The 72,089-nt window shown below is 40.4% G+C and overlaps 1 long non-coding RNA gene across 2 annotated transcripts; it reads left to right on the top strand.

Annotated features, from left to right (window-relative positions):
• Window positions 1–27,029: 27,029 nt before the first annotated feature.
• LOC122561179 (uncharacterized) lies at window positions 27,030–42,786 on the top strand. 2 transcript variants are annotated; one of them, XR_015760927.1, is made up of 4 exons: window positions 27,030–29,547; window positions 34,078–34,176; window positions 38,974–39,097; window positions 39,260–42,786. It is a non-coding gene; the product is annotated as an uncharacterized LOC122561179 (long non-coding RNA). The 2 variants fall into 2 exon arrangements; XR_006314941.2 differs by having other exon boundaries at window positions 27,030–29,329.
• The last annotated feature ends 29,303 nt before the right edge of the window (window positions 42,787–72,089 follow it).

Raw genomic sequence — 72,089 nt, forward strand, 5'->3', positions numbered from 1 at the left:
TGGACACCCCTTATTTTTAAACTGTCCCTGTCACAAGGGGAAGCATCCTTTCAGCGTACACTCAACTTTTCTCAGAATCTTGTATACTTCAGTAAGATTGACTCCCATTCTGCTAAACTCCAATGGATTCAAGCCCAACCTGTTCAATCATGAGAAATCACTTTCATCTGAAGAATCATTGAAGAACCTTCTCTGTGCTACTTCCAATGCATTTATAGTTCTATTCAAAATCTGCTGTTGCTAACTTAGGCACATTTTATGCATTCCTAACCAGTATATAATTTGCAATCAAACTTTTATCACTTCATGACTGTAGTTACCAGTAAGAGAGCATCAGTAGCGATTTGTACTAGATATCATACTTAATTCAGGCTCACTAGCAGAATGGGTTATATCATAAGAACAGATATTTCCATGACTATAAATGAAAGAACAACAATGCTTAGCAATGGACTGTTACCGGTTTGTATACATCAAGGTGGGCTGCATCAATCTGTACCCAAATTAGCAGTCAAATTTTGAATTATCAAATAATTCATGAATATAAGTCAGGTTTGTTCTACAAGCAGGTGATGATTCTGGATAATAACCAGAGCCTTCTTCAGTGACAAAACTGCATAAATAACTAGATATTCCAATCAACAAATTCTGACTAACCTCAACATTTATCAAGACTGAACCTTTATCAAAGGTTCACTCTACTCTAAATATCAATCTGAGCACTGTCCAATTAGAGGCTCTGTTTACTAAATGCTGTGTATGACAGCTTGACTGGATTTGACGAGTGTGTAGGTAAAAGTATTCAGCTCACTTGTTTAGTGTGCTAGTTCGCTTCTCATGTTCAACCCACCCTTGCTGGCTAGCAGCAATGGAAAAGAAAGAGAGTCAAATGTGCATCATAAACAGCTACTCCATCAATCCATCTCAGTTGTGCTTCCTCATGGTAACATATGAAATCTGGATCTCTTGAGGCCGCACACTAAAACTTCAGAGGAGGATTGGTCGCCAGATTTACAGTGTGTAGGCATCTCAGCAGGTGGACAGAAGAAGCCTACAAGTGAAAAGTCTGGCAAATAGAGTGTTATGTGGGAAAGCATGAAATTGTCCATTTCGACAGACACAATAAAAAATATTGTCAACACGGCGAGAGATTGCAGAGTTCTGAGATGGTAAGAGATCTGGCTGTCCTAGTGCAGGAATCGAAGAAAGTGAGTATGCAGACACAGAAGGTAATCAGGAAAGCTAATAGAATGTTATGCTTTATTGCAAAGGGAATTGAATGCAAGAGTTATACAGGACATTGGTGAAACCTCATGTAGCGTACTGTGTACAGCATTGGTCATTGTACTTTCAAAAGGATGCTAATACAGTCAGAGAGTCATAGAGACGTACAGCATGGAAACAGACCCTTCATTCCAACTCATCCAAGCCGACCAGATATCCCAACCCAATCTAGTCTCACCCGTCAGCAGCCGGCCCATATCCCTCTAAAGCCTTTTTATTCATATACCCATCCAGATGCCTTTTAAATGTTGCAATCGTAGTAGCCTCCACCACTTCCTCTGGCAGCTCATTCCATACATGTACCACTGTCTATGTTGAAGAATTGCCTCTTAGGGTCCCTTTTATATCTTTCCTCTCTCACCCTAAACCCATGCCTTCTAGTTCTGGACTCCCCCACCCCAGGGAAAATACCTTGTCTATTTACCCTATCCATGCCCCTCATGATTTTATAAACCTCGATGAGGTCACCCCTCAGCCTCTGACGCTCCAGGGAAAACAGCCCCAGCATATTCAATCTCTCCCTATAGCTCAAATCTTCCAACCCTGGCAACATTCTTGTAAATCTTTTCTGAACCCTTTCAAGTTTCAAAATATCCTTCCGATAAGAAGGAGACCAGATTTGCATGCAATATTCCAAAAGTGGGCTCACCAATATCTTGTACAGCCACAACCCCTGCACTCAATACTCTGACCTATAAAGAAAAGCATACCAAACGCCTTCTTCACTATCCTATCTACCTGCGACTCCACTTTCGAAGAGCTATAAACCTGCACTCCAAGGTCTCTGTTCAGGGCCTTACCATTAAGTGTATAAGTCCTGCTAAGATTTGTTTTTCCAAAATGCAGCACCTCTAAATTAAACTTCATCTGCCACTTCTCAGCCCATTGGCCCATATGATCAAGATCCCATTGCAATCAGAGTTGTAACATGGATGCTCTGGAGATTAACTGTTTATATTGAGAGGTTGATGGAAAGAACACATTCTGAAATGTTTATATGGGGTTCTAGCACATGACATAATTTCCTTACAGTGAAGCCTGCACTGTATTCACAATTCCATTGAACCTTTCTCCTATCAGATAAATATGGTGAGCCTGATATCTTTGTAGGGATATTATATCGACATTCAACCTATCCAGTTCCATGCCATCACAACGGTTATGCTTAGCTTCAAGTTTTATGTCACACCTGTTTACATGGTCCTGACTTTTCAGCTTGCCAATCGAAGAGCTAATATCTTAACTTATTTTGCCTGGTGATGTAGATTCCTTTAACTTACTGACTACCCATCGAAGCAGATGGATTGTGGAGAGTCGTCACCTTACTAGTCAAGATCTGCCCTACTTGAGATTGGCTGTGGCTGATCAGTATGGTGTCTTCCATCCAGAGAGAGAGAGAGACAGCCTGTAGCACTTATTCTCTACATCAGTGGAGTTAGTCTTATCACTCATTACTGCAGTATCATGTTAATGCCATGCAGTGTAGCGAAAGTGTCTTTTCCAGGATGAAAGCCTGGACAAACTTTATAGGGGCTCTAGGCTGCACAAATGTCATGGTCCCCATCTCAGCCTTACAGACTGAGTCTGAAAGGAATGTCACTCACTACCTTTGACAGTGGTTTGGTTGTATAAATTGTTGAAGCAATGTCCTGTTTTGAAATTGGTCAATATTTGGTCTCGGCTTCAGACTTTACTTCCAGCCTCCAACTGTCTCTAGGTACCATTAGGCAGTGGAGCTATTTTCTCATAGCTAGGAGTTTGGAACATGAGTGACTAGATGGGTCCATGTGAACACAAGAACAACATAGCTGGAAATGTGTTGCTGGAAAAGCGCAGCAGGTCAGGCAGCATCCAGGGAACAGGAGAATCGACGTTTCGGGCATAAGCCCTTCTTGAAGAAGGGCTTATGCCCGAAACGTCGATTCTCCTGTTCCCTGGATGCTACCTGACCTGCTGCGCTTTTCCAGCAACACATTTCCAGCTCTGATCTCCAGCATCTGCAGACCTCACTTTCTCCACAAGAACAACATAGAAGAGTAAGCCACTCATCCATTAGAGACTGCTCCTTCATTCAGTAGGACCATGGCTCATCTGATTTTAACCTTCGGTGGCACGGTCGTTCAGTGGTTAGCACTGCTGCCTCACAGCACTAAGGTCCCAGGTTCGATTACAGCCTCGGGTGACTGTCTGTGTGGAGTTTGCACATTCTCCCCGTGTCTGCATGGGTTTCTTCCGGGTGCTCTGGTTTCCTCCCACAGTCCAAAGATATGCGGGTCAGGTGAATTGGCCATGCTAAATTGCCCATAGTGTTAGGTGTATTAGTTGGAGGGAAACGGGTCTGGGTGGGTTACTCTTCGGAGGGTTGGTGTGGACTGTTTGGGCCAAAGGGCCTGTTTCCACACTGTAGGGAATCTAATCTACATTTCTGCTTATCCAATAATCTTTCATCTCCTTAGTTATCAAGATCTAACTAACTACCTCACCTCATCGTCTTAAGTGGACGACCCCTTAATTTTAAACTATGACCTCTACTTCTCGATTTGTCTTTTCCACATTCACTAGTTAAGTCTCCTCAGGATCTTTTCTGTTTCAGTTAAGTCAACTGACTCTTGGAAACTCCTCATAAGGTGAGCCACTCATTCCAGGTATCAGTCTAGTAAACATTTTTCTGAACTGTTTCAATGCATTAACTCTATTTGCCAAAGATAATCCAAGCGGTTTTTACAAATACATTAAGGATAAAAGGGTAACTAGGGAGAGAATAGGGGCCCTCAAAAATCAGCAAGGCGGCCTTTGTGTGGAACTGCAGGACATGGGGGAGATACTAAAAGAGTATTTTGCATCAGTGTTTACTGTGGAAAAGGACATGGAAGATATAGAATGTAGGGAAATAGATGGTGATACCTTCAAAAATGTCCATATTACAGAGGAGCAAGTGCTGATGTCTTGAAACGCATAAAAATGGATAGATCCCTAGGTTCTGATCAGGTGTACCCTAGAACGCTGTGGGAAGCTAGGGAAGTGATTGCTGGGCCTCTTGCTGAGATATTTGTATCACCTTATTCACAGGTGAGGTGCTGGAAGACTGGAGGTTAGCTAATGTAGTGCCACTGTTTAAGAAGGGTGGTAAGGATAAGCCAAGGAACTAAAGACCAGTGAGCCTGACATCGGTGGTGGGCAAGTTGTTGAAGGGAATCCTGAGGGATATGATGCACATGTATTTGAAAAGACAATGACTGATTAAGGATAGTCAACATGGCTTTGTGCATGGGAAATCATGTCTCACAAACTTGATTGAGCTTTTTGAAGAAGTAACAAAGAGGATTGATGAGGGCAGAGCAGTGGGCGAGATCTATTTGAACCTCAGTAAGGCGTTCAACAAGGTTCCCCATGGGAGACTGGTTATCAAGGTTTGATCACACTGAATAAAAGGACTACTCACCATTTGGATACAGAACTGGCTCAAAGGTAGAAGACAGAGGGTGGTGGTGGAGGGTTGTTTTTCAGACTGGAGGCTTGTGACCAGTGGATTGGCCACAAGGATTGGTGCTGGGTCTACTACTTTTTGTCATTTACATAAATGATTTGGATGTGAGCATAAGAGATACAGTTAATAAGTTTGCAGATGACAACGAAGAAGGTTACCTCAGATTACAACAGGATCTTGACCAGATGGACCAATAGGTTGAGAAGTGGCAGATAGAGTTTAATTCAGATAAATGCGAGGTGCTGCATTTTGGGAAAGCAAATCTTAGCAGGACTTATACATTTAATAGTAAGGTCCTAGGGAGTGTTGCTGAACAAAGAGACCTTGGAGTGCAGGTTCATAGCTCCTTGAAAGTGAAGTCACAGATAGATAGGATAGTGAAGGCAGCATTTGGTAGGCTTTCTTTTATTGGTCAGAGTATTGAGTACAGGAGTTGGGAGGTCAAGTTGCGGCTGTACAGGACATTGGTTCAGCCATTGTTGGAATATTGCGTGCAATTCTGGTCTCCTTTCTATCGGTAAGATGTTGTGAAACTTGGAAGGTTTCAGAAAAGATTTACAAGGATGTTGCCAGGGTTGGAGGATTTGAGCTATAGGGACAGGCTGAACAGGTTTTCCCTGGAGTGTCGGAGGTTGAGGGGTAAACCTTATAGAGATTTACAAAATCATGAGGGGCATGAAAAGGATAAATAGACAAAGTCTTTTCCCTGGGGTCGGGGAGTCCAGCACTGGAGGGCATAGGTTTAGGGTGAGAGGGGAAAGATATAAAAGAGACATAAGGGGAAACCTTTTCACACAGAGGGTGGTACGTGTATGGAATGAGCTTCCAGAGGAAGTGGTGGAGGCTGGTACAATTGCAACATTTAAGAGGCATTTGGATGGGTATATGAATAGGAAGGGTTTGGAGGGATATGGGCCGGGTGTTGGCAGGTGGGACTAGATTGGGTTGGGATATCTGGTCAGCATGGACGAGTTGGACCAAAGGGTCTGTTTCCATGCTGTACATCTCTATGACTCTATGATAGGTAAGGTCAGCTAAACCTGAGCTGGTCAGAACCCTTGGAGATCCATTATGCGGCCAAACAGGGCTGTGACTGGCAATGACATGTTTCAGCATACTTTGCTCTTTGCTGCTGTTAAATGACTTTGGGTTATCTACAGAGAGCATCTACTTGCATTTAGAACTGACAATGCCACAAGTAACATTGAGAGGGGTGACATTATAGAGGTTTATAAAATCGTGAGGGGCAAGGATTGGACAAGGTATTTTCCGAGGGGTGGGGGAGTCTAGAACTAGACGGCATAAGTTTAGGATGAGAGAGGAAAGATATGAAAGGGACCTAAGGGGTAACGTTTTCATGCAGAGGGTGGTGCATGTATGGAATAAACTACCAGAGCAAGTGGTGGAGGTTGGTACAATTGCAGCATTTAAAAGGCATCTGGATAGGTTTATGAATAGGAAGGGTTTACAGGAATATGGGCTAAGTGCTGATTAATGGGACTAGATTAGGTTAGGATATCTGGTCAGCATGGACGAATTTGACCGTAGTGTCTGTTTCCATGCTGTACATCTCAATGACTCTTAATACCAAGCAATAATCATTTCCAACAAGAGAGAATCTCACTGCAACATCATTAAATGGTGGATGACAATCACTGAATGCCCCACTATCGACATCCTGGGATTAACCATTGACCAGAAAGTCAACGGACTTGCTCTCTAAATACTGTGCCTTCAACTGCAGATCAGAGGCTAGGAATTTTGCTGTGTATAACTGACCTTCCAACTCCCAAAGCCTGCCTATTATCTACAATGTACTAGTCAGGTGTATGATGGAACACTCCCCATGTGCTTGCATGACTGCTGTTCCAATAATGCTCAAGAAATTTAACTCCTCCCAGAATAAAGCAGCCCACTTGATTGGCAGTTCAACCACAACCATCCACTTCCTTTTCCAGACACTCAATAGCAGTAGTGTGAACTATCTACAAGATGCAATGCAGAAATTCACCAAATATCCTTAGACAGTACCTTCTATGTTCAAACTTCCATCCAGAAGGACAAGGGCAGCAGTTACCTGGAAACACCATCACCTGCATGTTCCCTTTCAAGCTACACACAATCCTGATTTGGAAACACACCACCGTTCCTTCATCGTTGTTGGGTCAAAATCCTGGAATTCCCTCCCTCATGGCATTGTGGGTCTATCTACAACATATTATTGCTGTGGTTCAAGAAGGCAAATCACTATTTATCACTTTCTTAAGGACAACCAGGGATGGACAATAAATCATGGTCAGGCAGCAATGCCCACATCCCATGAGTGAATAAAACAAAACAGTACATACTGAGGAATAATGACAAGTGATAAGAATCTAACACTGTAGTTGTGTTCTCGTGCGACACCTTGTTATAGAAAATTGTACAATAGAAATAAATTGGGCCTATGAAAAAAATAGGGTTGGGGTGAGCCACCAAAAATACCAGTCAAAATCGAAACAAAAATAGTAGTTAGCTTAGTACAAACGATAGCACAGTCTAAGTAAATTTTGACCTGTTGTAACTGACTTGTTGTGTGGTGCTGTATAGTATAATTCATCAGAATCTTTAACTGATTACTCTCGACTGGCATTTATATCTGCTGGCTGCACTACATTCTAGCTAGTCTTCTGATCCTATCCAATGGTAACACTGCACAAACCAGAATGAAACCTGCCCTGATAGATCAAGGGCTGAATCTTAACTTATTGTCCTAAATGTCAGTTTTGTCAAGTTTTTTGGAGGATTTCACATTGTGATGCTTGGAGACGTCCATCACCTTATTTTACAAAGTCTGCCTCATTTATTACCTACCCCACTGTTTGGTGCCCCTCTCACACATTATGGCACTGTCATACTCTGTGCCATTTCCAAAAGAACTCACCCTTCCTGGATATCCCAGAACTGACCAACATCTGTGGTGTAGCACCATCTTTAAAAAGATATTGTGCACCGAGGCAAGGGCTGTCAGTCTACAGCTGCCCTGCATTGCTCCTGACATTGACACTGGATGTGGCAGACAATGGAAAATTGGTGCCTTTCTTTATGGGTAAGGACGTGGTGATACTGCTGATGGGGATGAGATGATGCAGAGGCAGGATGTCCTTTTCTCCCAGGCTGACAGAGGACACCACTCTACTGGAAGCACACTAACCTGGACCACAGTTACCATCCAGGCAATGCAGTCTCGATTATCTGAAGGAATGCACAGAATATAGGAAGATCATCAATGACCTTCTCCACTCTGCCAGTGAAAGTGCCACCATCTTCTTGTCAATACCTCACACTATCTCTGCTACTGTGTCTACCATTTCTTGCAACATCATCCCTACTCATCCTAGCTAACATCTGACCCTGACTAATCCTGAATCTCTTCTGCGTAGCCAACTCACCCCCGAGGACATCTCCACACGTGCACCGAAGTTAACAGTGTGCCTCCCACCTTTCTCTCTCTCACCCACAATGTGCAGAGTTTCCTGACTTTGACCACCCTGAGCAGCTGACATGACCATGTTCAAGCCTCTGTACTGGTATTTTTTGCAGTTGGTTACCATCGTAATTAGTCACTGAAACAGATTCACATGAGTCTGCAGATAGTCTTTAACATTTGAACATATTTTTCAAACACAGAGAAAAAAAGCTCTTAATTCAAACAGCAAAGCCAAGATTCAAGCTGCTCCTTAACACTGTCCTTTTACTGTTAGTCAATGCCAGTGAAATTTCACTCTTATCTCAAGTCTAAGTTTTTTCATTAATAGATTTCTCCCAGCTTCTTGTCCTCAGGCTATTGAGTCATTTTCACGATATTTTTTGAAGTCCACAAGCGCAAACATTTCACAATACCTTTCTCAAAGCACTTCACAAGAAAGTGTACAAGCTAACTGATCACAAGATGCTGATGCAAATTCCAGTCTTCTGCACACCATGACACCTAGTGCGGGGGTGAAAATCGCGTAACAGTGAACGGGATTGACAATTCACAAATTGCATACAGACAAATCACATTTCATGAACATGCGTTATAGGAGAACTACCTGCATCTGCAAAGAATTTTGTTTGACCATCAGCATCAGGAAATTGCAGGTCATACTGTAGGATGTTAGCTTATGGCCATTTATCAACACTGACAATGGGCATGATTTTCCGCTCCTGTCTTGGTGAGAATAAGATTTAATTGGGCCAATATTCTGAGTGTGAGGGTTTTAAAAATAAATGTTATCATGGGATGAAGGTTTTGCTGACCGGGCCAGTATTTATTGAATTAATTGCCAATTGGACAGTTAAGAGTCAACCTCATTGCTTTAGGCCTGGAGCCCCCTATAGATAAGACCAGGTAGAGATGCCAAATGATGTCTCCTAAAAGGCATTAATGAACCAGATGAGCTTTTATAACAAATTAACAGTACTTTTGTAGTCACTATTAGACAAGCATTTTAATGACGTTTTTTTCAATAGAATTCAAACATCATCTTTTACAATGAAATTCGAATCATGTCCTCAGAACATTAGCCTGGGGTTCCGGATTACCAGTGACATTATCACTTCGCCACTGCTTCCCTCTCAAGTTAAACTGTCACAATTAACTTCTCCCTCCTCAGATGGTGAGATCAAATTCCAACTGTCACCTATTTCATCAGATTTGCATCTCACTAATTAAAAAAAATCAGTATTAACTTCTCCTTCTCAAATAACTTCTGCCCATTTGAGAATTCTGATGCTTCAAAAGTTCACCTATGAAATTCAAAAGGGTAGCTTTTGAGTTGGGTATTCAGTGTTGAGTCTTAACATGGAAACATAGTAAATAGGAACAGGAGTAAGCCATTTTGGGCATGAAGCCCACTCTGGCATTCAACACAAGTCCTGGTAGTTCACAACCATGCAAGCCATCTTCCTTTCTGCTGGAATGTGCCTTTGCAAAGGAAGTCTGGAGAGAGATGCAGTGGTTTTTGCCAAGGTTTGTCCCAAGCAGCTCCTTGATGCATGACGCTATGCTCTACAGTCTGTTCTCTGGGACGCACACCAAGAAAACACAACTGCACCTGGAAGACCATTAACTCGGTGAAAAATGCTCTTTTCTGCCCGAAGCTTGTTGGTCTTACGGAGCAAGGAGTTGACCTAACCGACTGTTGCATACTGGCACATTCCAAGTTCCAGGGACAGTGAGTGACACACTAGAGCGTGGGGCAGCTGCCACCAAGGTGCAGTTGGAAAAGACCACTGTCTAAAGTCTTTTGGCCAAACTACAATGAGGGTCCATTCAGCTATCGCACTCTCCCGATTCTTCAAATATACGTAAATAATATGTTGCATAACTAAGAAATGCCTTTGGGTTGTTGGGACAGTCGAGAGAATCAAACTCCAAAGTTTGTTTGTTCTCGATATGCTCTAGTGAACTGCTGTAGTGCCTGTGTATGCATATAAAGATACTTATATGAATAAACTATATTGTTGAAATTTTAAAAAAGCCATCTTCCTTCTCTTCTCTTTAGATGGAAGTGGTGTATCTGCAGCAGGTGTCGCCATATCAATGGGAACTATATCTGTGGACACTTTGTTCACAAAACTGGGAAACTGCAATGCATCAGCCTCAGAAGGTTGGTTGTTTGTTACCAGGTATGCGTAGGTAGCATTTATGCTCTCGTAGGTAGCTTTTGCAAGCAGAGGCAGCCTGTGGCTGAGAGGAGGAACTATGGGCATGCTCAAGACTGTCAATCGGTCTCAGTGTTTAACTCCAAGGGAATGGGCATAGTCATGAGGGCAATTGGAGATAGCAGAGGGAGACTTGATTTGGTAGCTTCAGTCAGAGAGGACTGCGCATCTTTGAAGCATGGAAATGAGGCAAGTTATGGTCACTTGTGAGGCCCAACAAAGGCTCCACAACATCAAAAGATATGGAATCCAGGCATAAGGCAGGTACATTTATGGTAATGTGAAAAGGGCTCAATCAAAACAGAGGGAGGTTAAGGAGTGAGGGCTATTGAGGGCACAGGGATCATACCACAATAAAAGACATGAAGAATAGGGACTAATTCATGCATCACATTTCGCATGTGCAGCATGCAAGTCACTCACACAAATCATAAAGTTGGAACCTCACCATATTGATTCGGAAATCAACTGCATAATAAAGGTATCAGTTTGAAACAAACTGTATTCAAAGCAGATGAAGTATCTTCTGAGCAGGTATAACATGCAGCTTCATTTTGAGGGATGTCAGGGTTCAAGTGTCCCTTTAAAAAGGCAGTCATCTCTCTTACTGCTCAGCAGACCAGTGCACAGTGCTGGCATGCAAAGCCCTCCATGGGGCTACTGCAGTCATCATGACTCCAACAATTAAACAATGATATTCATCTGCCTTCAATTCACAGTCAATCTGAATGTCAATATTTGTCAGAGCATCCATTTCTGAAAGGCACTCATGAAGAAATGATGGGGAGCACACTGTCCAACTGATTACCATCTTGTGATTTCTGACCTCAGAAAGACATAGGAACAAGGCACTTTTGAGCATAACCTCATCTTTCCAATTAGCCAACATGTGAACAAGGACTTGCATTCAAGGACTGGAGGCAATTCTATTGCAGTAGCCCAAAAAGTCACAGATGCCCTTTGTTCAGAAAGTGCAGATGGCAGGAAGACTTAGTAGCTTGAGATCATGAGTGGACAGCATACACGTGATGCTGATGCTTGCAGACTGAGGCTTTGTGAGGCGTCACTGCATTGGTAGAGTTTAGACTGAGTGGGCTCCGAGAGTGTGAGATAGCAGAGAGAAGACTGTGCTTCCCCTTTCCTCAGTCACTGTTTATCATCTCTTTTGTGGAGTTCAAAAGCACTGAATTGTGCTGCTATCTGCCACCACACTGAGTAGGTATGATGCAATGTCCTTTTGATTCTATTCACCAGGAAAAGAATATTCTGTCTTTCTATGACTCTGTCCACAACTGCAGAGTACTGTGAGAGAAGCAGGGAGCTAACTGACGTTCTTTTTGCTAGCATCTGTTGTGGTGTAGCTGGGAAGACAGGCTGAGGAGATATTCTTGGCTTGCAGCCTCTGATATGATGGGCAGTGGGTCTTTAAATATAGCATAAGACCCTTCGAACCCAGGTGGTCTTATAAGTGGTGAGAACTAGTGGCTCGCATGCCCATGCAATTTGTTGAGTAATTCACACTACAAGGATGACATATGTTGGGCAGCAGAAAAGGTTGAACAATTTCCAGTTTCACTCATGATCTCTAGTTGATCAGAATGTTTTGCTTACAATTTTTCCCATGAAATTGAGATCATCCTCATTGGTCCTCCCTGCACTGCCTCTATGTCATGCTCCCTTACATCATGGTATTGGAATTACATACTGCGTAAATCTGGCCAAACCACATTATATAATGTTTAACATGGCATCTGGAGATTTGAATGCATCTGATTTCCCAATAAAAGGCTAGCTTTCCTTGTTGTCAATTAGCTTGATGGAATATTATCAGTGCCAAAATTACTAATATCCCATGGTCTTTCCCACCATCCATTTTAGTTGGTTCAATCCCACCCATTGAGTATTTGGTTGGTTCAATCCCACCCACTGAGTATATATGCTCCTTATGTTTAAAAGTTACATTTGTCCATGCTAATCATTATTGATCACCCTAGTACAAACTTGATTAAGTTTTCTTTGCAAGTTCTTGGCTGCCTCAATAGAGTCTGAATTGCAATTGAAAAAAAATTGCAACCACTGTTATTGCTTAGAAAATTTCCACCCTTTACCAGGTGCTTTTATGGCACCAAAACCAAGCAGGCAGCTGGCTGTCAAGGTCTCTAGATTAGCCTTTCAGTTCCCTATTTTTACTGGCAGAGGTACAACCACCAGGTTACAGCAAACACTTTAACAGCCTCAACACTGTACAACCTTAAAATATCCAAACAAGCAGCACTCAAAATATACAAACTTGTCAGACTGTTATTGAATATGATTATTGCTCAAGCAGTCATATTCAATTTAATTTTCGTAAGTATAAATTAAATACATACATATTCAGTATTACTGCTGTAAGCATTTCTTCAAACTGTACATTTTTCATTTTAAAACTTGGGAGACTCATTTACAAGAACAAGCCAGGATAAAAGGAAAGATACTTTAAACCACCCCATTAAGATCACAGAAAAACCTTCCTCACTCATTTCAGTTCAATTACCCTGGATCACCAGGTCAATTGGCTTTTTGCAGAACCTCTCACTCTCTTGGGCATATAAAGTTAAAAATCACATAACACCAGGTTATTGTCCAACAGGTTTATTTGGAAGCACTAGCTTTCGGAGCGCTGCTCCTTCATCAGGTGGTTGCAGCACCTGATGAAGTGCTCCAAAAGCTAGTGCTTCCAAATAAACCTGTCGGACAATAACCTGGTGTTATGTGATTTTTTAAACTTTGTACACTCCAGTTCAACACCAGCATCTCCAAATCATCTCTTGGGCATGGTACAAAATGAACAGATCTGATAGCAAATATGACTCTCACCTATACCGTGCGTATTCGGCAATAATACACATGTGGGCCTGATGTAGTGGATGGCCCCCTCATTATAGAACCTACATTATTTTTAACCCATTAATTTTCATGGGTTAAAAATCAGGTATGCCACACAATTAAAGGACCAGTTTGTTAGGTATATAATTGAAAATGACTGCTTAATGGACTTACTCTTAACATTTATGACTTAATGTTCTTTGGTTTACTGGATTCAGGCCACAACCAATGTTTTATAGGTATTTTGAACCAAATTCATTTCCATTCTGAGTATATATGGATTCCACTCACGCAATTCCAGTGAAATTGTACAATGTGCTGGCTGACACAGCAATCAATTGACAGGGTGCAGTTTCTCCATCCTCATGGAGAAGATCTAGAGGAGAGGAGCAGGGATGTCCTGTACCTGAACTTGTGGTTGGAGTGGTGATGGGGCGTATTTGTGTAGAGGAAGGAATCATTTGCCTGCAGCAAAGCCATGGTCTCATGATGTTTTCTCATTCCTACTGTAGACCACGTGTGACCTCTAGCAGAATTAATTAATTATCTTTCTTCTAGTGACTGCTAATAAGGTAGAGTAGCACGGCACTTGCACTTTTTAAAGTTGAGTCCTCAAAAAATTTCCAGAATAAATGTTGGTGGAATATTAGTGATGCTTCAGTCAAGTGTACTAGAAAATGTGGATTTCAAAGTCTTCAAATCTCCAACAGCGAGTTAACAGGAAAACATGATGTACCTGTTAAGTAGTACATTCTCTGCAATAACTTATTTACTTCCCATCAAGTGGTCAATGTTTGAAGAAGCACTATCTACCAAAGTATCATGCAGCCTCAATAATGAGCACTAGGAAAATATGTAACTGACTTCAGCCTAATATATAAGCATTCCTACAGCAAGTTTCAAATTCTTTACCATGATAGTGTCTTGTACTAAATGGAGCCTAAACCAGTGTTTCAGTTTACAGCCCTAACTTGGTTACTTTATATTCACTAATGTGAAACCTTCAGCTCATACATTTGTTTTCAAAAATTAAATGAATTTAGTTTATACAGACATTAAGTCCCTTAATTTGCCCCTCTTCACTCTACCAAATGTTACCACTTACGCTTCTATATTAAATTTTTATCTATATGTCTGCTTCTTTGACCAAGTGCAAGCATCATTTTGAAGTCTGAATTTCACTGCCAGTGCAATGCCAGGTGTGTTGTTCATACCTCTCAACAGCTGACAGACTATATAAAACAGCAAGTCCCTTTGACAATTTTAATAGAGTACTAAAAGTATTCAACCAGTCCATGCTTACAGAACAATGTCTCTGATTCCATGATTAGACATCAATTGCTGAACCATCCGAAGTGTGCTAAAAATTACATTAACAACTAGTTTAAGATTATTATTTGTCTTTGCAATGTAGTTTACTTCCACTTGCTGAAAGCTTATATATATATATTCATAGATAGGGACTTGACCTTGGCAGGAGAAGGAAACTGGTCCGGGCATTGCGTGTTTTTTGAATTAACTAAAAGCATGGAAAGGCATTAGTTCCATGGTATACTCTTGATGGCTATTTCTCAACTGATCTGTGTTCCCTCCCTGCCTAAGGTATGATGCCTAGAAGTGCTGTCAGTACTGCAGTTAATGTCTAAGCAGGCCATTTTATGATTGAAGCATTACCATTCAAATTAATTTCTGTAGCAGTTCATGGTATTTTCATGGTCAATATACCTGGACCATCAAATTTCTTTGGACATCCACTTTTTCTAGCTTTTTGCCATTTGAAAACTACTGTTCTGTATTTAAGTTCATAGTGGATGACTTCACAAATGCCTGCATTGTTGATTCACACTGCTTACGATACTATCATCAGAAAAACTGGATGTGTAGTTTTATATTTCAATATCTAAATTATTCACAAATTTGAATTTTTGAGACCCCATCTTTGTGGTGCACCAGCAGTAACATCCTTTTAATTGGAGTACCTGCCTATTATTCTTGGTCTGTTACTTACTGCTCAGCCAATATCATCACTAGATCAATAATTTGCCTTTAGTATCATGAACTTTATTTGTAGCTAACAGTGTCTCATGAGGGACTTTCAGGATCAAATGCCTTTTAGAAGTTCATATAAGTAACTTGAATCGACGTTGTTAAGCCACCTTTTCAAAAATTTCAAATTGATCCTTCAGGCGTGACCCACCCATTATAGATCCATTCCAGAGCACACTCATAGCTGAACATTTTCAAGGTGCTCAGTAATCCTATCCTTAATTATTGACTCTAGCAATTTCCCAACAACAGATGTTAGGCTAGCTGGTCTATAATTCCCTTGTTCGTTCCTCCCCACTCACCTTTCTAAGTAGTGGAGCAACATGCAAAATTTTCCAATTGAAAGAAATGGTTCCCAAATATAGCAAACATTGGGACATGGGGTTCTCACTTACTTCTTGTAAAACTACAATAGAAATTATTTGGTCCAGGGGAACTACCATACTTTCACATGAATATTTCATCCATTGCTGTTATTTTGAATATATTTTGGTGCGTTTTTACCTCTGAATGAATACTGGTTGCAGGGCATATACACTTGATGGTGGGATCCTAGGGAGTGTTGCTGAACAGAGAGACCTTGGGGGTGCAGATTCGTGGCTCCTTGGGGGTGGAGTCGCGGGTGAATGGAATGGTGGGGAGGGCGTTTGGAATGCTTTCTTTTATTGGTCAGAGTGTTGGGTGCGGGAGTTGGGATGTCGTGTTGCGGCTGTGCAGGACGTTGGTTGGGCCACTGTTGGAATGTTGCATGCATTTATGGTCTCCTTCCTGTTGGGGGGATGTTGTGGGACTTGAGGGGGTTCAGAGGGGATTAGCAGGACTGTTGCCAGGGTTGGAGGATCTGGGCTTTTGGGGGAGGCTGAGCGGGCTGGGGCTGTTTTCCCTGGAGCGTCGGAGGCTGAGGGGTGACCTTGTGGAGGTTTGTAGAATTGTGGGGGGCATGGATAGGGTGGGTGGGCGGGGTCTTTTCCCTGGGGTCGAGGGGTCCAGGGCTGGAGGGCCTGGGTTTGGGGGGGAGGGGAAAGATGTGGGGGAGACCTGGGGGCAGCTTTTTCGCACTGTGTGGAGTGGGCTGCCGGGGGGATGTTAGAGGCTGGTGCAGTTGCAGCATTTGGGAGGTGCTTGGATGGTATATGAGTGGGAAGGATGTGGGCCGGGTGCTGGTAGGTGGGACTGGATTGGGTTGGGGTGTCTGGTTGGCATGGATGGGTTGGGCTGGGGGGTATGTTTCCATGCTGTACATCTCTATGACTCTAAGAGCAGTCTACATAAAATTATTTTCCCAAAAACTAGTCAAACCACTAACAATGGGATATACAATTTTGCACTGAGTTTCCTGTTATTTTTAACCATTTTAGCTGCAACAAACAAAGTGAGATAATTTTGATATTCCTACAGTGCTAATCCTTTAATTATACTCAAGCAGTTAACTAACACCAAATTATATTTCCTTCCCAACTTTAATCATCTAGTTTGTGGACTACACAAGAGCAGTAAAAGAAAGAGCCGAGTGTCAGTAAAGAAAATTCTGATATATCCACAAGAAACCTCATATACTCAGGTTTACATAGTTGCACTACTTTTCCCAACTGTGCTTTGAAGTTCAGATATTCATTTTGACATGAGGAGCAATTTCTACAGCTTGAAAATATTATTTTGATACACTGCATCCTTAAAATAAATATTTCAGTTGAATAATTCACTTGCAAACAAAATTTTACAAAAAAGGTACAAACAAGTGTTTGTTTTGTTTCATCTCTTGGGAATGTTAATTTTAACTTATTAGTGATGCTTCAGTCAAGTGTACTAGAAAGTCTGGATTTCAAAGTCTTCAAATCTCCAACAGAGAGTTAACAGGAACTTTAAACATTCACTTTTCAAAATACTTCAATAATTTTGAAAACCTTGTAGCCTGTCCTCAACTCACCTTCTATGCAAGAAACAAAGAAAGGCTTTTCTCCGAACCTTTTACTTAAGGTTATTTAATTTATCTTTGAACTCACACTGATTACCACAGAAGTGCTGAACATAGAATTTCTCCTTCAACTTTTTTAACTCAATAATTCCCAGGATGGTATCCCAAAGCCCTTCCTATTCTTTATTCATTTCAATTATGGACTCTACTCATTAATAGTGTTTATACACTATTTTGTTAGTAACTCCTTATTGGCCAATGCCCACAATCAGAGGGAAGAAGAGCAAATCTAACCTGAAAAGCCCCAAAATTATTCTGGAAAATTCAAGCATGGGATCAACCAATCAGATAAATGTTTGTTCCTTAAAGGCTGTGAGTCTATCAGTAGAAAACATAGCAGATAATCAATCTTTGAACAGAAATATAGTGAGAAAGTGGTGATTTACAGATTTGCCAAAGCTGGGATAAGTAAGAATGGAGCAAGGGGCTGAGCAAAACTATATCTTCAAGGACCAAGACTATGAGCTTTGGCACTGAGAAGCAAGGCTGGCAAGTCCAGGGGCTGCAGTTATGGAAAAGTGGCTGTATGTGGTTATAGAGAGGCATTGGGGGTGCAGAATGGCTGCAAAGGGACAAAGCTATTTTTAACCTTTTAAAAGCAAGAGTTTATAACATGAATATTATTCAAATCACAATATTCACTACAACAGTAATCTAATAATGAACAATTATGTTTCATAAACATTTACATTTTGGTATTATCACATCTCAAACAGCCTCACATACTATGAGTTACTTGAAATGCACTGAATGTGTTAGTGACAAATATGCAATTATTTAATTCTGATGGCTCTAGTCTATGGACAGCTTGTTTATGGTCTGTATGTGTGGGTCTTATTTTTTAAAAATTATTTGTTGCTAACCAATGCCTGTTATCGCATACCAATTTAAATACTGTGGTGTCTTGAATAATGCTTTTCTGGTGCACTGTGGCTTTATAACAAATGGAACAGTGGTGATTTTTGACAACATTGTTGAACTCTTCTAATTGTGCTCCTTTGTAAGTCCAAACATTTCCTATATAAACTCAATTACATAAGTTACTAAGAGACTGTATTACCTAACAGAAAGTTTCTAAGAATGAAAACGTAGCTCCCAAAACTCAAAATGTAGCCCAAAATAAAACCTGTCTAAGTGGCTTTGTGAATTAGCATCATGGCCCACCTTCACATCTTCCATGGTGGAATCTTGTTTAATTCAAATATTCAAGTATATAATAATCTTGAAATTCATACCTTTTAGGGATATTTAATATACATAAACTGGATACTCAAGCAAGGCTAGCCAATTTAGAGTGACAATAGGCCTTTGCTCATTTGTTAGCATCATAATCTTGGCTTCAGGTGGGTTGCTTCCATTATTCATTCCTTTGCATGTATCATCACTAATAGAGGAGTGAATATCAAAGTCATACCATCTATCAAATTCACCTTATTCTGTCTCACTTGATATAGGTACACTTGCATGATATAGGTACACTTGTTTATAATATCCGATTCTTGTGTTAAAGGAAACAGTCATTTTTCCAAAAAAATTGATTGCTAAGATGAGAAAGTTAAAAGCTGGCCAGTTTTGAACTTCAAGAATCTTTAACTGCTCAATTTACATTACAAAGTGTTACAATGAAATCCTTGTGAAAACCATGTTCAAATATCTGTTCAAGCTGTGTCAAAAGTGGACAGGTATCCATCTGCTAGAGGATAATAATCACAGCCCAGGATTTTTGGAAAGTGGTTAAAGCCCACCACAGGGTAGATAAAAATTCCTTTTTATATAATACAAACAGTTCCTAGTTCTCATGTCTGATGAATCTATCCCATGTTGTACTTCATCTGTTAATATCATTAATCTTGCTTAAGACCTTTCATCTCACATTTCCAGATCTGTTCCATTGCTAAAGCTGTCTCCAGCAAGCTATTGCATCTTTTATGCCAACCGATTTTCTTCCGTCAATAACTCTCCATAAAGGCTTAAGTTCCAAATACATGGTGAACGGGGAAAAGAATGAGCCTAGACATAATACAAATCAAAAGCAGATCTGATAGCTGATTAGTTCTCAATTCTAACCTGCAACCACTTTATCTATTTGAAACTTCCTGCTGCTTCCAAACTGTAGTCATGTGATTACTTCAGCTCTCTCAAACTGTTGGTCTACCCTGAAATTTTCTCATTGATGTTAACCTGCAAATATTTCAATTCACATGGTTCTTCCTTATTATAGTGCATCCCGTTGTTTGAAATGAACACTCGTTATGATTCCAGCTGATGTTATTACTGGACAAGCAAGATCCTCGACTGAAATCTGGCTTGATACATTTTTTTAAACAGTTTTAACCTTCACTGAAACACAAGCATAGAATGCTACAGATTTGATTTCAACAATAAAATGGAAGTCTATTAGCCAAAAGAAAAGATAAAATTGAACAAACCAAACTATTTACAGAAAACATGGTTAAAGATTCAGAAACACACGGTAATGTATAATTAATCTCAAAAATATTCCTCTGCGGTACTCACACCAGGAAGAAATCCTTTCTCTATCCCACAAAGTGCAAGTTAGCTGTTACTTCAATTCCTGGTCATGAGAATCTGATAACCTCTTCTTTGATTTGTCATACAAATTGTGCTTACACTTTCTCAGATTCATATGCCCCTTCAGGGGATTAACCAAACATGTCTGATCAGGGAGTTTCAAATTACACTGTTCATATTGGGGTAACATCTTTCTTAACAGTTGGAACCTTCCTCCCTTTCTCAGGAGCAACCATTTTACACATCCAGCATCAGAAAAGACTTGGGCAAACTGCCCAAATGAAACCAAAATGTTTTCTTTCACAACCTAATGGTGGCTGTCCAAATCAAAAGAAATAAAAACCTCTGACTTCAAGGGAGAGTCCAGGACCAGAAGAATAAAGGGGTGGCAATTTAAGACTCAAAATGAGGAGGACTTTCTTTTCTCAGGGGATTGAGAGTCTTTGGAACTCTATGGCACAAGACGCTGTGGGGCAGAGTTATTGTGTATATTTAAGGCTGAGATAAATTCTTAATCAGTAGAAGAATCAAGGATTATAGGTATAAAGCAGGAAAGAGAACGTGAGGAATGTCTAATCAACCGTGACCCTACTAAATGGCACAGCGGGGTCAAAGGGCTGAATGGCCCTTTTTTCTTATAGTGAGACCTTTCTAAACTGAAAATCTAATGCACAACAATTTAATTTGTCTGCTTACAAAAACTTTCCAGTAAGAAAATTTCCATTAGCATGCCCTAACGCACTTTAATGGATTTTTTAAACATCTCCATGGCCACGGAAATACCTGCAAGTTATTGATTAAATCCCCTCAGACACACAGAAAACTCATATGCCACAAGCTCAAAACTCAAAAATCCAAAATAAATGTTATTGGGGCGGCACGATAACTCAGTGGTTAGCACGGCTGCCTCACAGCATCAGGGACCTGGGTTCGATTCCAGCCTCAGGTGACTGTCTGCGTGGACTTTACACATTCTACCAGTGTCTGCGTGGGTTTCCACTAGCTGCTCTGGTTTCCTCCCACAATCCAAAGATGTGCAGGTTAGGTGCATTGGCCATGCGAAATTGCCCATAGTGTTCAAGGATGTATAGGTTAGGTACATTAGTCAGGGGTAAATGTAAAGTAAAAAGGGTAGGGGAATGGTTTTGGGTGGCATACTCTTCGGAGGATCACTGTGGACTTGTCAGGCTGAAGGGCCTGTTTCCACACTGTAGGGATTCTATGATATACTTCACATACCTAAAATCACACAATTCATCATTCTAATTTAATACCATCCAGGACAGCCTGTTTGATTGGAACCCCAACATTCAACATTCAGCCCACCCACACTGAGGCACAGTGGTAGCAATATGTACTATCTAAAAGATTTACAGCAATAACTCATCAAGCATCTGTGGTAGCACCTTCTAAACTCACCACCTCAACCATAAGGAAGGAAGAGGGCAATTGACACACAAGAGCACCAACACCTGCAAGTTATGCATCAAGCCACACCTCATCCTGACTTGGGACTATACTGCCATTTAATCACTGTCATTGGATCAAAATCCTGGAACTCCCTTCCTAACAGCATTGTGGTGTACCTACTCCACATGGACTGCAGCAGTTCAACGCAACAACTGAACAACTCCTTCCCAAAGGAAGTGGAGTTAGGATGGACAACAAATGCTGGACTAGCCAGCGATACCCACACTCCATGAATGGAAAACATAGTTTCTCCCCCAGGATCCCAAATGTATTGAAAGGCCTTGGGTTCTTCCCTCCATTGACAAACTGAACATCACCTAATCATGATTGCTTGTTTTGCTTCACGATTTTCTTTTGTTTCAACTGGAGGCCCTGTGGAGTTTCTCTTTGCTTGAAGAAAACTCACTAAGTACCTGAATAACAAACAATTACCCTTTACAAGATCTGGGTAACCAGCAGGTACTACTTTCAAAAAGGAAAAACAGAGCAGAGATAGAGAGACACCACAGTAATTTATTATTCCAACCACATTTTCCCCCACGTCCCCCAAAACCAACTGTCCTTAAGAGTTTTTTTTGCTGGAAAGCTACAATTTCAATTTCTCAAAAAGAGAAGCTGCATTCTCCTCACTTTTTTCTTTTGCTGGGAGATCAACTGAGAGTGTTTGTCAGAAAAACCAGTTAAAAATCTACAATAAATGATGAAGATACGTCATCAGTTGAAATGTTTGGATCAAATGAGTCACTACGAACCAACTGAATGAAGAATGGTTATCGGGTTTTTTCATAAACTTGCATTTAAAAAAACGGAGACCATACTTCCACTGAGTTATAGTCAATGTATTGGACAATGTTTAAACTGAATCTTTCTGCAGTACCTTCTCTTAACATTACTAATAGAAAGAAATAAGCTGTACAGATATGCTTTTCCTGTTGAGTCAATGGGCAAGTAACAATACAATTAACACGTAATTTGGCTCTTTACAATATAAAGCAGGAAGGTCTTGGATTGATTGCTTTGTGCACTCAGTGTAATGCCAACTGGTCTGAAACTGGATGACAATGCAGCATTACAATTGTCCCTGGATGACAGAGTAGAAAAATTGGCCAGGATTCCTGGTCTTGACTGCTTTCTGACTCTCCCAGTTGAACGCATGCATGTCAATGACGGATGACAGTAGGGTTGGACTTGGCTCAGACTGTCAAACAAGATGCTGACAATCACGGGCTAAGTTCAAGCATAGACGTTCAGTTGAACTACTAGAGTTCTAATGTGACCTGCAGTCCATCACAGCCTGGAATCCGCATGAAGAAGGGGATGAATCTATTAACTGTGTTTCTTGTGTTCTGAGTACTAATAATCTAATTTGCAATTTCAATTTTATTTTATCCATTCTGCTGGAACAAGCAGTCTCATTTGTCCCTATTCCTTTACTATAAGATTGTGATTCAGTTAACTTGTCTGAAAAGAATTGCTCCGCTAATTCATGTTATTCAGAGCATAATTATAACACTTCACTACACAAAGGGCTGTGAACAACATCTTAAATCTGAAAAAAAAATTATGATTTCAACTGCAGATTGCATTTCAGAATTTGCCACACCCAAACAATACTATGTGGTGTGGCCTTTCATTTAAGCATATGCTTAAATTTCTATCTAAAAGTAGTGAAGCAGAAATCAAAACATATATTTTGCAGTTACACTTTTAGAGTTAAGGCTAAGAATTTCATATAATCAAAATTCCTTCTGAAAATGAATTTTAAACTCACATTTAGGTTCCTTCTTCTCAATTAAAGTACTTCACGGCAAATCATTTTAAATCTAAAATGGTCAAAAAAGCACTTGACATGAAGAAACAATTCAAAACATTACAGTCAAAATAAGATTTGAAGTGATCAATATTCTCATCTGATGGTAACTATTGTGATATTCTGCACCGATAGCAATGATTAAAAACAGTTTAGACAGAGTTAGTTACTTCCTTTTGTTAAAACACATGTAAACAATTATGAAATATGCAATTCAAAACAGTAGGTATAGTTATTTACAAACTTTTAAAATCTACTCGGGAAACTTGCAAGCTGTTGACTCTACTTCACATAACATGTGATGGCATGCAAACTCTGCACACGCATCAGTTTGTCATAAATGGGGCTTGAAGCTTTCATGCACCAAATCCTTCCAAATATTAGAAGAGTACATACCTTTGGTACGTGCTGGAAGCCTATGCAGTGCACCCAGTGACTGAATATTGATTGAATAATCTTGCCTGGAAAGGAATGTAGTGACTTGTTAAATATTTTAATAAATCACAGAAAGGGACTTTTGCAGCTCTGCAGTCCACCTCCCAAAATAATTTACAAGGCGATTTCCTGTCAAGTAATCCAAACACAGTCTTGGTGCTATATTTTATAAAAATAAACAGTGAATGTGTCAGAAAATACCCTTGACTCAATCACTCCCTAAATGTTTATGCACACATTAACCATGTCAAAATCCACATTTTAGTCCTCTTCCAAAATCTGCAATGAGTTTAGCGACTAACAGCCCGCCCAAAACAAAACAGCTTTCAAGTGATGGAATTAAAGAGCTCTTGAGGCGCAAAACTTTTTAAAACAAACAACCAAATGCATGGAAATGCAACTTTCAAGGACCATTGGTCAGGCTGCATGTGGAGTCAGTTATCATAGGCACAAGAGACCCAATCCCCAGTCCACTGAAGACACTACCACTTTGGGAAGGCATCCTGAAGCAAGCATTGGGCTTTTACACTTCAGCCTTAACTGGTGTGGTGAATGGCATACACCCAGTGCATAATGTGCACAGAGTTGTAAAGCAGGAAAAGAATCAACTAAATTTTCAACTATAACCCAATTCTTGACTATAACTTCTAATATTTTGTAACAGTTTTGCTCACCAATCATCCAGTCTTTCCTTCAGAATAAATTCTTCTTGCATGGACCACCCATATATATATTAATCACATATTAACTGAAGCAGGATTAATTGTTTTCAGGTGTCCCTAATTCAATTCATATTGAAGGCAACTATGGCAAAATTGTGAATCTAATTAGGGCAACTCGAATATGTATATAGTTTAACAAATACAGGGAAATATTAGCTCTCAGCAAAATAATCCCCATTACGCCTCTGTGCCTTTAACTAGTGTGACATTAGTTAATTATGGAGTAGTGAATATATCACGTCTTTCAATTATTAGAATTTTAGCATTACTTACAAATAGAATATTAGTTTTACAAAGGTTACCTAACATAACTTCACATTTCTAGCAAAGCTGATGCTATTTTTCCACAGTGCTAACTTCAAAGATGTATCAAATTTCCCACACTATAGGATCCAGTCAATCAGTCACCACACTCACCTTTAGTGTGACAGGTTTGATTAAATATACTGTAGAGTGGTATAGGAATCCAGTGATGCAGATTGTAGAAAATAGTGTTCTGTATTCATTTCTACATGTGCCATCATATTTGCATTGTAGCTTTTGGGATCTCTGGATCCCACTCACTGATTTCTGTGTATGGAGTGATCACACATACAAAATTCATTGCCTTCAACCAAAAGATGAGACAACTTATTGCTCAATTCCCCACAATCACATTAAGGATTTTGTTTTAAAATGTACATTTGATTTACAAAAATCAAACTTTCAGGCCATTCAGTCCTTCTTTATGTTTCTAGCTCAGTTACTTACCCAAATCTTTTCTAGTTTATCTAATTTAAATGTTAGGATTTCATGAGGACTTTAACAATCTTCAATCATGTGGAAAAATGTGAAGTTATTAATTTGCAAGACAGAATAAAAGAACAGAGTATTATCCAAATTGAGAAAATATGCAGAAAGTTACAACACAAAGGGACTTGAGAGAACCTGTGCACAAAACAGAGAATGCTAGTACAAAGGTAATCAGGACATTAATGGAACGTTGACACTAGAGCATAAGAGTAAGGAAGTCTTGCTGCAAGTTGCTAATTAGACCAAATTTGGGAGAAATATGAGTAGTTTTGGTCCCGTAATTTAAGGGGATATTATTTCATTGGAGGCAGTTCAGAGAATGCTCATTTGGAGATCCCACAGTATGGAGGGATTGTTTTATGAGCAAAGGTTAAATACATTGGGAGTTTACTCATTGGAATTTAAAAGAACGAAAGGAGATCTCATTGAAACACATAGTATTCTTCAGGGGCTTGACAGGGTAAATGCTGAGATAATGTTTCCCCTCTTGGGAGATTCTCGGACCAAACAGCACAGTCAGAGAATGAAGGGGTGTCAATTTAAGACTAAGATGAGGAAGAATTTCTTCTCTCAGAGGTTGAGTGTCGTTGGAACACCTTGCCACAGGGAGCTGTAAGCACAAATTCCTTGTGTGTATTTAAGGTTGAGATAGATTCTTGATCAGTAGAGAAATCAGGGAAAACACAGGAAAGTGGACATGAGGAATTTCAGATCAGCCATGATCCTATTGAATAGTGTGGCAGGCTCGAGGTCTATTCCTGTTCCTATTTCTTGTGGTCTTATAGCACAAACAAAGTTTGTCATTGTTTATGTCATCCTTTATTTCAGGGACAGCTGTATAATGCTGCCAGGGACACCAATGTTGATGAAAGAAACAAAACTATTTAACTGTAGTTAAGAGAGACACACTGGATTGGAGATGTTAGGAGGATAGCCATACCTCTCGGGGATGAAAAGTCAATGTTTAATGTGGAGATGTCCAAATAAACAGGACTGAGATTCCAAAGCATTAATGTGAAAAAGAAGCCAGAGGAGAAATGTAGAGACCCAAGAGTAAGTGAAACAGACTATTTAATTGTACTTCAACACAAGGAAGCAAACTGGAAGAAATGAGTACAATGGTAAGAGTGGTGACAGGATGGAAAGTTCATTATTCAAAAAAGAAAAATAAATTATCTGCAATTTCAAATTTATCTCTCAAAAATAAAGTGCATTGAAAGATCGAAGTTGGATAAAAGCATGATTATTAATTAGAACTTAGGACAGAATAAGCTTTTTTTTTGCTTTAGAGATGCCATTGGTGATATTCAAGAAAGATGCAATCGTTGCTATCGATATAATCATGTAAAACTGTGAACAAAAATTTTATTATAAAGAGCTATTTTAAAAAGAGCTCTACTCCCACATCTGTTGCTATCTTCAATGCTTTACAGATTGAAGACATTCATATTATTTCTATTGGGTGTTTATTTAAAGCATGTAATGTGAAGTACCATTGAGTAAGTCTGAGAAAGAAACTATTGTAATTCTGCTATTTATCAATCAAATAGGAGAGAAATGTATGATAAAAAACAATAGAGCAATCCTGCCAGATACTTGTCATTTGTGTTGGTGAATTAAGAAGACTAAAGCTGTACATACTTACCACTAGCATTCAAAACCACATCTCTTTACCTAAGCAATGAAACCTGGCTTTCTTGTCATTGTTTAAGCCAGAAACAGGATGAAGAGAAGAAATACTGTGACGAATCAGAACTCCATTTTTTCTCTTAATATGTACCTATACCGGTTCATTTACTCAACTTGGTTACTGAATGCCAGTCCTGTATCATGCAACATTAACTCATTCCTGTATTAATATTCAGATTGCTCCATTTATTACATAAATATACTGCCTTCCCAACTGACAGTCTTTTTACATTTTGCTTCTGAAATGTCCACTGAGAGGGCAACATATTTGCCTCATGTTTAGTTGCAGTCAGTGTTCTCAACAGAAATGGCAAAGTAGTAATGGGCTGAAGATCTGTATTTCCTTATGTAACAAAATCCTTTTTTTGTATCCAATCATATAGCGTAACCTGTACATTTCTAACAATCAAGGCACAGGGTGTTCCACTGATGTTAAATTTAATCCTACTGAGGAACAAGACCTGGGCTTGTTGTATTGAATTACCTATTAATAAATTCACAACCAGTAAACAGTGGTTCATGAGTCAGTGGGAAAGAATCAGGGAAGCTAACTCCATCTTGTTAAAATAATTCTGTTAGTTGGATTCAGGGAGTTGGGTCAAAATGAACAAAGTTTTATTCAGAGCAATTAGAGAGCTAGAACTGTCAATGATTAGATGCTAGAGTACAGCTATGTGAAATTGAGTGATATAGTCTCAGAAGTAGGACAACTAAAATGAAAAAGACAATCAAGAAGGTAGGGTTTGCAAGTTCAGGGAAATTCATAGTATCAGCTCAGTGAAACTAGCTGTCTAGTTAAAAAGCTGAAATTATGCTGGCATATAAAGGCAAATTCTAGCAATGTCAGGAATCGGTAGGAATGTGGTCTTGGGAAAAGTTCTGGTTATTTATTCATTGAGGCAGTCCATGACAGTGCAGTTTTGAGCAAATTTCAAGGCTGAATTTTTGAAACAGAAGAACAGGAGTCCCATCTGAAGCAGTTTTAATGAGATTTGATGAGCCACATAGCAATGCCTGGGTGGGCAGCAGTAAAATATGTGGGTTGTATCTTAACTGTATCTAGTATTTGATAATGCTCTGTGGGGTGCTTGACCAGTTTGCCTGTTAATTCATATTTATTTCAAGTTAATCCTCAATGTTGAGTCTAAATTGCATATTATTTTACTAACTTTGTATTGTAAAAAGTTTATTTTAAAGTTTACTATTTGTTCAAAATGGCAGAATCCTATGGCTCTGTTAAGTACAAAACTTTGTTTGAAAGTTACTGATCCTTAACCTGATCATAACTTTGGTGGTCTTGTAATCATTACAGTTACCTAAATGAACGTGGGAACATATGGTTAAGACAGGATTTTTAAAAAACAATTATGTACAAGCTCCGTAATTTATTTTCTAATTGACAAATATTGAAAAATTCACATAGACCTTTTTGGTGAGCATTTCAAATTTTTGCCTTGAACATTAAATCTTCACTTTTTTTGCAAATGTATCAAAAGATATGAATATACAGAACAATTATACATATGTTTCCAGACCATTTAAGGCTCCCCAGAATGTCTACCAAATTTTCAGCTTCTCGCCCTTCTCTTTAATCTGGATAAACCAATCAACATCACACTAACAAAAAACAAATTTAAAACGTAAAACATCAGAATTTCCAAAGGCAGCTACGGAGATGGCAAATTAGAGGGGCTTGTTTCATTATAAAACTCTTCCAGCCCAATACCCTACCACCCTGAACACATTTTTGCAGAAGTCATATATCTATGTGAAGATAATGGCATAGTGGTTAGCACTACTTCCTCAAAACGCCAGGGTAGACAGGCAGGAGGCTGAAAGAACACAGTAAGTTAGGCAGCATCAGGAGGTGGGCAAACTTCACACAGACATTCTCTGTGTGTCTGCAAGGGTTTCCTTCACCAGTCCAACGATGAAGTTAAAAATCACACAGCGCCAGTTTATAGTACCAAAAGGTTTATTTGGAGGTACTAGCTTTCGAAGAGCTGCTTCTTCATCAGGTGATTGTGATGTACACACTAGATGGATTAGCTAGGGAAAAATGCAAGGTTATGGGGATGGCGTAGATCTGAGTGGAATACTCTTCAGAGGGTCGGTCTGGACTCGATGGGCCGAATAGTCTGCTCCCGCACTGTAGGGATGCCCAATGCTCAGGCGCCGTTGTACTTCTACGTCTGCTCCATTTACATTTCGCTCATGTCCACTGCCAACGATGAAACAGCCTCCGTAATAAAAGCTGAGCTGTCAGCAGCTCGGGCAAGCCTGAGAGGGGCGCCAGGCCCCGTCACCATGGCAGCGGCTTTCCGCGAGGCGACCACAGAGAGGGAAATAGAACTCCCGCTCCCCGCGCGAGGAGGCCACTGCTTTAAGTAACCGTTACCAACCGTCCCAACACACTCCTCCCTTTGTCGAGAGGTCAGTCCCGAATGTGGGGAACTTGCAGCAAAGGAAATTCCTTCGGTGCAAGCATCACGCCGAAAGAGAGAGAAAGCATTTTTTTAAATCAGAAAATGGTAATTTTTCCCACCCAAAAAACTACACCCCATCGTAAATGTCTATCGGGTATCTAATGGTGGGTAGTTAGCGGAAAATGGATGAAGTAATCCGAGCTGTATTGAACGGCAGAAAGTGCTGGAGGAAAAAAAAAGCGACGTTTCGATGCGGTTTGGTGTTTTTAATATTTGCCCGCAGGTTTTTTTAAATTCCTCGCGTTTACCCGATCATTCTACAGGTACGTTTCTTTTTTTTTGATCGAAGTGGGTTCAGCTCAGAATCTACAGCAGCGACTTTGAGGCGATTCGGTCCACCTTCTAGTTTCTAACCTCAGCCCAGCGGCCCCCTAACGTTTTTCCTCCGTCGCTGTCTCTCAGAGGATTAAAATTTGGCTCTCCACAGAGCGAAAAGTATTGCCCTCCACTCCTCGCTCCAAATTACTTGCTGCTGTATCCCCCACCACCTCCCCAATCATCACTTCATTCTCAAAGTTGGCGGAGTGAGAGCTTATTTCACCCTAAAGTTAACGAGGTCTTCATTTGGACGGAGTGTTTACAGAATCTTCCTCCCCGCCTCCTTGCTCGAACTGGAAACTCTTGCTTCGTATCCGTGCCGTCATTTGGTACATTAGGCGTTCTATGCAAACTTATTTTCTCCATCTCTCTAATAAACCTGACTGTACACCCAATTCCTCACGTGAGAATATTATTAGTATGTTTATTAAATAGGGAGAGGAAACATGAAAAGAAATACAGGCTAAGTGTGATAGAAATGCTGTGGTTACCTGCCTCTTGTTTATTTTCCCTGAGCAGCGATTGTCACAGTGAAGTTTAACCACCTTCACACCCCCCCCCCCCCCCCAATCATTTTAGATTCTCATTCATTTCACGCCAAATTAAGAGGGGGGGGGCTGCATTGTAAAAGCTCGCTTCTCCAAACATACTACTTATCAGAGGACATCTACACAATTCGCTTCAATCCAGGGCAACTAAAAAAAGGTGATCGAGTCGCCATCTTCCGCTACTTTCTGATTAAATCCGCACTGGCAACAACCTTTCTTTCTAACAACATGCTCCCAAGTTTTTTTTTCCTTGATATCTGCGAGACTCGTCCAATTTATTCTTCTTGCAGCGAAGTGGAAGCCTGCAGATTGGCAAAAGGTTGCTTTGCACTCACCTCATATGTTTGTTAACACTGACAGCGTTTCTTGGCTGCGTTCAGCGAATCGTAAACTTTCAGCCACTTGCCATTTGAACTGAATTCCAAGGCTGCTCTCCTCACGTGATCTCAGCCCGCAACACTCATCCAGCAAACTGCGCTTTCCACAGGCGCTGGCAGCAAGCTATCAACTCCTAACAACTCTCCGAGTGTTTCACTCCAAGCTTGCGTGTTAAATGTGAAGACGTCACTTTTAATGTTTATTCATTCCTTTTTCTTTAGCTTCCCATTTCCTTGTCATGCTCTTATGTTATTACTCGTTTTGAGATATCTAGCAGAAAGCTTGCTTTTAGATCTGTGCTAATGTCGTATCAGAGGAACTTGTTAAATGTCTGTGACAGAACAGGTTAATTGGCGTGCAGATTTTCCTCTCTGCTGCCTTCCCCTGATAGTAATCACCAAGTTGGATAATAACCAGTCAGTTTTCGCATTTATTGATTTAATTAATTGCCACGTGTAAACTCTGAATTATTACATTCTACTCAGTGATTGTTTTTTCTCATTGAGACTATATAGATTATAACAATAAAATGAAGAACTGCAAATGCTGAAAATCTGAAACAAAAACAGAAATTGTTGGAGAAAGTCAGCAGGTCTATCAACATCTGTGCAAATAAAGCTAAATTGTTTCCATACCAGTGACCTTTGGAATTGACAGAAGTTAGGAAAAGGTGTGTATGCTGAACATGGGGCGAGTTAACAGATACGCAGAGATGGAGCCCAGAGCGAGTCATTATCTCTCTCCGGCCTCCATTTGCGCCAGTCCTCTCACTCCGTTCCCCGGCCCCTATCTTCAGCATATATTCCATTCTTGTCTGAACTGATGTCAGTTCTGAAGAAGGGTCAGTGGACTTGAAACGTTAACTCTGCTTCTCTCCAAAGATGTTGCTAGACCAGCTGAATTTCTCAAGCAATTTCTGTTTTTGTTTGGAATTAGAACAATAATATATTTTTTCTTGCCTATTTTTGCATCTTGTAAACTAGTATTGTGACAAAATTTCGACGACTGCACTGTTTTCTCCCCTCAAACTCTGATCTGCCATCACCAACATTTGTATTACCCCCTCTGTATATTTACTTAAGGCTTGTGCAGGTTTGGGTCTCTTAGATTGATAACCAATTACACAACTTGGTTTCTTTGTTGCAATGTTGATAACCTCACATCAGTTTACCCAATTATCTTCCTTGAGTTATTTTGCATAGTTAAGATTTGAATGCGATGAAAAAAAATTAAATTCAGTTTTAAGTTTGAAAAAGATCTATGAAACTGAGCAGTCTCCTGTACAATATCATTTAAAATGAATAGTAAGGTCTTGTAGATAAATAAAGCTATTAAATTAATATTGAAAAATGATTCTAAATCATTATTGATATAGATATTTGAAGAAAAAATAGGGTTCAGGATGATTTGTTACCTTCAAAAAATTATGAATGCAAGAAGTCCCAAAACCTTTTACAGCCAATTAAGTCCTGAAGTGTAAGTCAGTGTTGCAGTTTACCACAGCAATGTTCCACCAAAATCATGAGTCATGCAGCAAGGAAACAGACCCCTCAGACTAACCAGTCCATGCCGAACATAATCCCAAACTAAATTAGTCCCACCCACCTGCTCCTGGCCCATATCCCTCCAAACCTTTCCTATTCATGTACTTATCCAAGTGTCTTTTACACATTATAATTGTACCCACATCTACCACTTCCTTAGGAAGTTTAATCCACACACGAACCATTTTGTGTGAAAAAAAATTGTCCCCACGTCTTTTTTTAAATCTTTCTCCTCTCTCCTTAACAATGTGCCTCCTAGTCTTGAAATTCCCATCCTAGGGAAAATACATCTACCATTAACTCTATATACATCTCATTATTTTATAAATTTCTATCAGGTGGCCTCTCAACCTCCCATGCTCCAGTGAAAAAAGTCACAGCTATCCAGCCTTCTTTATAATTCAAACCTTCCATACTTGGCAACATCCAGAGAGTACAGCCTCTTCTGTACTCTCTTCAGCTTAATAATATCCCTCCTCTTACTGGGTGATCAGAACTGGACATAGTATTCCAGAAGAGGCCTCACCAATGTCCTATACAAACTCAACATGACTTCCCAATTCCTATACTCAAAGGACTGAGCAATGAAGTTAAGCGTGCTAAATGCCTTTTTAACCACCCTGTCTATAAGTCCTGAAGAAGGGCTTATGCCCGAAACGTCGATTCTCCTGTTCCCTGGATGCTGCCTGACCTGCTGCGCTTTTCCAGCAATACATTTCCAGCTCTAATCTCCAGCATCTGCAGACCTCACTTTCTCCTGTCTATAAGTGATGCAAACTTCAAAGAATTATATAGCTGAACCCTTCGGTCCTTCTGTTCTACAACACTGCCTAAGGCCCTACCCTTGCTTGTTGTACCAAAATGCAATACCTTTCATTTATCTGGATTAAATTCCATCTTCCATTTTTCAGCCCATGACACATTTGATCAAGGTCCTTTTGTAATCTTAGAAACCCTTCTTCATTGTCTACTTTGCCACCAATTTTGGTGTCATCTGTAAACGTACTAAACATGCCCCCTATATTCTCATCCAAATCATCCAGGATTCAATATTCAAGTTTCTGCCATGGGGTTTGATCTGCGGACTTACATCCAAGAGAGCTACCTCTGAACCATAGTTGACACCAAAATATTAAAAAAGGCTAAAATTCAGTAATTCCTGAGATAGCATTAGAAAATAAAAGGGAAACAAATAATTGCAATCAATGATGACAATGCTTTTTGTAATCATGATAGAAAGAGCTAAAGAACAGGGGAAAGGTTGCATGGCATGTTATTTTTCTTCAGTGTTAATTTCTGAAGGCAATTCTACAATCCCAGTGTTAATTAATAGATGTGCAACAAAATTGCTTCCATTTAGTACTGGAATTGATTTTAGTTATAATTAATGAATTAAGATTGATAGTGAATAGGCATCATGTCATTTACTTCAAAATGCTCCAAGTCACTGGAATCCAGTATGAGCCATTGCTTATATCCTTAGTAATTCAATAAGGTCTAATTTGGTTCTCTGTAACTAGAGAGTGGTCATTTGTTGACCCTATTTAAGAAAGCAAAGATTAGGCCTTCAAAACTATGGATGAATGTGATTTATTTCGTGTTGGAAACTTCATGCAGAATGTGTAACTTGATAAATTATATACTTATTGAAGATATTTAGCATATCTTCAGAAAATGAAGTCTGCCTTGTTTGTGTCATGGAGTTCTATAAGGACATGACCAGAATAGGAAGATAATGAAATTAATGTTATCATCATCATTTCCAAAATGCACTTTATAAAGTACTTCAATCACAGCCAGTACCAAACATTACAGGGGTTTGGGAGGGCCAAGTTAGAAAGTCCCTGAAAACAGATACAGGAATCAAGATGTATGGATGTAATGCAAGCAACAAAACGTCTTCATACCATTGGTTCATGATAAACCTGCTGATTATTGGCTACATTCATCAGCATGGCAGCAAAATCAATATTTGTTGATATTACTTATTTTGCATCTCTTTTAGGAAAGATGTATTGTTGTTGGAACAAGTTTTGGGAGACCTGTTTGAGTGGTCTCTGAAGTGGAAAGCACAGAAAATTTACCATGTTATTGGAGAACACAGGTACACATTTTCTAATGCTGTATTTGAGGTCTTAAACAGGGGATGGTAAAAAAAGAGAGATGTACTCTACAGCAAGTCTTCAAGACACATAGTGAAAAAGCAGTGGGGACAGATAGCTGTGGCAGCAGTCGAGCCCAAGAAACCAAACAAAGTCCTCAAATTCAATGATTTTGCATCTTTCTTTCGTGTGATGTTGGCATCACTGGCAATACCAGCATGGGTTAACTGCTCTTGATAATATGTCACATCACAGGTTACTACACAAAATAAGAGCCCATGGTGTAGGGGGATAAGTATTAGCATGGATACAGGATTGCTTAGCTAACAGGGAACTGAGAATAGGCATAAATGGATTTTTCAGTCTAGCTGGGAATACCTAGTGATGTGCTATAGGGATTAGTTTTGAGGCTTCAATAATTTAATCGGTAAAAATTACTTGGATGAAAGGACCAAATGTATAGTTGCTAAACTTGAAGATGACACAATAATAAGAAAGAAAGTAAATTGTGAAGAGGACTTAGGGAGACTGCAAAGGGATTTAGGTAGGTTAATTGACTTGCAACTAATGTGGAGAGAGATTGTCGAATTCTGAGATAGAGATTTAAGAGTCCTGATTCATGAATTACAAAAAAGTTACTATGCAGATACAGCAAGTGATAAGGAAGGCAAATGGAATGTTGCTATTATTGCAAGGGGAATTAGGTATAGAAGCAGTGATATTTTACTACAGCTGTACATGGTGAGATCATAGAGTATTATGTAGTTTTGGTCTCATTTAAGAAGGGATGTAATTGCATTAGAAATATTTCAGAAAGGGTTTACATGATTGTTTATTGGGATGATGCAGCTACCTTATGAGGAAAGTTTGGACATGTTGGGGCCTGTATCATTTCAAAAGAGTCAGAAGTGATTCTTAGGAACTTGATAAATTCTGAGATGTTTTCCATTATGCAAGAAACAAGAATTAGAGGGCAAAGTTTAATAATAAGGGGTCTCAAATTGAAGACAGAGAATAGAAGAATTTTTTTTTCCTGCAGAGTAATGGGACTGGAATTCTTCCCCAGATTGTGGTTGAAACAAGAAATTTGAATATTTTTAAAATAGAGACAGATTTTTCATTAAAGTCTAAAGGTATCAGGTATAGCCAGAAAAATGAGGACACAATTGGATCAGCCATGATATTATTGAATGGTGAAGCAAAACAACAGGCCAAATTGCCTACTTCTGCTCCTAAATTCCAGGTCATAGAATCATATCGCATTGAAACAGGCCCTTCGGTCCAATTCATCCATGCCAACCAAGTTTCTCAAGCTAAACTAATCCCTCTTGCCCACATTTGGCTAATATCCCTCTAAACCTTTCCTATTCACGTACTTGTCCAAATATCTTCTAAATATTGTAACTGTACCAGCATCTACCACTTCTTCTGGCAGTTCGTTCCATATACAAACACCGTCTATGAAAAAGTTACTGCTCAGGTCCCTTTTAAATCTTTCTCCTCTCACCTTAAAAATATGGCTTCTATTTTTGAAATCCCCCTCCTCAGGAAAAGGCCTTTGCTATTCACCTTATCTATCCCTCTCTTGATTTTATAAATCTCTATAAGGTCACCTCTCAACCTTCTATGCTGCAGTGAAAATGGTCCCACCCTCTCCTTACGACTCAAATCCTCCAGTCCTGGTAACATCACTGTAAATCTTTCCTGCACCTTCTCCAGTTTAGTAATATCCTTCCTATAGTAGGGTGACCAGAACTTTGCACAGTACTCCAAATGTGACCTCACCACCGTTTGTGTTACTAATAGATTGATTGAATCTTTTGAAGCCTGATGAAAGCCTTTGTTTTTCTGGATGGAAACACCCAAGGGAACCAGTTGGCCACTTGATTGAATCAAAACATTGATAAAGAGGGGGAGTGGAGCTGGATTATCAGCACAGTCATAACAATTCATCACATTTCCTTTGACAGCACCTTCCTAAGGGCAGCAGACACATAGGAACACCACCACCTCCTGCAAGTTCCCCTCCAAGCCACTCACCATCCTGACTTGGGAATACATTGCTATTCCTTCACTGTTGCTGGGTCAAAATCCTGGCATTCCCTCACTAAGGGTATTGTGGGTCAACCTATAGCACATGGAATGCAGTGGTTCAAGAAGGCAGCTCATCATGCATCTTCTCAAGGGCAACTAGGGATAGGCAATAAATGCTGGCCCAGCCAGCGACTCTGAAAAGTCCCAGCCATGAGTGAATTAAAAAAAGCTTCAAAAGAAATAATTTGGTTGTGGACACAGTGGTGGTGAAAACAGTGCATTTTAAGCAAGATCTTTAACGTACATGATCTCCGCTCAATCAGGACACTCAGCTCACAGTCCCTCACAAGGCCAGATTAACATAATCCTTCATGGGTGGCAAGGGCTGAATCTTGCTATTGATCTCAAATTTACCAGTGCTCCTTGATACTAAATTTATCAAATACTGCTTCCTTTCTTGAGTTCAGCTCTTTTATAAATTTTTGGATCTGTGAAATCAGCCCAGTCACCTTTCCTCTGCCACAAGCCAACGAATGGTTGGATGCCCGGCTATAGATAGTGACCAGCTTTAGTAATCACTCGCTTGTTATGGTCAACATTGGACACATGACCTTCAGTAGCTACACATGACTCGAGAACCTGGACTTGGCATATGTATGCATGAGAAAGTGGGGGTGACCCATCTGTAGTCCATCTAATGAATGTGCTCTCAATATGCTGTTAGGAAGAGAGTTCCAGGATGTTGATCCAGTGAAAGTGAGCGAATGACAATATAGTTCTGAGTTAGAATAGTGTGTGGCTTGGAGAGGAAATTACCACTCTGGTCCCATGTAGCTTTTGGTGCTGGAGGTCATGGGTCTGGAAGGTGCTGTCGAAGAAACCTGGTGAGTTGCTGCAGCAGTTCTTGTATATAGTATACACCAACGCCACTGTGGTTAAGTGATGGAGGGAGTGAATGTGGATCAGGCACTGATTAAGCAAACTGGCATCAACTGGTGTCAAGCTTAAGTGTTATTGGAGGCACATTCATCCAGGCATGTGAAGAGTACTCAACAACATTACTGACCTGTATCTTATAGAGGCTTTGTAGAGTCAGGAGGTGATAAGTCAGGGGTTATATGGTTTCTGAATCCTCAGTCTACGACCTGTCATAGCATTTCTGTGAATGGTCAATTGTAACCTCCAAGATATTGATATTGGCAGATTCAGTGGTGGTCCTGCAATTTAATTTCAAAGGGAGATGGTTAGATTCTTTCTTGTTGGAAGTAGTCATTGTCTGATACCTGTCTGACATAAATGTTATTTTCCATTTACCATCCCAGCCCAATATTCCCTTGGTCCTGCTGCATTTAGATATGGATGCATTAAGTTGTATGCAATGGTACTAAACATTGTGCAATTAGCAAACATCTTGAGTTCCAGACATACGATGGAGGGAAAGCCATTGATGAAACAGCTGAAGATCATTGGGACTAGGATATTACTCTGAGGAACTCGTGCAGCAATGTCTTGCTCCTCAAGTGTTTGTCTGCCAACAAGGTCAACCATCCTCCTTTGTGCTTAAGTGGAGAATTTTCCCCTTGGTTGCTATTGATCTCAAATTTACCAGTGCTCCTTGATACTAAATTTATCAAATACTGCTTCCTTTCTTGAGTTCAGCTCTTTTATAAATTTTTGGATCTGTGAAATCAGGAGCCATGCAAGCCTGGTAGAACTCAAACTTAGCAAGTTATTACAGTGTACATGCTGTTTGATAACCTTGATGATGACACCTTTCCATCACTTGCTGATGATTGAGAGGAGGCTGATGAGGCAGTAATTAACTAGATTGGATTTAACCTCAATGTTAGTGTTTGTAGTTGTACTGGAATAGCTTGGTGGGGATATGGTTAGTTTTAGAGCATGTCTCCAGTTTCTGTGATGTCTACACTGTATGAATCTCTAAATGACAAATTCCATCAACTGCATGATTAGCTTTAACTACTGCTCAATTCACCACATTCTCCATCCTTTAACTTCCTCCAGTCTTACCAATTAGTACTTACTCCTAATAAGCATAATGCTTAGTCTCACACTCACATTATTCCTGCTGAAACCCTCACATCAACATCGAACAGCTTGAACAATCTTGGCAGGATTTTATCACTCAAATCTTTTTTCAAGCTTCCCTACCGTGTATAACAGGCCATTCGGCCCAACACGTCCACACCGACCCTCCAAAGAGTAACCCACCCACACCCATTCCCCCTCTGACTAATGCACCTAACACTATGGGCAATTTAGCATGGCCAATTCACCTGACCTGCACATCTTTGGATTGTAGGATGAAATCAGAGCACACGGAGGAACCCCACGCAGACAAGGGCTGTTGTCATAGAACTAGATTCATAAAATCCATACAGTGTGGAAACAGACCAGTTGGCCCAACAAGTCCACACCGACCCTCTGAAGATAATCTCACCCTGATCCACACCCCTATCCCATTACTTTTACATTTCCCATGACGAATGTACCAAACCTACACATCCCTGAACACTATGGCAATTTAGCATGACCAATTCACCTAACCTGCACATCTTTGGACTGTGGGAGGAAACCAGAGCACATGGAGGAAACCCACGCAGACACGGGGAGAATGCGCAAACTCCACACAGACAGTCTCCCAAGGCTGAAATTGAACCCAGATCCCTGGTGCTGTGAGGCAGCAGTGCTAACCACTGAGCCACTGTGCTACACATTCATTGACACGCCTCTCTCTCTTGCAGAAGAAGGTGTTGTACACGCAAAGTTCTTAATGAATCAGATCAGGAGAGGTGGACGTACATGATTTAACCCCATTGGAGAAGATGGTGCTGGCCATTGATGAAAATGTGGCTGAAACCACTGAAGGTAATGGTATCCTGCAGTGTTTACCTAATCCACGTTCTCATTCCTGCTTCCTCATCTCACAAAAATTTCTACATTACATTCTGCAGATAGTCTAAGCACATATCTCTTACAATACCCCTCTCCTGTCAGTGCAGCCTTACCCTTGTATCTTATTCCTTTCAGACACCCAAGAGGTCCAATCTGGCCAGTCAATAGAGAAACATTATGAACAGAGTGATGATGAGAATACATTGTCACTTGATTTCACACTTTCAACCACCAGCTCAGAACTGACAATGCAGGTATCTTCAAGGGTTAGAGATGGGGTTGACATATGCTGAAACAGCAAGCACGAGTGTTTGGCAGTCAGTGTATGGAGCAAGAATCTAGCTAATGCTAGCTCACTCAACATCTGCTGTAGAAGACTCAGAATACACCATCAATGTTCTCACAGAAGAAGGTTTGAAGGCAAAGACAATGATTGATGCATTGAGAAGGTTGCTTGAAAATCAAAGTGCTTGGCAGAGTCCATACCAACTTGGCATAGGGTTTTTCTTGAAGAATCTGCTTTGCAAAATGTAAGTTTGCACCAATTCCATGAGCACACTTATGGACCCACCCAACATATAACTATTGACAACTGATGTCTCAGCCTCTTTTGCAAAATAAGCAATCTGTCCTCCAACAAATTTCTTGGTTGTTAGGCCTGCCCTGGGGGAGTAGCAATTGGGCTATGGAGCTCTTCCAGGTTGATAGCACCTTGCCACCAACCTCCTTAACATTTCAGCAGTGCCTTTACTGTTGTTCATCAGCCAGCCAATCCAGAGGTCCGCTGAGATGGTGCGAAGTTGAACTATCTCCTCCCAGAGTTGCTAAATATCATCCTACAAGGCCATAGGTAGTTTTCTCCATTAGAAGTCAATAACCTTCTATAACCATGCTTCAGCCTTTGGAGTAGAACTACTACAAACTGGAGCATCAGAACAGCCAAAGGCATATGGAGGACTGCCACCAAGAAAATGCACAAAGCATATTTAAGTTACATACAATATTGCAAGATATAATAATAACATATTATAGTGAAGCATAAATGTATGGCACAAGATTCCTTGCTAAGCTTTTGGTAATAAGACTTCTTGCTGAGCATGCTGATCAGATATGTCCTTCAACTGAAAGCTCTTTCTTCTCTGCTTCTTGATGTAGTAACTGGTTCTGCTTTGTATTACAGCTGCTCATTCTCCCAAGCATGCCATTTTGCAAGGGAAATACTTACAATTGCACCCATAATTTGGCACCACAGTCTTGAATCAGGATGAACTCCTTTAGCACTTACCATATCACTCATTGCATACCTTAGAAATATTAAAGAAGTCCTGTATATACCAAAGCGACTTTGATTGATTTCTACTGGCACTTGTGACAATCAATAACAAACCTGAAAATGGTTCTGATCATTTTCAATAGTTCTGGGGGAATGGACTTTTCTGCTAATCATCATCTAAGGCTGAACAAATGTTTAAGCCAGGATGCTAACTGGAACACTGCTCTGAAACAACAGCACTGGCATTCAATCAGCTTTGAACGCTGATTTCATGATCTGACTACTCTACGTCCTTCTGGAAGATGCTAACTGTTATCCTCACCAAAATTTCATCCACCATTAGCTGTGTGATTACGCTGGACTTTATTTTGGGCCATCATGATCAATCATAGCACACAAAAAAATGGGCAATACTCATCCATATTTTGTTAATCTATCGTGATTTCAAATATGCATTTGGGGGAAAAATAGATTTTGTCTTTACATCTATCCTTGTCCAGGTAGACCATAATTGCACAGCCAGACAATTCAGTGTTTGGACTATTTTGATAACAGATCTGATGGAATTATAGTTGAGATACTGCATGAGACATTGGTTGTCTCCTAAGCTGAGTTTCATGCCTGTATTGAATTTTATTATTGCTGAAACTGGTGAATGACAAAGTTAATTCAGTACAGTTAATAATTGGTAATTCAGCCTTCAATCATGCCTGAAATCTACTCTGCTTCTACAGGGGCCTTAGGTGACAGGAAATCTCTGGGGTTGATTTATGGAAATATTTGGACTGCAACACACTGAACATTTTTATATCTTTATTTATCTGTTTCTATTTCCAGTTCCTCTGTTTACCATAAATTTTCCCAGAGACTATGCTTAGTTATAGTTTTCATACTTTTATAACAATATCATAATTAATAATCTACTTCAGACTAAAAGGAATGCATTGCAGAAATGATCATAATCATCACAATCTTATTGAGGATTTTGACTGGGTAAACTTCAAAGAACTATGTAAATAGTTAACTAGTTGTTTATCCATATCAGTATGCACATTTTAATCATTCAGCACACAAAGAACTTTCTCATAACCGGTGAAGTTAATGAGATAGAGATATAGATCAGCTGATTTAATTTTTGTTTTCTTTCTTTGTAAGTTTCTTCAAAATACTTGCTGATAAAGGTACACATATTACCTAAAATATTTGGTAGTTATAGTACAGCATGGCATTAAACTCATTTGGTCAGATGACTAGAGGATGGTACAGAATAATGCCAGTGCACATGTTAAGTACTTGTACCAGTATTTAGTTCATTGAGGCCTGCCTTGCCTTGACCCACATTGATGCAGAGTGGTGCCCCTCAAGTTGTCTCTTTCTAAAAGGATAGAAATGACCATTGTCCCTTGGGGACAATGGGTAATTACCACACAGAATGGAACTACTTTGCCCATCGTCCCTGTGCTGGATCTCTGGTTTGTCGTAAAATTCCTGTTTTGTATTCTGTCATATTTGTAAAGTTCCAAATCCCGTATGATTTATTAAGCAATCTTTCAGTTTTCTTTGACATTATCAATGATTTGTGTTCATATAGTTGGCATGTTCCGCTGCTCATATGCTGCCTTTATTTTAGTTTAGATCAGATTTCCTACAGTGTGGAAACAGGCCCTTTGGCCCAACAAGTCCACACCGACCCTCCCAAGAGTAACACCCTAGACCCATTTCCTTCTGACTAATGCGCCTAATGCTACAGGCAATCCACCTAACCTGCACATCTTTTGACTGGACGGTTTCATGGACTCTTAATTCCAGGATTTTCAGTGAATTCAAATTTGACTACCTTCTATGGAGGGATTCAAACCAGCGTCCCCAGAACATTGACTGGCCCTAGTGATGATATCAGTGGGCCATCACCTCCTCCTTGCTCATATTTGGTCAGTTACTAGGAGTTGCAAGAAACTGTACAGCTCTTACCATTTTCCTCTCTCCAGGAGAGATATGTAGTTCTACTTTGCCTCATTTCCCTTCCAGAAACAGAACAGTGTTTGGAACTTAATGAAATGTGACTACCAAACATTCATTTGACCACCACTATTCACAGTTGGTGTACAGTAAGTAATATTTTGACATTGGATATAGCTGAAACAACATGGTGAGCACTAATATACCTAACTTTCTTAAACTAAATATATTTGTTTGTATTACTTTTGTTTGTACAGAAACCATATTTTTGTAAAACAATGAATTATTAATAAACACCAAAATTTGTTGTAATTCCTTCTTGCCAGTTCTTCTTTGAAAATTCCGCATTAATGTTTATAATTTCATGAATGTTCCATATTGAAATGCTATTTCCATAGAAAAGTAGCTTTAAAAAGTCTATTAAAGTTCACTGTCTATAATTTTTAGTGTGACTCATTTTCTTGTTCTGTGCCAAATAAAAACTGTTTGAACTGTAATATTTTGTATTGTAACCAAGTAGCTGGTGGTAGCAAGAAATCTGCCCTTGTGTACTGCGCAGTAGCAGTGTACTAAGCCTCAAATTAATATGGATTCTGAAGAAGGAACTGCAGTAGAAGTAGTACATGATCAATTCCACACTGTATTTTACCACACCTAAACGGGCCTTCATGAGGAAGCATGATTAGATTAGATTAGATTTCCTATAGTGTGGAAACAGGCCCTTCGGCCCAACAAGTATACACTGACCCTCCGAAGAGCAGCCCACCCATTCCCCTACATTTACCAATGATCAATCCACCTAACACTATGGGCAATTTAGCATGGCCAATTCACCTAACCTGCATGTTTTTGGACTGTGGGAGGAAACCAGAGCACCCGGAGGAAACCCACGCAGACAATGTCCTAACTCCACACACACAGTTGCCCGAGGTGGGAATTGAACCCGGGTCCCTGGCGATCTGAGGCAGCAGTGCTAACCACTGAGCCACCGTGCCGCATATTAAAGATGACTTGAGGCTCAGAAAGAGACACCCTTAGACAATGAGGCAGGGGGCAATAATAATGAGGAATCAGGAAATGACAGAAGAATTGAGTAAATACTTTGCATCAATTTTCGTGGTAGAGGGCACAAACAGCATTTCAATAATATCAAGGAATCCAAGGGCAAAAGTGGATTGTGAGTGAGGAAATAAATTCAATATCTAGCACTGGAGAAACAGTACTAGGGAAACAAATGTGGCTAAAGGCTGATAAGTCCCCTTGACCTGATGGGTTGAATGCTAGGATTTTAAAGAAAGTAGCTGCAGAGAGATGTTAATGGTGGTAATCTTACAAGAATCATGAGATTCTGGGAAAGTCCCAAGGAACTAAAAAACTGTCACTTTAACACCCTTATTCAAAACGGGAGGTGGAAGGGTGTGTTGGGGGCATAATAAAAGGTAATTATAAGCCAGTTTGCTTAATATCTGCCATTGGGAAAATGTAGGAGTCTATTATAAAGGAAGCAACAGCAGAGCATTTGAAATACGTAATGGAATCAAGCAGAGTCAGTATGGCTTCATGAAGGGGAAATCATGCCTGACAATTTAATAGAATTATTTGAGGAGTTAAGGAGCAAATGGATAAAGAAGAACCAGTAGATGAAATATATTTGGATTTCCAAAAAGCATTTGATAAACTGCAACACATAAGGCTATTTAATAAGGTCAGAGTCTGAGATGTCGCGGGTAGTATATCAGCATAGATAAAGGATTGGCCAACTAAAAGAAGGTAAGAGTTGGGATAAAGTGGGCATTTTCAGGAAGGCAAATTGTAACTAGTGGAGTACCACAGAGGATTAGTGCTGGGGCTGTAATTATTTACAATATTTAATCCTGACTTAGCTGAGGTAAATGAATGTACTATTGTCAAGTTTGTGGATGGCACAAAAATAGGTGGTGAGGATGATAAAAGAAGTCAATAGAGGGAATTTATAGATAGATTAAGTGAGTAGTTGAAAACTTGGCATTTGGAATATAATGTAGGAAAATGTGAGGCCATGTACTTTAGAAGATAGAAGAGATGAATATTATTTAAATAGATTGATGTTGCAAAAAGCAGCAGCATGGGGGAAGTTGAAAGTTCTTGTGCATAAATCATGAAAAGTTAGCACGCAAATTCAAAAGGTAAAGTGAAAGCAAATGGACTGCTGGCCTTTATTTAAAAGGAATGCAATATAAGAATAGAGAATTTGTGCTGAAATTGTATAAGGTGCTCGTCAGATTACACCTATAATACAGTGAACAATTTTGGTTCCCTTATCTAAGGAAAGATATTGGCATTGGATGCAGTTCAGAGAAAGTTCAGAATTGTTTCTGGGTATGAAGGGATTTCCTATGAAGAAAAGTTGAGTAGATAAGACCTTTACTCACTGGAGTCTATTAGAATGAGCAGAAACATATTTACAAACAAACTTACTGAAACATATAGGATGATTAAGGAGCTTGAAGGGCCAATGCAGAGAGGTTGTTTCCCCCTGTGGGACCAGACAGCATAATCTCAGTTAAGACAGGTGTGGAGCAATTTCTCCTCTGAATGTCATGAATCTAGATTTCTTTACTGCACACTGTCAGAGTTGGGTCCTTAAGAATATTCAAGGCTGAGATAGACAGATCTTTAGTCAGTAATAAGGGAATCAAAGATTGCAGGCAAAAGGCAGGAAAGTGAATTTGAGGATTTTCAGATCAGCCATACCTCATTGAAAGGCAGAGCAGATTCAATGGGCTGAATAGCCTACTTCTACTCCTAGGCCTTATGATATTTAGATAAAGCTTTAGCATATCTTTCAGAAACATTAAAATGTATATAACCAGCACTTCATTTTTTAGCTTAATGATTATTATTAAGAAAGAAAATGTTACAGCTGTTTTGCATAGAGTAAAATCTATCTACAACAATGATTAGATTAGATTCCCTACAGTATGGAAACAGGCCCTTCGGCCCAACAAGTCCTGACTAGCCTTCTGAAGAGTAACCCACGCAGACTCATTCCCCTACCTAATGCACCTATCACTATGGGCAATTTAGCATGGCCAATTCACCTGATCTGCACATCTTTGGATTGTGGGAGGAAACCGGAGCAAACCCATGCAGACACTGGGAGAATGTGCAAAATCCACACAGACAGTCACCCGAGGCAGGGATTGAACCTTGGTCCCTGGCGCTGTGAGGCAGCAGTGCTAACCGCCGTGCTGCCCTAAAGAGAAAAGCAATTATCTGCAGTGTTGATTGAGGAATAAATGTTAGGGCATAAGGAAAAGAAATATTGTTCTTTATGCATGTTATGAAGTTGAAGACATGTACTGTACCTGTAAGAGACAGTGAATGCTGTTCGGAACTGACAGCCTACAAGGACCTGTGATATGATTGGATGACAGTCTCAGAGTGTACTAGAAAATTGGAAATATGTAACATTTTGCTGTAAAATGGATACCTGAGGTTTGGTTGCTGTTTTGACAATGATTCAAATTTAACCATTCAATTTAAATTATGCTCCAGGATACTAAAACCCAATTGAGTTTGAATTTATTGTTTTGCCAACATTGAACCAATGAGACAATCCAATGTTAGGGATATAAAATGCAGACATTTTGAAAATTGGAGACAGAGCAACTGCCATCAACACAGATCCAAAAAATTGGGAAACACTCTATCAAAGGTATCTTTTCACATGAAACATATTTGCAGTAAAAAAGATGACCAGGGAGATCTTCAGCCAGAAGAAGACAGACACCGGAGACAATAGCCTTTGTGTGGTTTTGAAATTAAGTTGATATAATTTTAATAAGTGTCTTATTGGAACACTATATTGTTATAGAATTGAAAGCAGGTAATAAGCAGTCAAAAGAAAGGGGAGCTTAGATTGTGAATAGTTGTTTAATATTCACTTTTAGAGTTAAAAAATAATTTAATGTTATTTTCAATTTGAGGAAATTTGGAATTTAGGAGTTCTCACTCATTTTTACAGATTACGAGGGAGGAGCTTATCTGGGTATTTGGTTCAATTAACAGTTTGGGGGCTTGTCTGGAAATTGGACAGGTTTAGACAGATCCAATCTGAGATTTGAGGTACAAAAGATCCCAGCAGATTTAAAACTTGCTGATTAATGTCCTAGATCTTTAAATAAAATGTAGGTGAGACAATTTATATAATTTTGGTTACTTGTGGTTGGTTAAATTAAAAGTGAGGGAACTGCCTCTTGATATTGCTAAAGAGGCTCTGGAGTTTGAAAATGCTTCCCAAATTTGCCAAAAAGTTTATAAAGACTGAGGACGGGCATACTTTTAGAATTAGCAAGTAGGTTTGAATTGGATTTAACCAGGGACAAAAGGAAAGCTGAAATTGTAATGGAGTTGGTCAAGCACTTAGGTGTATCAGAGAAACAGACAAGTGCAGTAGATTTAGAAAAACTTTTAAAGTACAATTGAGGCAAATGGAGTTAGAAGATAAAGAAAGTGAAACAAGAGCCATGAGAGAAGAAAGAAAGAGCAAAAAGGGAGAGAGAGTTCTTAGCTGAGCAAAGAGAGAGGAGAAAGGGAGAGAGAATTTGAACTTCAGAAGTTGTTAATTAGTTGGGAAAGTCAAGTTAACAGGATGAGATGAAGAGTGAAGATAGTGATGTATTCAAATATGTTAAAATATTGCCACATTTTGATGAGAAAGATGTCAAAACCTTCTTTATTTCATTTGAAAAAGGAATGGTCAGAGAACTTGTGAGTAATGCTAGTTCAGACTAAACTGCTAGGCAGTGCTAAAGAGATATTTGCAGCGCTGTCAGATGAGGGGTCAAGAGATTATGCAGATGTTGAACAGGCTATTTTGAGTGCTTATGAATTGGTACCAGAAGTATATAGATGGTGGTTCAGAAACATAAAGAAGGAACCAGGTCAAACTTATGTTGAATTCGAAAGAATTAAACATAGTAATTTTGATAGGTAAGTGCAGGTCTTAAAAGTAGGTAAAACCTACGAAGCTCTGAGAGATTATTTTGCTGGAGGAGTTTAAAAACTCACTTCCTGTGATGATAAGAATTCATGTGGGTGAACAGAAAATTCAAGAGGTGAGAAGAGTGACAAAGTACTCCATGATCTTCAATATTCACATCATCACAAGATTGGACATTGGTTTAACATCATATCTGAAGGAAGGCACTACTGACAACATCTACTCCTTTACACTACATGGAGTAGCCACTCAGATTCTGTGCTTAACTCCTGTCGTGAGAATTATGGCACTGGCTCAGAATTCTACCAACTGAATCAAGCGACCTAAAGGTGCCAATCATTGATGTATACCACCTTCTTCAACTAGACTTAGAGATGCTTTAATTATGGCAATGGAAGTGAAAATCACACTAAATTTTGATATAGCCATAAAGCAAAAAATATGTAAATGCTGAAAATCTGAAATCCAAACAGAATTGTCAGCAGGTTCAGCTACATCTGCGAAAAAACAGATTTAAATGATGAATGATCATCAACCCAGGACATTAACTCTGTTTCTGTCTCATAAATGAGGAAGGTTCCCATAACGAGGTGACCAGAAGGTGCAGAGGAGCTTTACCAGGATGCTGCCTAGATTGGAGGGCATGTCCTATGAAGAGAGGTTGAGTGAGTTATGGCTTTTCACACTGGAGGTGATTTGACAGAGACATACAAGGTAATGAGAAGTACAGATAGATAGCCAAAGACATTTCCCCACTGCAGAAATAGCTGCCATGAGGGGCCATCATTTTAAGGTGTTTGGAGGAAGGTTTAGGGGAGATGTCAGAGGTTGATACTTTATGCAGAGAGTGGTAGGTGCGTGGAATGCACTGCCAGCGGTGGTAGTAGAGTCAGAGGCATTAGGGACATTTAAGCGACTGCTAGACAAGCACATGGACAGCAGTAAATTGAGGGGTGTGAAGGTTAGGTTGATCTTGGATTAAGATAAATGATTTGCACAGCATCGTGGGCCAAAGGGCCTGTACTGTGCTGTGCTGCTCTACGTTCTATGTAATACTTCCAGACTTTTGAATGTTTCTAGTATTTTCCATTTTTATATCTGAAATTTCATTTTGCTGGTTCATTCCAGGCAGCTGCAAGAAATATAACTGGTGTGAATGAATATGCTGTCAGTTAGAGCATTAAAGAGACCACAGATGCCCTCCTCCAATACCACAACACCTTTATTCAACTCAGCAGGGATTGCTAGTAGTAACAAAGGAAACAGTCTAAACTTTGTGTCTGTGGTGGTTTTGGCAGAGTGTGAGACATAATAGTCTGCGTACACAAGCACTAGCAATGTCATATTTCAATAGTCAGAAGTCACATGACACCAGGTTATAATCCAACAGGTTTATTTGAAATCACACAAGCTTTTGGAGGGCAGCCCTTTCGTCTGGTGGAGATTACACCTGGTGAAGGGGCAGTGCTTTGAAAGCTTATGTGATTTCAAATAAACCTGTTGTACTATAACCTGGTGTTGTCTGACTTCTGATTTTGTCCACCCCAATCTAACACTGGCACCCACATCATTTTTCAATAGAATGTGTTTTGCCCCCCTTTTCACCATTTCAAAAATTGTTCACTCATTCACCCTTTCCTGATAGAACTAGTTGCACCTAATTCTTGAGGCAAAGCTTTGTAGCACAGTTCTATCTTGAAGACAAGTTTCAAGGCGGGTTTTGAATAGACTATGTTTATCTGTTAAAATTTAGAATTTTGTGACTTTAACATTTCTCAACCTCAGTTTGTACAAGTACATGATAACAAAAGCAGGAAGTGAATTTTTAGGATCTTGAAGTAATATTTCTGATGCTTAGGTTGCTTGGTGTCGTAAGATCTTGCAGTTCCCAAAATACATTGCTGTACAGTATGCTGTATGCTTCAAAAGGACCTAAGTTACCAAACTTCAGAAGAAGCAACAATATATGGAAGAGAAGGAATATAAAGATATACAGAGATCTCCAGCAGAGATGTTAAATGTAGGCACAAATGAGTTTTCAAGCTCTGAGTAACAACTTTTTTGATTGAGAAAATAATTCAACAGATCACATTCATGTACTGCATTTGCTGAACTAACTTTATTTGTACTGTTGCTAAATTTAACTGAACATGTACAACCTCCCTTTATGACTGCCAAATTTGAGTTAATTTTGTAAAACACATGTCGCTGTCAGAGAATATTGATATGATATTCTCTGGGGTGGCACAGTGGCTCAGTGGTTAGCATTGCTGCCTCACAGTACCAGGGACCTGGTTTCGATTCCCACCTTGGGCGACTGTCTCTGTGGAGTTTGCACATTCTCCCTGTGTCTGCGTGGGTTTCCTCCGGGTGCTCCGCTTTCCCCCCACAATCCAAAGATGTGTGCTGGTCAGTTGAATTGGCCATACTAAATTGCTCATAGTGTTAGGTGCGTTACTCAGGGGTAAATATAGGTTAGGGGAATGGGTCTGGGTGGGTTACTGTCCGGACGGTTGGTGTGGACTTGTTGGGCCAAAGGGCCTGTTTCCATACTGTGGGGAATCTAATCTAAAAATAAAAGGGTTATAGTGGTTCTCCCGCACTTGGATTTTTTCAGGCTGCAGCAAGCAGAGGATGTAGTACAGACTAATTAAAAACCCAACTGTGACATCTGAGGACTGCAGGAGGTACTGGTGTTGGACTGGGGTAGACAAAGTTAAAAACCACACAACACCAGGTTATAGTCCAACAGGTTTATTTGAAAGTACCAGCTTTTGGAGCGCTGCTCTTTCGTCAGGTAGCTAGTGGGGCAGGATCATAAGACACAGAATTTATAGCACAAGATCATAGTGTCATGCAACTGATACAATATATTGAACAAACCTAGATTGCTGTTAAGTCTTTCATCTTTTAGAATGGGTTGCAGGTTTCGATTCATTAATGAGTAAATCCCAGAACTTCTTTCGTCACATTCCCAAGATAACTCAAGATTTTATAAAAATTAAAGGTGACATCTCAGCTCAGATAATGCATTAAAGGTGTGAGGTCTGACTCCAAACTTGAGTCAGACTGGTTTTATTTCCAAAGTCAGAATTTATAAAATATCACATAGATGGACTGCCAGCAGTGACTGCCTGCAGATTGTGTGTTTTTTGAGCAAAATAGAATGTATCTGCAAATACAATTCTGCAAATGCAAATCCACCCCATAAATTTATGGTAAGCCCCATAATGACATTCCCGGACTACCTTCAATCTGACAGCAATAAATCTTGGAGCAGGAAGGATGATGTCAGGATTCTTCCCATCCGTTAAATCACAAATCATCACATTTAGTGGATATAATTCCTGACATCATATTCAAACCTGCCTCTTATTGCCTAGGAAAATTCTACAGTGCCTTTCCCTTAGCATCAATATCAACTATGGCAATATGTTATATTCAAGGACTTTCACTTGCACATTGTCATATTAACTAATTATATATTTTGGAAGAACATCGCTTCCACTTGAAAGAGTCTTCACAAATTCCATTGTTGCCAAGGGCCTTTCCAGTTTCCAAACTCCTGATGTAAATGCTCCAAAGTGGTTATCTCGTATGCTTCTACTTCAACTTCCAAATTAATTGCCTCTACTGCCTAGAAGGACAAGGGCAGCAGATGCATTAAAACACTACCACCTAAATGTTATGCTCCAAGCCACGCAATATCCTGATTTTGAATTATATCACCTTTTCTTCACTATCACTAAGTTAAAATCCTGGAACTCCCTCCCTAAAAGCACTCTGAGCATATCTAACTGCCATGTGATATAGAAATTCAATACAGTGGTTCACCAACTTCTCAAGAGCAATTAAGGATGGGTAATGCTGCTACCCAAATCCATAAATGAATTTAAAAATGCCAACAGAATATTGATAGCTGTTGGACTATCGAGAGATCAATACTGCACTATTACATGATTTGTTTATTGCACTGGTGTTGGCACTTTCATCGAGGACGGGGATATTGTGGAAGCACCTCCAGCAACCTGACCACCATTATTTATGACTTGATGTGCTGAACTGCAGAGGTTAGATTTTATCTAGTAGTTTTGGGATTGCTTAGCTTTATTGCATGCTACTTATGCTATTTGGAATGCAAATCATCCTGTGTCAAATCTTTACTTATTTGTATATATATCTACACAACTGAGAATCTGTTGGTCAGGTACATACAAATTGGGCTTGTGTCACTCTTCAAGCTTGCTGTTGCCTAAACAGTAGGTAAAAACAATGACTGCGGGATGCTGGAAACCAGATTCTGGATCAGTGGTGCTGGAAGAGCACAGCAGTTCAGGCAGCATCCGAGGAGCAGTAAAATCGACGTTTCGGGCAAAAGCCCTTCATCAGGAATAAACCTTTATTCCTGATGAAGGGCTTTTGTCCGAAATGTCGATTTTACTGCTCCTCGGATGCTGCCTGAACTGCTGTGCTCTTCCAGCACCACTAATCCAGAATCCAGTTGTCTAAACAGTGACTAGCACTTAAAAATATGATTTACAAAAACATTAATGTGGAGTTAGGATTAATACTTAGTCTGACTCCACAATGCTCCTGACAGCAAGTGTCAGCCTTGATCCATCTCCATCCCATTATTTTCCACCTTCCGGAATCCTAAGATTCACCTGAGGGTTGCTGCAGGAAACAAGAGGCCCAACAATGGAATACAGAGGAACCTCGATTATCCGCCTGACACGGGTGGGGAGTATTTTGTTCAGACAATCAAATATTCGAGTAATCATATTCTGGGTAACACAGTTTAGCCAAGCATCGGGACCTTGCAATCTTGTTTGGATGATCCAAAATTCAGATGATCGAATGCAGGATGATCGAGGTTCCTCTGTACTGACATTAGATCAGCATCCTGTTGTCAGGCCACAAGCTGTAAATTATTAAAATAGAGACAAGGTCTAAGTTTATTCCCAATTTGGGCATTTAATCTACATATACCATTGGATTTGCTCCCTCTAAAAGGGTACCACTTTTTTTATGCTATCGTCTCATGCTTTTTCTACTTTTGGGTCTCCTGCATGTATGTCTCCTCCATCCACCATAACCTACGTATTGGTCCAGGGAGGTAGCAGTCTATGGTCGACAGATTTCTTCTGCAATGTTGCAATTACTGAACGACTGTGATCAACTCATAGGAGGTGTACTTCTAAAAGCATCACACAAACCCTCATAGGTCTCATAAAAGCTAAACATGCCTTAGATTGCAGTGTGGTCTGACAGCACACTGAGAAAGTTAATTTATAATATTAGGCACATGACAACTCACATGAATACAGAATGGAGACTGCTAACTTTGCAGGACAGCATAATACAAAAATGTTTTAAAATCAAGCTCACATTTAAAGGAACAATCATGTTGAAACAAATAACAGTTTCCATGGGGATGGAAAATTACAAAACCTTCTTCAGTTAATTTCAAACACATGGCCCGGAGGTGTTGAACACAAGCCAGAATGCACATGGATTTGTTATCTGGAGCATCACTTTGCAATCTTGAGGATTTCCACAGTAGTGGAAATTAATTTTATATTTTTGGGCTCACGAAATCTTAATACATAAATCTTCCGTTAAATCACAATGTTGGATTCAGTTATTACCGCCAGCCAGCTTTACCTAATAAAGTGATACTCTTGAATACAATAACATTTCAGGCAAAATATTCCCCAAATGTTTTAAACAAAAGCAATCAGCAGAAAAGTTAATTTTAAACATTTGTGTTTTGAAAAAGGATGCTGAGAAATGAAAAAACCTTCCTCAAGCAATAAGCTGGACACCAGTATCACTGCCATCAAGTACAGTTAGTAATTTTCACAATCACTATGCTATTTGGTGGTGAGCTATCAGAGACAAAATAATTTCTGTTTTATCCAATTGTGCAACCAATAGGAGTTACTGGACAGTAGACAGCAATGGGAATATCTCCCCCACCTCAAATGCTTGAGATACCCAATACGATGTCGTTTGCATTTATATTTTAGTAGTGAAGTAGCAGTGTTGTTTCAAGGTAAATTGGAACAAGGCATTACTGCTGCATGTGACAATGTCATGAAAACAAAGGCTAGGTTGCAGCCTGCTCGACCTGCTAAATACAATCCTGATAAGGTTGAGGAGTGTTACTTGACCTGAAATTATATATTTTGAAGTACAAATATCAAAGTTTTAAACGTATGATTCTCCTAGTGACAATTCTTCATTGTGTCATAGAATATACTGTTTTTGGAAATAGCACTAATGCAATATAATTATTATAATTATGCAACATTATTCTGCTGCTGGGTTGCAAAGATATCATTTGGATTGCCTGTTGAAAGGCACAAAGTCCACTTTCTGAAAATATGCTCAACATGAGAGGTATTAGTGATTGTTTATTCATATTTTGGTATCAGTAAGAACTGACTGGCTTTCTTCTTTTAAAAAGTTGTTCTGCATAAATAAATTATGGCATTTCAAAATATGAGAGAACATTAATTGTACCAATTTAAGTTATCCAACTGAGATTTGAATTATTTTATTTCATGTTAAAGCAAGGCATACAGTTCCTGCAGATACGCACGGAGCAAATAAAATAAAAGACAAGCAGCAAATGAGAAGACGATGGAAAATTTATCTTTATCAATTTGATGTTTATTATAAAAGGCTTTCTGAATGATCCACAACCCAGCCATTACAAGTTTGGGTCACAGCTTGAGTAAACGATTGGATGTTTATATTTCGTATAATGCTTCTGCTACACCAAAATAACTGCACAATAGCATAAATCAAAGTTTTAATAGTAGAATTTATTGTGAACTGTAAATCTGGTACTTTGTGTGTGTTCTTTCGTAAGGCTGTCTCGCCAGTTTAAAGGTGGATATGAGGTTGGATATGAATTGTTAAGTTGTTTGGTTTCATTGCAGCAAGCAAGCAGTCTGAGAAATAGTTGCAAAGAACATACTTCATTCACTTCACACAATAGATGGATTTCTAGGCTCCACAATGGAGGTGGGTGGATGACAAAAACTGTGCTGGCTAGTTTTTAGCTGTAGTTACTAGCAATGGCAAGATTCACCAAAGCAGATGGAGTCAATTTACTCTTTGAGGGCCATGTTCAGATTGTGGTGGTTTTAGAGCTGTACTCGGGTTTGGAGCCACCCTGGTGCATGGAGGCAGATACACACTGGGGAGCCAGCTTTTGCAACCCTCAGAAGTTAGCAAATGTATAAAAAGGAGAATGTTTCAGAGAGTGGCCCAGATGCCATCAGGTAAGCGCATGCCGTAGGAAGAATGGTCGATAAGTTCTCAGGTAACGAAAGTAGTGTCACTTTGCTGGCAGTGCTAGGTCTGAGACGAGGGGTCAAGGCTTCCAATCTGAATACAGGGGCAGCAACTTGAAATGGGAGAACAACTCTCAATCTTTGCATCCAATGACAATAAGGGGCAACATCTTTCACAGGAAGAAAATAATCCAGGTATTATGGGGCAGAAAAAAAGTACAAGGACAGAAAATCCACAGAAGCCATACCTTCACATCGCATTTATCACCAATATGACCTAATGACAGAGAACCAATGCTGGGAGAAACTGCAACTCTTCAGGCAGATGGTCACAGAGATTTGTGTCTTCACCTTGGAAGATCTCACACCACGATTCACCATCTTTTGCCAGGAGCCATCAAAGTTACTGTGGCCTTGAACTTCTTCATCTCTAGTACTTTTTAAAGAGAAACAGTGTACTGCTCCAGCATCACACAGGTATCTGTATATCATCGCATCCCACCAATCATTGATGTCCTTGTTGCAAAACCGGTGTCATGCTTAAATTTACAGATGGAGTGCAGCGCAATGACAAAGTGTAGCATAATCACCTCTATTGCTGGATATCCCCAAACACTGGGCATCATTGTTTGCACCCATCTAGCCATCAAGGCACTAAGTACCCACCCAGGAAGAATCATCTCCAAAAAGATCCTCCATTCTCTCAATGTTTAGCTGGACTGTGGCCAGAATACGAACCTTATGCATCTGTGTTCTTACTTTCCTCCTCATTCAGTTCACACTGTGCAGCTCTTCATTCTAACTTCCAAAATAGCTATTCACTTCCATGATAATCTAAGATAGAGGTACAGAATTGCCAAAATCTAAGCTCACAAGGACAATTAGCAGGCTTATGATGATTCAGTTCCAGTGCCTCACAAGCCTTATTGAGTTCTTGAGGATGTGACAAGACAAGTTGATGAAGGTCGTGCAGTGGATGTGTGTATATGGATTTCAGTAAGGCATTTGATAAGGTTCCCCACAGTAAGCTCATTCAGAAAGCTAGAAGTTATGGGATACAGGGAGATTTGGCTGTCTGGATACAGAATTGGCTGGCTGAAAGAAGATAGTAAGTGATAGTGGATGGCAAGTATTTCACCTTGGGGGTCGGTGACCAGTGGTGCCCTGCAGGGATCTGGTCTTGGACCTCTGCTCTTTGTAGTTTTTATAAATTACTTGGATGAAGAAGTGGAAGAGTGGGTTAGTAAGTTTGCTGATGACACAAAGGTCAGTGGTGTTGTACATAGTGTCAAAGGCTGTTGCAGGCTACAATAAGAAATTGACAGGATGCAAAGCTGGGCTGAGAAGTAGCAGATGGAGTTCAACCTGGATAAATGCAAAGTGATTCATTTTGGAAGGTTGAATTTGAAGGCTGAATGCAGGGTTAAAGATAGGATTCTTGGCAGTGTGGAGGAACAATGGGATCTTTTTGCAGCAGAGAGTGGCGGGAGCTGGGCGGAAGTGAAGTTGGAGCGCAAAGCTGGTCGGGAAGGTAAGTGATTGTTACTTAAGAACTTACCTCGAAGCCAACAGTCTTTTTGCAGCAGAGAGTGGTGAGAGCTGGGCGGAAGTGAAGTTGGAGCGCAAAGACGGTCGGGAAGGTAAGTGATTATTATTTGAGTGTAGAATGTTCCTACTGCAGGATGTTTGAGGTAGGGGTGACCACCGATGCTCCTGCCGACTTCATCTGCAGGATTTGCAGCCAGATCCAGCTCCTCACAGACCGCGTTAGGGAACTGGAGCTGGAGTTGGATGAACTGAGAATTATTCGAGAGGCTGAGAGGGTGATAGATAGAAGCTACAGGGACATAGTTACGCCAGAGAACAGAGGTAGCTGAGTAACAGTCAGAGGTGGGGAGGGGAGGAAGCAGGCAGTGCAGGGATCCCCTGTGTTCGTTCCCCTCAACAATAAGTATACTGCTTTGGATACTGTTGGGGGGGGGCGGCCTAGCAGGGGTAAGCTGCAGTGACCGGGTCTCTGGCACGAGGTCCGGCTCTGAGGCTCAGAAGGGAAAGGGGGCGAGGAGGAGAGCACTAGTTATAGGGGACTCTATAGTTAGAGGGACAGACAGGCAGTTCTGTGGACATGGGCGAGACTCTCGGTTGGTTTGTTGCCTCCCGGGTGCCAGGTTCCGAGACGTCTCGGACCGTGTCTTCAGAATCCTTAAGGGGGAGGGTGTGCAGCCAGAAGTTGTGGTGCACATTGGCACCAACGACATAGGTAGGAAGAGGGGTGGGGAGGTCATTCAGGAGCTCAGGGAGTTAGGCTGGAAGCTAAAAGCTAGGACGGACAGAGTCGTTATCTCTGGGTTGTTGCCGGTGCCACGTGACAGTGAGGCAAGGAATAGGGAGAGAGTGCAGTTGAACACGTGGCTGCAAGGATGGTGTAGGAGGGAGGACTTCAGGTATTTGGACAATTGGACTGCATTCTGGGGAAGGTGGGACCTGTACAAGCAGGACGGGTTGCACCTGAACCAGAAGGGCACCGATATCCTGGGAGATGGGTTTGCTAGCACTCTTCGGCGGGGGTTTAAACTAATTTGGCAGGGGAATGGGATCTGGACTTGTAGTCCAGCAAGTAGGTTAGCTGTTTTTCAGGATGTCCAAGAATGTAAGGAGGCTGTGGAGAAGGTAGCAGTGACAGGGAATACTTGCGGACACAGAGATGGATTCAAGTGTGTATACTTCAACGCAAGGAGTATCAGAAATAAAGTGGGTGAACTCAAGGCGTGGATTGGTGCTTGGGACTATGATGTTGTGGCCATCGCAGAAACGTGGATAGAAGAGGGTCAGGAATGGTTGTTGGAGGTTCCTGGTTACAGATGTTTCAGTAAGATTAGGAAGGGTGGTTAAAAAAGGAGGGGATGTGGCGTTGCTAATTAGAAATGGTATAATGGCTGCAGTAAGGCAGTTTGAGGGGGATCTGCCTTTGGAGGTAGTATGGGCTAAAGTCAGAAATAGGAAAGGAGCAGTCACCTTGTTGGGTGTTTACTATAGGCCCCCCAATAGCAGCAGAGATGTGGAGAAACAGATTGGGAAACAGATTTTGGAAAGGTGCAGAAGCCACAGGGTAGTAGTCATGGGTGATTTCAACTTCCCAAATATTGATTGTAAGCTCTTTAGATCAAGTAGATTGGATGGGGCAGTGTTTGTGCAGTATGTCCAGGAAGCTTTTCTAACCCAGTATGTAGATTGTCCGACCAGAGGGGCGGCCATATTGGATTTGGTACTCGGTAACGAACCAGGACAAGTGATGGGCTTGTTAGTGGGTGAGCATTTTGGTGATGGTGACCACAATTCTGTGATAGGTGCATGCAACAGGGTAGGTTTTACAATTGGGAGAAGGGTAAATACGATGCTGCAAGACAGGATCTGAGGAGCATAAGTTGGGAGCATAGGCTGTCAGGGAAGGATGTCATTGAAATGTGGAACTTTTTCAAGGAACAGATATGATGTGTCCTTGATATGTATGTACCTGTCAGGCAAGAAAGAGATGGTCGTGTGAGGGAACCTTGGTTGACGAGGGAGGTTGAATGTCTAGTAAAGAGGAAGAAGGAGGCTTACATAAGGTTGAGGAAATAAGGTTCAGACGGAGCGTTGGAGGGATACAGTATAGCCAGGAGGGAGCTGAAGAAAGGGATTAAGAGAGCTAAGAGAGGGCATGAAAAATCTTTGGCGGGTAGGATCAAGGATAACCCCAAGGACTTTTATTTGTATGTGAGAAACATGAGAATGACGAGAACGAGGGTAGGTCCGATCAAGGACAGTAGTGGGAGACTGTGTATTGAGTCGGAAGAGATAGGAGAGGTCTTGAATGAGTACTTTTCTTCAGTATTTACAAATGAGAGGGACCGTATTGTTGAAGAGGAGAGTATGAAGTGGACTGGTAAGCTAGAGGAGATACTTGTTAGGAAGGAAGATGTGTTGGGCATTTTGAAAAACTTGAGGATAGACAAGTCCCCCGGACCTGACGGGATATATCCTAGGATTATGTGGGAAGCAAGAGAGGAAATTGCAGAGCTGTTGGCAATGATCTTTTCGTCCTCACTGTCAACGGGGGTGGTACCAGGGGACTGGAGAGTGGCGAATGTTGTGCTCCTGTTCAAAAAAGGGAATAGGGATAACCCTGGGAATTACAGGCCAGTTAGTCTTACTTCGGTGGTAGGCAAAGTAATGGAAAGGGTACTGAGGGATAGGATTTATGAGTATCTGGAAAGACACTGCTTGATTAGGGACAGCCAACACGGATTTGTGAGGGGTAGGTCTTACCTTACAAGTCTTATTGAATTCTTTGAGGAGGTGACTAAGCATGTGGATGAGGGTAGAGCAGTGGATGTAGTGTACATGGATTTTAGTAAGGCATTTGATAAGGTTCCCCATGGTAGGCTTATGCGGAAAGTCAGGAGGCATGGGATAGTGGGAAATTTGGCCAGTTGGATAGAGAACTGGCTAACCGGTCGAAGTCAGAGAGTGGTGGTAGATGGTAAATATTCAGCCTGAAGCCTAGTTTCAAGTGGAGTTCCGCAGGGATCAGTTCTGAGTCCTCTGCTGTTTGTAAATTTTATTAATGACTTGGAAGAGGGAGTCGAAGAGTGGGTCAGTAAATTTGCAGATGATATGAAGATTGGTGGAGTTGTGGATAGTGAGGAGAGCTGTTGTCAGCTGCAAAGGGACTTAGATATGATGCAGAGCTGGGCTGAGGAGTGGCAGATGGAGTTCAACCCTGTCAAGTGTGAGGTTGTCCATTTTGGAAGGACAAATAAGAATGCGGAATACAGGGTTAACGGTAGGGTTCTTAGTAAGGTGGAGGAGCAGAGGGATCTTGGGGTCTATGTTCACAACTCTTTGAAAGTTGCCACTCAGGTGGATAGAGCTTGTAAGAAGGCTATGGTGTATTAGCGTTCATTAGCAGAGGGATTGAATTCAAGAGTCGTGAGGTGATGTTGCAGCTGTACAGGACCTTGGTAAGGCCACGTTTGGAGTACTGTGTGCAGTTCTGGTCGCCTCACTTTAGGAAAGATGTGGAAGCTTTGGAGAGGGTGCAGAGGAGATTTACTAGGATGTTGCCTGGAATGGAGAATAGGTCGTACGAGGATAGTGCTAGGCCTTTTCTCATTGGAACGGCAAAGGATGAGGGGTGACTTGATAGAGGTTTATAAGATGATCAGGGGAATAGATAGAGTAGACAGTCAGAGACTTTTTCCCAACAGAGTGTTACAAGGGGACATAAATTTAAGGTGAAGGGTGGAAGGTATGAGGGGATGTCAGGGGTAGGTTCTTTACCCAGAGAGTGGTGGGGGCATGGAATGCACTGCCTGTGGGAGTGACTTTTAAGCGGCAATTGGATAGGTACATGGATAGGTGCTTAAGCTAGGACAAATGTTCGGCACAACATCGTGGGCCGAAGGGCCTGTTCTGTGCTGTATTGTTCTTTGTTCTATGTTCTAAGTGCATAGATCCCTCAAAGTTGCCACCCAGGTTATAGGGTTGTTAAGAAGGTGTATGGAATTTTGGCTTTCGTTAACAGGTGGATTGAGTTTAAGAGCCATGAGGTTTTGCTGCAGCTCTATAAAACCCTGGTCGCCTCATTGTAGGAACGATGTAGATGCTTTAGAGAGGGCGCAGAGGAGATTTACCAGGATGCTGCCTAGATTAGAGGGCTTGTCATATAAAGAGAGGTTGAGTGCGCTCGGGCTTTTCACACTGGAGAGAAGAAAGATGAGAGGTGACTTGATAGAGGTGTACATAGCATAGATAGCCAGAGACTTTTCCCCAGGGCAGAAATGGCTGTCATGAGGGGTTATAATTTTAAGGTGATTGGAGGAAGGTACGGGGAGATGTCAAAGGTAGGTTCTTTATACAGAGAATGGTGGGTGTGTGGAATGCATTACCAGCAATGGTAGTAGAGTCAGAGACATTGGGGACATTTAATTGACTGCTGGACAAGCACATGGATTGCAGTAAATTGAGGAGCGTGTACGTTAGGTTGATCTTAGATTAAGATAGATGCTTGGTACAACATTGTGGGCCGAAGGGCCTGTTCTGTGCTATACTGTTCTTTGTTCTAAAAGGTTAGTTCATTTGGGTGGATGGCTTGTTTGTGATGCAGTGAAATGCCAATAGTGTAGGTTTAATTCCCGCACTGGCTGAGGTTACCATGAAGGACTGTCCTTCTCAACCTCTTGTCTCACCTGGTGTGTGGTGATCCTCAGGTTAAAGTACTGCCAGGTATCTCTCTCTAATAAGAGAGCAGTTCTATGGTCTGGCAGGAAAATGGCCACTTTCCCTTTAGTCAAAAACCAGAGAAATTCTTCTTGGTCTACCAGAAACTGAATCAGACTAGCCATATAATTACAATGGCTACAAGAGCAGGACAAGAGACTAGGAATTCTGCAGCAAGGATGGAGAGTAATATCCTTATTCCCCAAAGCTTGTCCACCATCAACAAGGCACAAGTCAGAAGTGTGATGGAATACTCCCCATTTGCCTGGATGGGTGCAGTTCTAACAACACTCAACAAATTTGACACCATCCAGGAGAAAGTAGCTGGTTTCGTTGGCACTACATCCACTCCCTCCACATTCGATGCTCAGTAGCCATATTGTATGCCATCTATAAGATGCACCGTAGAAATTCATCAAGGCTCTTTAGATTCCAAACCCATGACCACTACTATCTAGAATGACAAGGGCAACAGATACATGGAATACCAGGAGTATCACCCTCATGCTCACCTCCAAGCCTTGTTGCATGTGGACATGGACAACTTCAGAGTCATGAACCTTCCTGATTTGGAAATATATCACCCCATTCCTTCAGTGTTGTTGGGTCAAAATCCTGAAATTCCCTCTCTAATGACAGATCCTAATGAATTTATCTACAGCACATAGACTGCATCAATTCAAGAATTCACACCTTCTTGAGTTCAACTAGGGATGGCCGAGCCTGCAACAGGGGCATCACACGAATGAATTTTTAAAAGAATACCAAATATAAAAGCCTGCCTGTGACCTGAGAACCCCTTTTCTTGAATCCTCACACAACTGAAATCTTAGAATTTCTCAGCTTTGAGTATCCAATACAGATTTTTAACCTTACACTGGTGGAATGAAGGTTTCATGAACTATACCCTTTCACTGAGGTAACTTATTTCCTTAATTGCTCTGAACAATCTATTTTATCTATGAGAAACTACACTTGCATCTGACTTCAGTCAGGTCTCCTTCAAATTGCTCAATAGCTTTCCATTCTCTGGATTTTTCTAAGCTATACTCTATCCTTGAGGTTATTCTAAACCAAAAAGCAAACTAATGTTTGAGTGTTTTCTCTCTCATGTTGTAAACCCCACAATATAAACAAAATATTAGCCCTGCAGTCACCTTCTGTCTAACACGTAATGGAATGAATTTATGGCTCCATAAAGATTGATTTGATAATTATTCAACTCCTTCATAAAACAGACTGATGCACATTTGCCCCTAGTGTGAAACCAAACTCTTCCAAAAAAAATGTTAATGTACAAATCACATATGCACAACTTAGCACACACTGCACAACTTCTGGATGCACTCCAAGTACTGTCAAATTTGAATCTCCATGAGATTGGCGACTCCCATAGAACATAGAACAGTACAGCACAGTACAGGCCCTTCGACCCTGATGTTATGCCGACCTTTTATCCTACTCTAAGATCAGACTAACCTATAAACCCCTCATTGTACTATCTTCATGTGCCTATGCAAGAGGCATATGCATTAAATGTCCCTAATGTATATGACTCTACTACTAATGCCAACAGTGAATTCCACACACTCACCACTTTCTGTGTGAAGAACCTACCTCTGACATCTTCCCTAAACCTTCCTCCAATTACTTTGAAATTATGCCCTCTCCATGATAGACATTTCCCCCATGGAAAAACGTCTCTAGCTATCCACTCTTCTATACCTCTCAACATTTTATACACCTCTATCAAGTCACCTCTCATCCATCTATGCTCCAATGAGAAAAGCCCTAGCTCCCTCAACCTTACTTCATAAGACATGCCCTCCAGTCCAGGCAGCATGCTGGTACATCTCCTCTGAACCCTCTATAAAGCTTCCACCTCCTTCCTATAATGAGGCGACCAGAACTGGACACAATATTCCAAGTGTGGTCTCACCAAGGCTCTACAGAGCTGCAGCATAATCTCACATCTCTCAATCCCCGTGCTAATGAAAGCCAACACACCATATGCCTTCTTAACAAACCTCTCAAATTGAGTAGCAACTTTGAGGGATCTGTGTACATGGACCCCAAGATCCCTCTGTTCCTCCACACTGCCAAGAATACTGCCCTTAACTCTGTATTCTGCATTCAAATTCGACCTTCCAAAATGCATGACTTCACACTTTTCCAGGTTGAACTCCATCTGCCACTTACCAGCCCAGCTCTGCATCCTCTCAGTGGAGAAGTTCATGCACTTAAACCCTGAGCCATCATAATGTCCAAGAGCTGAATGGACTCCATTCTCAAGCCATGGCAGCATCACCTCAAGGATCTCTAACATGTAGGAAAACATGCCCAGGAGTATCACCTTTTCTAAAAGAAAATAGAAATTCAATCGACTAAATAATGTCCCAGAAATCCACTCTTAATCAAGATGAAATCTTTCCTAAACAAGTGGCATTTATTCAGCCATGACTTGCTCACTGATGCTCAGTTTGGATTCTACCAGTGGCATTCAGTGGCTGATCTTATGACAGCTTTGGCCCGATCATGGAGAACTTGCTGAAATGCAGAGGTGAGGCAACAGAGACTTCTCTTGACATCAAATAGCTTTAATGAGCTCCAGTGAAATTGAAATCAATGGGAATCTAGGGGAAACATTCTAACTGATTGGTGACGTACTGATCACAAAGGTTGCCATTAATGGAGATCAGCCATCTCAATCTCAGGAATTTGTCAGGGGGATCTCATGACAAACATATTCAATTGCTTTGTTATGGCCTTCCCTCCAACATTAGGTCAGAAGTAGGAATGTTTGCTGATGATTGTACAATGTTCAGCACCATTCATGACTCCACAGGTACTGAAGTTGTCCATAGTTTGGGAGAAGATTTGTAGCTCGGGTGCTCATTGTTGTGGTTCTGTTCGCCGAGCTGGAAATTTGTGTTGCAGATGTTTCGTCCCCTGTCTAGGTGACATCCTCAGTGCTTGGGAGTGAAGGTAGTGTTTGGCATAGTGCTGGATGGTCCTGGTGGTGCAATGTACAAATTCCACTCACTATCCACACCCCACCCCACATACCCCCCCGCCTCCCAAACACATACCCAACCCCCCCACACCTTCTAAATACCCACCGTCCACCCAAATCTGCACATTCCATATTGTCACTTGAACAGTGATGGTAATCTTGGCTGTCCCAGCTGCTCACGTCCAATGACATTGCTGAACCCCCGACTTCTCTTCCAATCTGTTGATGGTGTGTGAGAAGGAAAGCACCCTTCCTATCTGGATATTTTAGTATGCATTATGAGCCAGTTTCTTCTGCGCAGACAAAAGTGAAAGTGTTAAGACACTGCTAGCCTCAGTGGCCAATGGCAGCAACCTATTTTCAAGTGAAACCCTTTTGCATATCAGTGCTGGCAGGTCCTCAACATCAACGTAACTCGAGGATTCCTTGCTAAAGTGTCAGTAGATCCCTTATGTGCACATTGTTCCCATGTTCAGAAGCAGTATGCACTTTCAGGTTTCTTTAGCTGGGGTTGAATACACAGAGATTGTTCTGAAATGGGGTTTAGGTGTTGCACTCACTTTATTAAAGCGAATAAGGTCATTTGAATTTCTTCTGGCACCTGGACCCAGACGATATTGCATCAATATAATATTTCTACAACCTTAATCAAGGCCAGTTAGACTGTGAAGTTGCCATACTCGAAGAATATTGTCCTTCTCTCCCTTACTACTTCAAGACTGACCTTCATGTCATCATCAAAAAAGCACAGAACCACTCTGTCCTTGTAGCCAGTGCTCTGCCTCACCTGCTCCATCTATGACAGTACTGCAGTTTATTGAAGTGGCAGCCACAATAACTGCTGTGGTGGGTTCAGGTCAGGTCTGCTCTCCTTCTGTTTGCTTCTGTTCCTGCTTTCAAAGCCCACCCTCCAAACAACTGACAATCCGCTCGAGAGAAAATCTGGAACTCTGGCAGCTTCTTCCAGAGATAGGACTGGGATGTGGAAACAGACCTGATATTCATTTCTTAATTCCAGTGGAAAATACTGCCCTATATGTCTGCACTATTCTGCCAAAAAACTAAATCTGATTTTCCCCAGTGTGATATGTTGCTAGATCTAAGCAACTTATTTGCCTATGATTCTGCTTTCTAATTTTGAGTTTGCTTAAAGCCTAAATGTCTTCCTCATTAAAATCCTGTGTGTCTGTGTGTATATCATTCCTTCATTTTATATTCCAGAGTTCATGACAAGACAGGGAGAGTTTAGGCAAGAAAATTCCTGCCAAGTGCCTGGGATCAAGAACTTAATGCAAAGGATGTGAGGTGTTTATCAATTAACAAGGCAGCTTCTAAAAATGGATTCATGGAATATGGATGTTACTGTCAAAGCCAGTATTTGTTCTTCATCTCCAACTGTGCTTGAAAAGGTTGTGGTGAGCTGTTTTCCAAATTTACTGCAATCCATGTCACGTAACTTATCCCATAGTGTTACTAGGTAGGGAGTTCAATACACTTTACACAGTGATGATGAAGGAACAACAGTATATCTCCAAGTTCAAGCAAGTGGGAGGAATTCTATCACATTTTGCTTTGTGCCTTTTTGATGAGAGAAAGGCTTTGGGGAATTAGGTAGTGAGTTACTCAATACAGAATACCCAAGTTTCTGTTTTACTCTTAGAGTCATAGAGTCCTATAGAATGGAGACAGACACTTTGGCCCAAACCGGTCCATGCCGACCAAAATATCCATCCACGCTAACTCCTTTTCCCTGCACTTGGCCCATATTCTTCTAATCCTTTCCTATCCATATCTTGTAGCCATATTGTTGATGTGACTGGTTTATTTATGTTCCTGATTAACAGGGATGGTGGAGAATTCGGTGACGGTGATTTTGTTGAATTTAAGGGGAGATAGTTAGATTCTCTCTTGTTGGAGGTAGTCATTATCTGGCACTGGTGTAGACTAAAACTTACTTGCTACTTATCAGCCCAAGCTTGAAGTTTTCAAGGTCTTGCTTTATGTAAGCACAGATTACTTCATTATCTAAGGAGTTGTGAATCTAACTGAGCAACAAACAAGAACATCCCCACTTCTAACCTTATGATTGAAGGACAGTCATCAATTAATCTTCGAACGCTACCTTGACAGGTCGAGTCCCTTAAAGGGTTGAGATTAGTGGTATCCGACAACCACAATCATTTTACTTTGTACTAACTATAACTCCAACCGATAAAGGGTGTTCTTCCCTGATGCACATTGACTTCAAGTTTACAAGTAATAACAATTTCAGTCAAATCAGAGCAATCATTCTCATCTCTTTTGTTCATTATTATACCTAGTCTGCAATGAAGCCTGAAGCTGGTAGTCCTGTTAGAATCCAAATTGAATATCAGTGAAAATGTTATTGGCATGTAAGTGCTATTTAACAGGTTATAGTCCAACAGGTTTATTGAAAGCACTAGCTTTCAGAGCCCTGCACCTTCATCAGGTGGTTGTGGAGTACACAATTGTAAGACAGAATTTATAGCAAAAGTTTACAGTGTGATGGAACTGAAATTATACATTGAAAAATATCTTGATTGTATGTTAAGTCTCTCATCTGTTAGAATGACCATGTTAGTTTCACTTCTTTCATATGTAAATCACAAAACTTTTTTTACAAGTTACATTCTCAGGTTAACTTTAACAATTGGTGCCAGCCCAGACAATGTGTTGAAGGTGTTAGCCTCCTGTGTGATGCTGTCTGTGCTATAATGTTTAGACTGATTCTAATCTAAAAAATGAATTAACAGAATCTTACATGGATTCATGCAGTTTTTGAGCAAAGTACAATGTAACTCCGCAAGTACAAATTCACCCCACAAACGTATATGTGTATGTGTGCGTGTGGGGTGCGGGCTTGTGAGTGTCTGTGAGAGTGTATATGTGTTAGTGTGTGAGAGAGAGTGCCTGTGTGTGTGTGTGTGTGTGTGTATACAGTGCAATAAGGTCACCTATAGTGTGACATGAACCCAACGTCCCGGTTGAGGCTCCCGCCCTATGGGTACCTAACTTAGGTATCAGCATCTACTCAACTGATGATAGAGGGTAGCCTACTGTGTTATCTTAGACAAGATAAATTTCTTCTGCTTTTTGTGGCCGGGGCATATCTGGGAAATTTTGCTGTGTCAGATAGTTGCAGCTGTACTAGAAAAGCTTGGCTGTAGACACAGGTAGTTCATGATACTATCAAAGTCAAAGCAACATACTTGATTGGTACCACATACACAAATATTTCCTCCATCACCAATGCAGAGTTGCAGCAGTGTGTACCGTCTACATGTTATGCAGCTGAAAATCACCAAGACTGTTTAGACAGCACCTTCCACACCCATGACCACAACCATCAGAAGAACAACAGATACATGGTAGCATCATCATCTGCAAGCTCTCCTCCAAGTTACTCATCATCCTGAGAAATATATCATTGTTGTTTTAGCATCTCTGGGTCAAAATCCTGAAAAACCCTGCCTCGCAGCATTGTGGTGCACCTCCGCCAAATGGAGTGCAATGTTGACCCCTTCAATCTGCTCTCAGTGGCAACTCACCCACTATGGGATAGACATGTATTCTTGTCTAACAGCTTCTGTATCCAAGCATTTCTCTTTACATGTCCCTAACCCATAGCTTCCTATCAACATGAAGGGCCACAGAAGAGCTACATAAACATCAGTGTGAACCCAGTTATACATGCTTATTCTGAAGCATGTGCATCCTACTGACCACAATTCTCTAGTGTGAAGCCACTTAGTGCACACACTGATCCTTGGTAAGTCAATTGCATGGGTTAATCACCTTACCTTACATCTCCTGGCTGTCAAGGCAGGCATGCAGGGCTATCGCCTTGAAAAACCATTTAATAAGTCACTGAAATTTTCCCACCACTGGAGCCATATTTGTGCAGATGATCACCTATATATTGGAATTCCTCACTACCTGCAAGAGCACTTCCAGCAGGGCACCACTGAAATATGGCGCCACCTTTATTCTAAATGTAGTCATTTCTCCATAAGTTTCCTTTTTGCTGTAGCCTCTTCTTTGCCTCTCTGTGCGCAGTCAGCTTGATGAATGCAGACTGGCTTTTAAAGATTGTGCCATTAACCTCTCTGCCCACTATCCCATGGTGACCAGCTTTTCTGCTGGCTGGACACCAATTGGCCACAAAGCAGAAGATTGCTGCAAATGTTCCACCATCCAACTGCAAGTCTGTAAATGATCTGCATTAGGACTTTCAGCCAACCATTAATATCCAGCCTGATAACTTGACTAGCTTGGTCAGAAGTATTGTTTCCAACTCACTTTTCTAATGGATCCCCAGAGTATATTCTGTAGTTCGGTTACTCTTAGTGCATCTTTCAAGTCAATGACCAATATCATGATTGTCCTCAGTCTAGAGAAAGAGCTTCAAGCTTAGCTCACTGGAATTTCCTCCACATTTCATCTCAGCACATTTTCTACTAAAAAGATTGGATGTATATGCTTTGCTTTAAACCCCAAACCTAAAAAATTAAATCCTAAAATCCTATAAATGTAATAAAAAATGTCTTTATCTACGACTGATAGAGATTCAAATTGCTTACAAAGAATAAAAAAAAATGGGCAGCAATATATCACAAGACATAACCATTTTGGAATCACACTAGAGTCATAGAGATGTACAACATGGAAACAGACCCTTCAGTCAAACTTGTCCATCCTGACCAGATACCCTAACCTAATCTAGTCCCATTTGCAAAGACTTGGCCCATACCCTTCTAAACACTTCCTCTAGATATATCCATCCAGGTGCCTTTTAAATATTGTATTTGTATCAGACTCCACCACTTCCTATGGCAGCTCATTCCTTACATGCACCACCCTCTACATGAAAACGTTGCCCCTTAGATCTCTTTTGTATCTTTCCCCTCTCACCCTAAATCTATTCCCTCTACTTCTGGACTCCCTCACTCCTGGGAAAAGACCTTGTCTATTTACCTTATCCATGCCCCTCATGAATTTATAAATTTCTATAAGGTCACCCTCAGCCTCTAATGGTCGAGGGAAAATAGCCCCAGTCTATTCAGCTTCTCCCTGGAGCTCAAACCCTTCAAACCTGGCAACATCCTTTTCAATCTTTTCTCAATCTTTCAAGTTTCACAGCATCCTTCCAATAGGAGGGGGACTAGAATTATGCAGCATTCCAAAAGTGGCCTAACCAATGTCTTGTACAGCCGCAACATGATTTCCAAACTCTTACACTCGATGGTCTGACCAATAAAGGAAAGCATACCAAAGACCTTCCACACTATCCTATCTACCGTGACTCCATTTTCAAGGAACTATGAACCTGCACTCCAAGATCTCTAGATCGTAGAGAGCAACTAGTCTGGTCAGTTGCTGCCCAAAGAGCTCTGCCATAGGAGCTATGTTTCCTTGGAGAATATAGAAGCAGGAGGCACAATTTCAAAATAAAGTGGATGCCAATTAAATCAGATATGAGGAGTTTCATTTCACTCAGATGGTACTGAATATTTGGAATTTTCTACCCCAATGAGCAGTGGAAGCTCAAGGTTGATAAACTATTGATGCCAGTGGTGTAAAGGATTTTGGGGACAGTGTGGATAAAAGGCATTGAAATGTTCAATCAGCTATGATCATATTAAATGGCAGAGCAGACTAGATGGGGTGAATGGTCTACTTCTGTTCTTATCGCAGAATAATATAAGGGTTTGTTCTCATGATTACTGCCAGACCAAATGACTATTTTGTTATGGCAATCAAATAGACATATGGAACTAAGGACTCAGTACTTCCTTCCTTAGGATAACAATGGAGAAGTCACCAGGGGATATGGGTAAGATAATGGTTCTAAAAGAGTTCATGTTGAAGTTGCATTAGCTCCATCCAATCTGATGACAATACACATAGTCTTTGTGAGGAGGCAAGTTCGACACTAGTTGCTTATGGAGCAGACGTATGCTGTACAACTCCCGAATCTTTAGTAATTATGTGTAATGAATAACAAAAAACTGTATTTATTGCTATCATGCAATAAACTATTGTTCACTTACACAACAGCCTTTTCTGTTTAGATCCACCAGTGGTTTATCCTCTGCCACTGATAATTAGAAAGGTCCTCGGCATTGTATAGACAAAGGAGGATTGGTGGCAGCAAATTACCCTAAAACAACCTTTACCCTGTGCCACATAGTGATATAGATGACAGATCCCATGAAGTGCTAGCAATGGTAATTAGGGCAAATACAACACATAACACTTTCTAAGAAAATGTCGAGCATCTCTCCAAGATGAATATCTGTGAAGAATGGCATTAACAGATATACAAAATACTTTGAAATATTTGGGTAAAAAACAGAGAAATTATTTCCATAAACTTTGAATAATGATATTTTCATAATTAAAAATCCCACAACACAGGTTATAGTCCAACAGGTTTAATTGGAAGCACGCTAGCTTTCAGAGCGTTGCTCCTTCATCAGGTGATAGTGGAGGGCTCAATCCCTAATTTATAGCAAAAATTTACAGTATGATGTAACTGAAATTATACATTGAAAAATTGATTGTCTGTTAAGTCTTTCATCTGTTTGAATACTATGATAGTTTCACTTCTTTCCTAGTTGCATGAACGTAAAGCTTGCCATTAAGTCAGTGAAATTATACTCATTAAAGTATTAGTAGGGAGTAGATCCTTTAGGTTTTGTACAGACATGCACGCACAATATTAATGCTCTTCCAGCAATGGTGTTATGTTTACTTTGGCAATTTGTTTTCAAAATTTGTGTCATCAGCACAAACTTGAACTATAAACCTCTGTGTTTGTCTGGGTTCAGGCTATTCCAAGAGAGACAAATCCTAGACACAAAGTGAGACAAATTGTTAAAATAACAAACCGTTTATGTGATATTGTGAAGGTTAATATTTAAAAAATCTAAAATGAGAAAAGTCACAATCTAAAATTACTGTGAGGAAGTACAATTCTTCATAATCAATCAAAGCAATCAAAAATTGAGATAGCATTTTGATTTCACAACAACAACAAAAAAATCCTCTGGGCGAGATGGTCATAACTGGGGCAACAGTTGGAGAGGATATCAGGCAAATTTTCTACTTCTGATTATGATCCAGAATTGCTTGATAATCCCTGCTTGAAATAATACAGCTTGGATTATCTTTTTTTGGGGGGGGGGGGGGGTACGGGCACACCATGGAGCATAATGGGAGATGGAATGACTGAAATTGGATAGGATAAGAGAGGTAGCATGCCCATTACATTCCTGCTGCTATTTTCCCAGCCATATAGAAGGTGATGGACAGCTCTTAAGGGACTAATAAAGGGCCAAGTGTCCCTTCTATGGATGATATGGCACCAGCAGCACGTGGATACTTTATGACTCAAATGGGTTTTGGAGGGAGGAAGATCACCACATCCCCATACAAGTCCAAAATTTAAATGTCAGCAATGAGTAAAAAGTGAAGTACATCTGGCTGTAATACTTGCCATGTCAAATAGCCTGTTGATGTATACTGTCTGCTGGTTATCACAGAAGAATGACAGGTTAGTGAAAGTGATGACAAGTGTCAGCCAACTTGAAGTGCAAAACTGAAGAAAAGCTTTCTTGGCAAGCAGAGATGGAAATACCAAGTTAACATGGGAACACTTGCTGGACGTTTGAAAGCTATTTACTTGTTGTTTATTATATAAAGAATAGGAAATGCCATTATAGTTGTCCATCAAAACACTTTCAGATGGACTGACAATAGACAGTGTGAATGTTTTGAAATGCATACATGAAAGCTGTTAGAATCCACTGAATATTCTACTGTTTTAAAGCAAGAGGAATATTTGATGCCACAATCAGTTAAATATTTAAAAATGATTTGATCCACTTTCACTTAACCACAAACATCAAAGAATTTAACTTCAAATGGATCTATCAGATACCAGCAATTCATAAAAGTATTTAAACACACCAAAAAGAAAAAAAAGTAGATGTGTGACATTAATACCCATTTATAATCAGAGAAACATTATGTCATTGCTAGGAAAGGTTTTGGAACTCAGAAATAAAGCTTAATCCTACTTGAAAACAGAAATACATTATAAGTTTTGAACAATTTCAAGAGACAAACATTCATATTATTTGTTTATT

This window comes from Chiloscyllium plagiosum, unplaced genomic scaffold (assembly GCF_037043375.1).
Source record: "Chiloscyllium plagiosum isolate Xiang-an unplaced genomic scaffold, Cpla_swu_hap1 HiC_scaffold_22, whole genome shotgun sequence".
In the NCBI taxonomy this organism is placed as follows: domain Eukaryota; kingdom Metazoa; phylum Chordata; class Chondrichthyes; order Orectolobiformes; family Hemiscylliidae; genus Chiloscyllium; species Chiloscyllium plagiosum.